Raw genomic sequence first — 57,408 nt, 5'->3', positions numbered from 1 at the left:
AGTCCACACACATAGAGGAGCGAAGTCACGGCCGTGGAGTAGCACAGGAGGAGGGCCCTCTGGAGAGGGAAAATCTCGGGCTAGGCCTGAAGAAGAGGAAGTACCCACAGTATTTGAACCTCCTAAGTTTAAACTCCACCTCCCAGTGAAGTTTACAGGAGAAGGAAAAGACCTCAAACCCGAAGCCTTTGACCGATGGGTGATGGAACTCATACACTATCTTCTCCTGCAAGGGAAAGATGTGGAAGACCCTACAACCGGACTATACATTGGATCATTCTGCGAAGGAAAGGCAACCGACGCATACTACCAATACTATAATAATTACAGGGGAAATGTGAGATTAAGAGGATCTACAGTCCTCAATTACCTGAAAGGCTGATTCCAATCCTCTATTACCAATGACCTCCTATACAATAAATTCAACCAGCTCCAGCAAGTTAATGGAACGCATGTCAAGAGGATTACAGATGTAGTTATGGATCTATTGATATATAAGGACCGAATGAAAAAAGAAAGCATTTCCAACTACATCCTTAAGTGACAATTCTATGATACTATGTATCCTATCCTCCAACGAGAGGTAGAACCACTCGAGGAAGACGACGATGATATTGCAATAATAATTGTAAGAACACAACGAAAGGATGCTATCCTCCATGAGACCAAGGCATACAAGACACAGACATCCTCCAGCAGGAATAGCCGATCATGACACAAACCTTCCAGCAACTCTGAAGACGATACTCCACGGGTTTTCAAGAAGAAAACCAAATACTCCAAAGAATTGAGACGGGAGAAAGGAGAATGTTTTGAATGTGGAAAAACAGGACACATGGCAAAGAACTGCCCTACGAAGAAAGGGAAAGGAAAGATGATTAAACAAGAAGCATCGGCCAACAATGTTGAGAATGATAGTGATGATGCCCAATCCAGCGAATATGAGGAGATCCATATCGGATATATTGATGTGGAGTGCAACAGTGTCTGACCTCCGGCTACATTTAAAGCACACACCGCCCTGGAAGGTACTATTCTGATCAATGGCAAAAAGGCTTGAGTCCTATTCGACACAGGCATGATCGGAAGAGACATGATCAGCAATGCCTTTGCCTCTGTCCATGGACTCCCAACTCGAGACCTTAACCAACCCATACCAGTCAATATAGCAGTAAAGAGATCATGATCCGCAAGCCATAAAACCTGCAGTGCAACTATTCGACTTGGTTCTGCCATCCTACCCCCCCAGGAAAAGCTAGTCGGAAACCTAGCCAAATATGATGCCTTGATAGGAATGCCATTCCTGAATCGCCTCAAAGCTGTAATCAGGTGTGGGGAATCAACCATCAATTTCCCAGATCAGAAGGTCAGAGTTTCCTGCAAGCCAACAAGCGGAGAATACCGAGCTGCAGTTTGTGAAGCAACGGCCCAATGCCTATTGGATGAGTACTCTGATATTTTCCCTAATCAGATTCCCGAAGAACTACCACCTATGAGAGAAGTGAACCATCACATCCGTCTTCGAGACCCCTCTAATCTTAAGAACCAACCCACCTACTCTATCCCTGACGCATACAAAAGCCCACTATGTGACTGGATCAACCAACAACAAAGAAGAGGAGTCATCTACCAAGCAGAAGCCCCAGGTGCCACTCCTCTGTTTGTTCAACCCAAAGCAGATGGCAAAAGAATTCACCCCTTGGTTGTCCTCAAACTACGGAATGATAACACAGTCATAGACAGCTCTGCTATCCCAAATCAAACCCAAATCCTGAATAGAGTTGGACGGGCTAGATTCCGAAGCAAGATTGACTTAAGCAATGCCTACTTCCAGTCAAGATTAGATCCAGAAAGCGAACGCTAGAACTGTTTCAAAACACCCTTCGGAAGTTTCATTAGCCGAGTAATGCTGCAAGGTAATATGAATGTACCCGCTACCTTTATGCGAATTATGGAAAACCTCCTGAGCAAATACCTCCACCATTTTGTCTGGGTCTACATTGATGATATTCTCATCTTCTCGGACACCAAAACAGAACATACCTACCATATAGGTTTGGTTTATTCTAAACTAAGGGAAGCTAAATTCTACGGTAGCAGAAACAAATCAATTCTATTTGCCAATAAGCTCGATATCCTTGGACATGTGATAGATAATGAAGGAATACATGTAGCCCCTAGAAAAATATCCTGTTTAATAGAATGGATGACACCCTAGAATGAAAAAGAATTCATGCGATTCTTAGGACTGGTTAACTATATTTCCCAGTTCCTCCCACACCAGGCCACTGTGACAGCGCCGCTTACAGACCTTACTAGCAATGCAGAATTTGTCTGGACCCACACTCAGGACCAAGCCTTTACCAACATCAAGGAGTTGATTAAAAACGCCAAAGTTATTCAACCTATTGACTATAGTAAACCAGAACCGATATGGCTAATTACTGATGCATCAGATGTTGGAGTTGGAGCATGGGTTGGGCAAGGGGCCTCCCATAAAACGGCAAGACCGGCGGCATTACACAGTAGGAAGTTCACTAACTTACAGATGAACTATGGAACAACAGACAAGGAAGCCCTTGCTGTGATTGATGCTCTTGCTGCATTCAACCACATCCTGATGGGTAATACCTTCACCATTGTCACCGACTACCAGCCTCTTACTAACCTTAAAACGGAAAAGATCCCTGGAAGGAGAAGAACGCGATGGATAGGAGAAAATAGCAAATACGATGCAAAAATCATCGATACTCCTGGAAGGATGAACTATTTAGCTGATACTCTCTCCCGCCTATACGAGAACCAAGAACTCACAGACTCACCTCTTGTTCATTACCACACAAGACAAAGCGAAGACAGCCCTGACGACACCTCCTATAAATAAGAACCTTCGATGGCTACTGCCAGTTCTGCTGCTCCTTCCAATCCTTTCTCTTACGCCATGTACAGAGCTGCCGGAACAGAACAAGGAAAGGACATTGATGATGAATGGAATGACAATTGCACCCTCTGCAGTACACCACCTCATAAACTTGAACAAAGCAGACTCCACTGGTCACACTGTTACCTCGATACTTGCCCCTTTCACCAGACTGAAATTAAATTCTGTAACAGATACCAGCGACCGTATTATATGTCTGCTAACGATTCTAAAAACACCAGCTTCGACACCACAGAAGGAGCAGAAGAGATAATCGATGAAGATGGATCAACCCAACCTCCAATTACTTTTAATCCTGTCCCAACACGATACCAAGGTCTTGAAGAACTCGAACAAGCAGCAGCCTATGTGGATGCAATATCCTACCTACACCCTCCGCAGTCACCTCCGCCATCCTCTTCTCCAATACCAGACTAACGACCACTGCATGGTAGACCCTTATGAGTATACAACAATGAAACCCTTGTTTCAGTCATCCCTCCCACGATCCCTGAGCATCGCCGACAGCTCTATGAAACCTTTGAAGAAGAGGAAGCCCGTATTGAACTTACAAGAGGATCCCTAATTCAGGACGAACGAGATGTTAGATCAACTACAGAAGAATTAACCTCCTCGTTCCGAAGCCAAATGATAGCAGCATATCGCCATGACCCGATCTACTTCAAAGCTATGGATAGCTTCAGACATGGAGACCTCGCCCCCTATAACATATCCAACAAAATGGTCTATACCAGTACCCGTTATGGTGAACATTGCCTATATATTCCGAAAGGCCATATGTTCAATGGAATGACTATTAGGGAATATGTCATCACCGAAATGCACAACAAAGGACACCATAGCGCGGACCACAGCCTCCAATATGCCTCATAATATGTTTACTGGCCTGAAATGTGAAAGGACCTCTGCGATTTCGTCAAACAATGGGAACTCTGCCAGGCAAATAAGGAGCGAACACAACTGCCTGAAGGAAAAGAGCAGACTCTCCAACTACCATGTGAAACATTCGAATCCTATACCATTGATTTCGCAGGACCGTTCAACAAGTCCACAGGATATGACACCATCTTGGTAGTTGTGGATCGATTTTCTGGATACACTTGACTCATACCAATGAAGGTTACCAATTCCTCTAAAGACCCCTGGAATAACCTCCAACAATACCTATTTACCCCCTATGGGTACCCCTTATCTATTGTCAGTGATGCTGATCCCCGTTTCACTGCCAGATTTTGGAAGCAAACCTTAACCTCCCTCGGAATAAACTCTGTTATGGCTGCTCCTGGACATCATGAGACTAATGGCCAAGCAGAATGAAAAATCCGCGAAGTTAAAACCGGAATTAGGAACATGATCAACAAACGACAAACCAACTGAGAACCAGCACTCATTAAGCTCGCCGCATATATCAATGCCGGATTTTCAGATACCTTGGGAATGTCTCCATACAAGGCAATCTTTGGCCGTCAAGACCCTCTCCTACCTACAACTCTATTTAAGAACTCCTCCGTCCCTGCCTCTAATGACCACCTAAACTGCCATCAAGCAATTCGAAATGATGCCTTCCAAGCTGTTAAAGCTGCCCGATTCCGAAACACCACTACTGCTCAAAAGCGACGACGCAAACATGTCCCTATTAAACCAGGTAATATGCTCATGGTACATGGAAACATGTTCATTACCAATGTTGGATGCAGCAAGAAATTACAACCCCGATAGCGAGGACCTTTCAAAGTCTTATCCTTTGATGAGCATACAGAAAACTACAATATCCAGATGGATAGATGCATGTACCGCCGCAATACTGCAGTCTTTCACGCCTCTGCTGTCAAACGGTTCCACCCAAATGACAACTCCAAGTTCCCTGGAAGAATCCACTCATGACCTGCACCTATTATTATCGATAAGAAAGATAAATGGGAAGTTGAAGAAATCAGAGACCGCCACTTTTGGCATGGAAATGATCAGTTCCTAGTCAAATGAAAAGGATAACCAATGAGCGAAAACAGCTGGGAACCACTAGAAGAACTAGAGTACGCTATGAATATGGTGAACGAATGGTGGAAAGACAACATGCCAAATGAATCCCTCCCTCCAACGATCAACTACATCACAATGTGCTGGACACCAACGATGCCTGAGACAGAGCGATGGTAGATGGAACTAGAAGCAAGGGATGGGTTTTGGACACCATACTTTAAGTCAGAATTCGAAAGCAGCGATGAGGAAAATCAAGCTATGGAGCAGGCTCTCGACAACCTTATCTGATCACCAATCACCATCCAAATACCATAATGATGTCAAACTATGTGGAACTCAATGTGAGGCTGCGACAATAGATTGTTGGACTGTTGTTAAACTACGATGTGATCCAACTTGAAGACTACTTCGAAATCCTCTGGATAGACTACTGTCCTGATTGCGACCACACTTGGGTTGATGTACAGCATGAATCTGGTATTCGTGACTACTGTGATTTACATTTCTTTGAGTCTAAATGTTTTCTTAGGATTTCTTCTTGTCCCTGGTGTGACACTTGGGATGAAGAAGAAATAGCGGAAATTGAAGCCTTTGATTTCTCAGACTCCGCTTTTGATGATTATTAGGTTTTTGTTGGTTTAAACAGTTGTTTTATTTTGGGGAATATAACCAGTACGGGTACTTGGTTATTGGTTTTGTTTTATGTTTTGTTTTAAGTATCGTTTGATACTTGGTTTTGTTTTATGTTTTGTTTTAAGTATCGTTTGATACTTGGTTTTGTTTTATGTTTTGTTTTAAGTATCGTTTGATACTTGGTTTTGTTTTATGTTTTGTTTTAAGTATCGTTTGATACTTGGTTTTGTTTTATGTTTTGTTTTAAGTATCGTTTGATACTTGGTTTTGTTTTATGTTTTGTTTTAAGTATCGTTTGATACTTGGTTTTGTTTTATGTTTTGCTTTAAGTATCGTTTAATACTTGGTTTTGTTTTATGTTTTGCTTTAAGTATCGTTTGATACTTGGTTTTGTTTTATGTTTTGCTTTAAGTATCGCTTTGATACTTAAGTAGTTTTACCAAAGTGTATCGATTGATACCTTTAATTAGCTTCGTTCATGCTAGACATGAACAGATTTGCGTATTTAAAGACTGTCTGTTTCTACGATAGAAAAGGAAGACTTCGACAGACAGTATTTCAATATACTTAGTTGAACAGTTACTTCTTTGTACCTCAGTACATCCTTGAAGCCTCCTTTAGTTCTCGGCTCTTGCTTTCTCGCTGGTAGAGCAGGCCACCGGTCAACTATCGTATCTATTACCGATAACATGATTAGCACCTTGCGAACATGTTATACATGTTGTAATTTTGGACTTATCTTTTGACATCCTCATGCAATCCTGGCTAGTAGAATGACGTTATAATGAATTCTATAGCTTTAGCCATGCCTCCGTGTCCTGCTATTGGGATATCGTGATGTTGTTATATGATGCTCGTCATTATTTTTTCTTCCTCTGGAATCGATTATTTTTTGTTGTACTATATGTTTCTATCCTTCCATTGGCCTAAACCCAGGACAATATTTTTCATTTTCATTTTTCCTTCCTTCAATACTTCTCTTATTGCCAGAATTGTTTTGTCTTCTTTGTTTGCCTTCTCAATTTCTTTTTCCTTAGTTGATGTGAATTCAATAACTTTCTTTGCCTTAAAGTAAGCTTTTAATAACAGTGTTTGTGTTTTCTATTTGATCCTTTCATCTTCTTTTGTTTGTGGTTTGTCACTTGCAATTCTTGTAAGAGCATCTAGCTTTCCACTCTCTTTTTGGTGTCAATATTAGATCTTGAAGTTGTACTTGCTGAGGGGTTCCATCTATTTTATCTGGCGATCCTTCAATTTCTTCATAGTCATGAATGAGACCAAATTCTTGTGATAGTGAGAACTTAGACTGGATGGTTGTTGGTCAGGATGGATCTTCTCCATTCTTTCAGTGCTTGAACTATTAGTAATAGTTCCTTGTTGGCAATATCATAGTTGCATTCTAGTAGAGTTATTGTCTTGGATCTATAAGACACTGGCCTCTATTTTCCATATTTATATTGTTACGACAGTATACCAGAGTATACATATTTTGAAGTATCTGTTTTAATCATTATTTTTTGATTTGGGTCGAAATGCACCAATATCTGTACTGATGTCAGATGCGTCCTGATAGTATCATATGCTTTCTGTTCTGTTTCTCCTTATTCCCATTTCTTGTCTTTCTTGGTTAGGTTATAGAGTGGTTTAGCAAGCCTGCTAAATCCTTCTATGAATTTTCAATAAAAGTTGAAGAATCCCATAAAGCACTGGACATCTATTTTGTTGTTTAGTTTGGCCCAGTCCCATATGGCTGCTGTTTTGACTGGATCGACCTTAACTCCACTTCAATTGATAATGAATTAGAGGTATTCAGTTTCTTCAATACAGAATTCGCATTTTGTTGGTTTGATTTTCATTCCTGATTCTTGTATCAGGGCCATGATATTGCTAATGTCCTTTTGATGCTGTTATGTATTTTCTGAATAGATGAGTACATCGTCCAGGTATACTATACAACATATATCGAGATACTTGTTGAATACTTTGTTGATCTATTGTTGAAATGAAGCTGGTACATTGGTTAGCCTGAAGGGCATGACCAGGTATTCAAACATTCCATATCTCGAGGTGAATGTGGTTTTCCATTTGTCTCCTACTTTGATTCGGATGTTATGGTATGCATCCTTGATATTGAGTTTGATGAAGTATTCTGCTGATTATAATCTGTCCAATGCTTCTTCAAGCAAGGGTAGCTGATATCGATCCTTCTTGGTAGCTGAATTGAGTGCTCTGTAGTCAACACTAAGTTTCATCTTTCTGTTCTTCATCTTAATAAATAGTATATGAGATCCGCCTGATATGAAGAAGTCTCTTATCCATCCTCTATTTAGGTTTTGCTCGACATACTTTCTGAGTTCTTCGGATTTTGCCTCTCTCAATGGGTATAGCTTCTTGTAGAGAATCTCTTTCGTATTTCCCATTTTTTCATTCTTTTTCAGCTAGATTTCATGGTCAATTCCTGGTCTTAAGGGGTGGTAACCCCATGGCTTCTTCTTCCTGGAATAGGTTTATGAATTGATAGTATTCTTTTAGAATCAATTCTTTCTATCGCTTTTTGCTTTAGTATTTCTTATCTTAGATTGCTAGCTCTATACTGATGGTATTTTTTGCTAGTGCTACTTTTTTGTCTTCGTATGTCTATTTGAGAATCCCTGCGGTTTCTTCTTTCTGATAGTACTATTTGAAGGCCTTTGCTATGATTTCTTTGATCTCGGTTTTTTTCATATCAAGCTGGGTTTAGTTTGTGCTTCCAAACCCCTAGTCTCCTCATGGAGTATCTTCCAGTTGATCTAATTTGTGCAGTTCTGTAACAATTCCTCTTCGGATAGTTAATTCTTGGCGATGGGGAACGATACTTCTCTTTCTGTCTTCCTCTTCTGTGTCTTACGATAGCACTAGGCCTTTGCCTATCGTACCGATAGTACAAGACCTCTGTCTTCTATCGGGAACGCCTAGCATAAGCTTTCTCTAACTCTTCTTCGTAAAGGACTTTCCTTGCCATAACGATAACGTTACAATGAAGATAAAGATCATGGGGGTGTTTTATATTCGTTAAAGTAATAAGTGGAAGAAGTACTTAGAACAAAGCGTGAAGAACCTATCCTCCTTGGCCGCCTTGGCCTCCTTATATTGTGTTCTTCCCGCCCATAGTTATGTGACCCAAAGTGGTCACATGTGCAAAACCAAATCATAACAAATAAACAAGTCATATGACTCGACTGAGTCATATGCATGAAACCTATGACCTTATAATGAGGTCATGTGTGAAACATAAATCATATGTCCAAGACTTACCCGCAAGGCACACTCGCAAGGCATACTTGCTAGGTGCACGTCCCAGGGCTCATATTTGAGCCATGTGCGAAAGCATCACAAATCCCACACATAACAAATCATATAACTAGAATGAGTTATATATGTGAAACAATAACATACCTGTGACTCATAACCATGTGTCACATGAAAACCTTTTTTATGCTAAGCCATGTTTATGACATTATCTCCCCTCCTCCTAAGGCTGAGTCACATCAGGCTTTTTCTCCCAGTTTCAATAGTTCCTGTCCTGCTGAGTACATGGTCCTTCTCAGCTTGTGGAACTTTTCATCTGCTGTCCTCCATCTGACCCTTACCGATTCTAGGGTCAGATTCGCAATTTTTTCGATCGTGTGCTGCTGATTATCATTCAGCTGTCTTAGCTATGTGATCGTTTTGTCATTTGCCGATATTGTGGCCTCGGCCTGGCCAAGTTGGTCTCGGAGTCCCCGGATTTGCCAGTGTAGGCTCCTGACCTCTGGTTCCGTATTTGCTGAGAGGTTTTGGGACGCTCCCTCCCCGACCACGTCCTCACGGCCCATGCCTTCCTGGCATCTTCTCCTTCCAACTCTTTCCTACTTCTATTCTTTTGTAGGTAGTATACCGCAGAGATTTTCTGTGCCTGGTGCATCTTGCACCCATTTCTGAAGCATTGTTACCAATGCTTTAGGATGTGGTCCAGGTGTGGACCACACTTTCGACATTCCCTTGGGAACCATCCTGAGACTTCTTTGTCACCACAATGTGTTTGGCACCAATCATCATAGTATACTGTCTATGACATGGTATTATAATGTGCTTGTTTTTCCCTCTCTCTGTATTCTTCGTCGTCGGCCCCATGTATGAGTATTCGGGGCTGGTCGGTGTGGTTTGACGGGAGCTATCGCCCCAGCCCTCGTGTTGTTACAATGGCACAGAAGCCTTTCGCTTGCCTTTATCTTGGTTGAACATGATCATTACCTGGACCGGGCTTGCCTGGGTATTGCTGGTGGAAGGTTGTGATGGCATCTTGTGCGTGTTCGAAGTTGTGTGCAAAGTACTAAGTTTTATCGTGTTCAGGCGAATATTCCGTCCACTTGGCTCGGTATTGGTGGTGACTGTGGAAGAAGTGAGAATCGACTATTTCGTCGAGTTCGTAGTCTGGTTCTCCGTCATCTTCGGTTGGAGGAGAAGGAATAATTGTTTGTGAGGGAAACTTGTTGTCATTGTGTAATTCAAGGAGTAAGATGTAGAATGTGCTGTGTTTTCGGATCGAGGGTGGAAGGTCGAGTTTATAAGCTCAACTGCTCACTCTTTCCAGTATCCTGAATCATCCGATTTTCTTGTAATCCAATTTTTTTGATAGTCGTGTCGTATGGATATTGTGTGGTATTAGCCATACCATATCCACTGGTTGTATGTTCGGATCTGGTCTTCGGTACTTATCGTGTTGTTCCTTCTGTTGTTGTTGTGCTTGACTCATTTCGTATTGTAATGTTTCGTGTAGTTTTCCCATATCTGTTTTGTCCAGTATTATACCATTAATTGTATAATATGTGATCTGACTTTGTGGATGTTGTCCGTAATTCATGAAGAAGGGTGTCGTGCCAATTGTTTCTTGCTTTCTATTGTTGTATGCGAATTCAGCCATTGATAACAGTTTGTACCAATTATCTTGTTGATAATTGATGTAGGCCCTTAAATATTGTTCGAGTATCGCATTTACCCATTCCGTTTATCCATCCATTTGCGGGTGGAATGCTGTGCTCATCCTGTTTTGTATCCCCATTTCTTCGGTTACTTTCTTCCATAGTCCTGATGTGAATAGTGTTTCTCGATTGGTAATGATATTTATTAGGAGGCCATGAAGTCGGAAGACTTCTCGGAAGAATGTTTGTATAAAATCCCTCATGTCAATATCTTTTCTGAGTGGAATGAAATGACTCATTTTGGTCAGACGATCTACTACGATCAAGATGCTATCGCAATTTTCCAATGCCTGTAGGTCTATGATGAAATCCATAGTAATTGTTTCCCATGGTTGTTCGGGAACTTCGTTCAATTTCAGTAATCTATATGGTACGTGTTTAGCTGTTTTCGTCCTTTGGCATATGTCACAGTTTTTGACATATCGTTTGACATCTTCGTGCAGTCCTGGCCAATAGAATAACCTGGTGATGAATTCCGTAGTTTTAGCTGTTCCTCCATATCCTGCTGATCGGATATTGTGGTGTTGTCATATGATATCTGTCCTTATCTCTTCTTTTTCCGGAATCCATTGTTTTCCATCATACCACATATTTCCATCCTTCTATTGGCATAAACCTAGAGCAATTCCTTTCATCTCCTTTTTTCCTTCCTTCAATTCTTCTCTTATTGCCTGAATTGTTTTGTCACTTTCGTTTGACTTCTCAATTTCCCTTTTCTCAGTTGAGGTGAATTGAATAACCTCCATTGCCTCGAAGTAGGTTTTTGGTAATAGTGTTCGTGTTTTTTGTCGGATTCTTTCGTCTTCTTTCATTTGTGGTTTGTCGCTTACAATCCTTTTGAGAGCATCTGGCTTTCCACTCTCTTTGCCTGATCGGTATTCGATTTTGAAGTTGTATTTGCTAAGGTGTTCCATCCACTTTATCTGGCAGTCGTTTAGTTCTTTTGTAGTCATGAACTGGACCAGATTCTTATGTTCAGTTAGAACTCGGACTGGATAGTCGTTATTCAGAACGTATCTCCTCTATTTCTTTAGTGCTTGAACTATTGCTAATAGTGCTTTGTTTGCAACGTCGTAGTTGCACTGTGCTGGGGTCATTGTCTTGGATCAGGAAGACACTGGCCTCTACTTTCTGTCTTCGCATTGTTGCGATAGTATGCCTGAGCACACATATTTTAAGGTGTCCATTTCCATCATGGTCCTTCGGTTTAGGTCAAAATGAACCAGTATGGGCGCTGATGTTAGATGCATCTGTATTGCATTATATGCTTTCTGTTCTGTTTCTCCCCATTCCCATTTCTTGTTTTTTTTTGTTAGGTTATAGAGTGGTTTAGCAAGCCTGTTAAATCTCTCTATGAACCTTCGATAAAAGTTGCAGAATTCCATAAAGCATTGAACATCTGTTTTGTTGTTTGGCTTGGCCCAATCCCATATTGCTGCTGTTTTGACTGAGTCTACCTTGAACCCGCTTCGATTAATGATAAATCCGAGGTATTCTGTTTCCTCTTTATGGAATTCACATTTTGTTAGTTTGATCTTCATTCCTGATCCCTGTATTGTAGCCATGATATTGCTGATATCCTTCTGGTGTTATTGCATGTTTTCTAAGTAGATGAGTATGTCATCCAAGTATACGATGCAACATATGTCGAGGTACTTATTGAGTACCATGTTGATCCATCTCTGGAATGAAGCCAGTGCAATGGTTAGCCCGAAAGATATAACCAAGTATTCGAACATTCCGTATCTTGAAGCGAATGTAGTCTTCCATTCGTCTCCTGCCTTGATGCGTATATTATGGTATACATCCTTGATATCGAGTTTGGTGAAGTATTTTGCTGACCGTAGTCTATCCAGTACCTCTCCAATCAAGGGTAGTGGATATCGATCTTTCTTGGTAACCGAATTGAGGGCCTGTAGTCTACACAGAGTCTCATTTTTCCATCTTTCTTTTTGACGAATAGTATTGAGGATCCTCCTGATGCAAAGGAGTCTCTGATCCATCCTCGCATTAGGTTTTGCTCGATGTACTTCAGAAGTTCTTCGAGCTCCGCTTCTCCTAGTGGGTATGACTTCTTGTAGGGAATCTCTTTTGTTTTTCCCATTTTCTCGTCTTTGTACAGCTGAATTTCGTGATCGATTCCTGGTCTTCGAGGTGGTAGCTCAGTAGCTTCCTCTTCTTGGAAGAGGTTTTTGAATTGATGATATTCGTTTGGAATCAATTCTTTCCATCTCTTTTTGCTTTGGTATTTCTTGTCTTGGATTGCTAGTTCCATGCTGATGTTGATTTTCGCTAGGACCGCTTTTTCGTCTTTGTATGTCCATTTGAGAATTCCTGTTGTATCTCCTCTTCGATAGTACCGTCCAAAGGCTTATGCTGTGATCTCTTTGATCTCGATTTTCTTTGTTGTATCAGGCTGGTTTTGGTCCGTACTTCCAAATCCCTTGTCTACTCTTGTAGTTTCTTTCAGTTAATCTACTTTCTGCGGATCTTCTTTATTGATTTTTTTGATGATCAACTGTGCAATTCGATCGCCTTTTTGGACTTCGTAGTCCTCTTGAGCCTGGTTGGCCAGGGCCACATTGATTTCACCTGTATAGTCGATGTCAATTACTCCTGCCATAGTCATGAGTCGATGTCTGACTGCTAGACCACTGCGGGGTACTATTCGTCCATAGGTGCCTTCTGGTAGTCCGATGGCTATTCTTGTTGCTATCATTGCCTCTCAGTTCGCAGATATCTTGATTCCTTCGTTGGCATACAGGTCATGTTCTGCTGCCCCTTTGAAACCCTTGGTAAGCACTTTTGCCTATTGGTCTAGTTTTTGTATCCGGACTCTCATATCTTACCACATCTCGGTGAACTTTGCATGCAAAGTTTCTTCTTCCGCTTCTCATATCGGTGTCGAGTAGACCACAAGCGAACTGTTGAGACATCATATCGCACATAGTTCACTTGTAAAGGTCATCTTGTTCTCGTTCTAATCGATTGTTGGATTATGTTTCCGCAACCATGGCAACCTGAGGACTATCTCAGGGTTCTTGAGATTTGCTACCTGAAAGGTTGCCGTTTTCCTATGACTGTCAATGTCCATAGGTACTGTCGCCGTATGGGTTATAGGACCCATTGCGCTTGACTTTCTATCTACTAGGTAGACTTGTCTCGCTTTCTTCGCTTCTTTGGTGTAGAGCCCGTATTTGTCACAGATTTCCTTATCGATGAAATCTTCAATAGCCCCGGAGTCGAGCATTGCATATATTGTTGTTTCTTCATCTTTTTTATTGTATATCTTTATCTTGATCATCACATGATCTCCATCTCCTTCTCCTCTTTGCTTATGTAGTGCCGTGTAGTAGTTTGCTAACTTGATGGGTTTCTCAGGTCAACATCTTGGGTCTCTCAGACCACCGTTTACTGGCGACCCTTGTCAATTTCTGCCGGTGAATCTTCTGCGATCATTTCGCGAAAGTTGCTCCTCTTTTGATTTTGGAAGTGATTATTTCCAGCAGCTTTGGTGCCTTGGTATCCGCTGTCAGGTCGGCTTCTGCATTCTCGTATTCGCTGTCCTCCTTTTTCACACCTTAAGCAGAGTTTCCCATTTATTCTTCTGGCATATTCTTCCTTAGACAAGTTCAGAACAGGTACTGCTCTTGATTTGTCCAACTCCATTGGCTCGCCTGGTGGTAATGCTCGACTTTCACCTCGAGCTGCTTGCGGTTCCAAGGTTCCGTCTACATTCCTGGATGATTAGACCACCATGCGTGCTATAGTGTTTTCTGAGTTACTTCGAACTATGTTTAGTTTGCTTTCCTTATCGATCGCCCATCTTGCAAATCGTTCTATTGTTGTGTCGCGTAAGTTGGAGATTCCCCATGCCTCTTGAATTCTCTCACTGCAGTTTCTTAGGGGATGATGTAGAGAGTAGCATCATCAAACTCGACCTCGTATTCCAATAGTTGGCATTCGTTCCTGTATGCCGAAAAGGTTTGTTTTCCTTATTGAAGTTTTTCCAGCTTTTGTCTTGCTGTCTCTTTGGCGTTGGGATCTCCAAATTGTTCAAAGAGTATTGCCTTGAACTCTTCATAGGTGACCCATTCCCTCTGTTTCCTTCCATCTTGGAAGGGCATGATCCATTGCCCCACGGGTCCTCTCAGTAGAGATTCCACATATGGGATCTTGATCTCATCCTGGTGTTCTCCATATTCCTTAATGGCAAAATATCCTTCACTTTGTACCAAGAATATTCGTAACTTGTCTTCAGCTCCTTCATATGTGTCGAGTTCTTTTGCTTTCGGTCGTCGGATGTTTCCTTGTCCTGTGTTTCGTGTTACTGCTAGAAATGCCTGAAACTGATTCTCAGTCATTCCCAGTATGCTAGTGCCTGGTACGGGAGCAGCGGGGGATGGTGGCCCAGTACTGCTGGTCCCAATATTCTCTCAGGTCGTGGAGTTCCTGCAGGAGAGCTATCGACTGGTGATTCTTTTTCTGGGGTTACTGGGCTTGCTGCCCTCGAGGGCTCTGCTGAAGTATGATCTAGGGCATCGCTGAATCCCCCTGGGTTAAGGTTTTGATCGTCGATGTCGATATCTCCTTTCCTATCTCGGTTGAAGTATGCCGTCTTGTATCGTTTGGCGTCGCATTAGGTGACACTTGGTAATGTAACGATCCCTCCTCGGATAGTTAATTCTTGGCGACGAGGAACAATACTTCTCTTTTTCTTCTTCTCCTCTTCTATGCCTTACGATAGCGCTAGGTCTTTGCCTAGCTTACCGATAGTACAAGACCTCTGTCTTCTATCGGGAACACCTATCGTAAGCTTTCTCTAACTCTTCTTCGTCAAGAACTTTCCTTGGCATAATGATAACGTTACAATGAAGATAAAGATCGTGAAGGTCTTTTATATTCGTTAAAGTAATAAGTAGGAAAAGTACTTAGAATTCAATCTAATTTTATTTATACTAGTACCGCCAACACTGGCATACGACTAGTCTCCCCCTCGCCCCATAAAAACAAACTATCTAAAATACACTACCGTAGACCATTCTGTCTCGCAACCGCTCCCCCCAAACATAAATCCAAAAATCACTACCTAAGTAGGCTCACGGGCACTCGTAGCAACTAGTGCTGCCCTGGATTAACGCGTCTTCCTACCTCGCTTCCCAACTACCGTCTCATACCATCACCCCTATCCGGCCCCAATACAATCTGATCCACATACTCCACAAAAGAAATATACAGTCTATCCCAACATTCCTTCGTCTTCTTATAATGTAACCCAAGATCCAAGTAACCCTCTGCCAACACCACACCCCAGTAGGGGCAGCACGATCCCTTCAGTAACCTGTTTCCCTTAGCCCACCTCAAAACCACCGACGTCCACATTGCCAGGTTCATCTCATCCCACTGCAAATGCTGGTAGCACCAGAATCAATCGTGACAAATCTGCAGATACCGGGGACATCGCTCGAAGTGTTCCGTGAAAGTAGTGCGTTTCTTTGTGGCTGCAGTGGTGATGGCGGTGCCACAACAGGGACAATCGCACCATCGCTGGTCAGGTAAAAAGAACCACTGCCATCGTGTCTTTTCTCGCACTGGACCCAGGTCGTAGGGTCTCCTATAGATACCGTCCCCCCATTCCTTTCCACTCTTCGTGTGCCGTCAAAGGGGTTACCCGCCACAACCAGCTCCCCATCTATTATTTTGACATAGTGGGGGATCCCCAATCCTAGCCACCAATGTTCTGTCCACCAGTACTTCTATCTCAGGACTGCTAAATCGTTATACAAGTCTTCATCAGCAGGTCGTCCACTAGCATAATGGAGGCACTTAGTGCAGTGGTGTCAGTCATCCTTCCCATCACAACAATCATGGCCGACCAAGCCCGTCCCACTACGGATTCTCATCAAAATGTAGGAATCCATCTGGGTTCGGCCTCGGAGGTGTTGAGGTGCCTTTGGTTCTCGAGCATAGTATTCGTGCCCTTCCCTAGCATGCCAGGTCCCCCACTCCTCCTTTTGAAGCTCCCGAGCAAGGGCATCATGGTCAATCCCAAAGCTAACTCCTTCCCAGAGGAGGGGGTGCAGGGGGCGTCCAATACATGCCTTGGCCTTCAAGTCGACCATCTCATTGCCATCAATGCCCATGTGACCGGGAACCGAACCGAAACTAACGTGTGAGAATTCATTCAACAAGGGTACCATTACCTCCCACAATTCAGCTGAGTCACCATGTGAAAACATGTTTTCAACCATGATGAGGGCCGGCACGCAGTTCATGAATACATGAACTGGGCGTCTCTTGGCCATATCCTGTGTATGTCGGAGGGCACACACAATGGCAAACAGCTCGCATTCCACAATGCTCTATGATGGGGGGACCGAGCACCCATCAACATGGGTCAAGGCTTCTTTCTCAAACACTGCCCAGGCTACACTAGCCCCTTCTGAGCACTTGGACCCATCAGTGTATATAACCACATCTGAAGATGTACACAGGTCCTTGTACAATACTCGGGGGCACGCAGCCATCACCGCCTTACCCTTCCCAATCGAAACCGTCTGGCGGTGGGTGAGCTCCTTATCCAAACTCTGTCAGTGAGCCACCATGCCTTCCTCTTTCCATTGTAGTCATATTTCCCCGAACCATAGATGCTAGTCACAATACCGGTAATTGATGAACCGACTATAACACCTCCGTTGCATGTACCTCCCCTGAATAGTAACGGGCGGTGTTCCGAACTCGGCTAACAGTATGTTGTTTACTAACCTCATAGGCGTTCGAAACACTGATCGGAGGCAGTCGTTAATGTGGACCTGAATCTGTTTCACATACGACACGTCGTTGGTTACAAACTCAAGTCCATTGTAGATGGTTGGAAGGTAGACTGCTTGCACCAAACGGTAAGTCTCACACGCCCCTAATCCACCAACACTCCCAAATCTCCTCCCCAATGCCAAAATCCTTCTCCTTTCACCCAACCCCCTTTCCAACCAATACTTTACGTGAGAAGAAAAGTTAAGAAATACATTAAACCTATACCCAAGAACTCGTAAGTCCTCTGAAGGCAACACCATTTCTCCTAACAAATTCATTCCTTCCCATGCCCTGTCTCCAAACCCAATCCACTGAGTCTTGAGGGAACTAAATCCCATCCTCCTTGCTCTGGCTATGCGGTTACAATCTGCAAATATTTCTCCTGCATGGTATTGGGCTGCCTTACAAGACTCCACCACTACCATAATAACTCCATCATCAACATAAGAGATCACCAGCTGTCGTACACCGGGGGAGTATCGCATGCGTAGCCTAAATATGTCTGCCACATACCCACCGAAAAAAAACAGGGAAAGTGGTAGGCCCTGAGGCACTCCCTTACTGAAATAGTAGGGCTTAGAGATGCAGCCGATGAAGCGAAACCGTATCGACCGACAGGAAGCCCAACGACGGATCCATTGGCAAAGGTACCTGGGGCACCCCCTAGCCACCAAAAGGTCAGACAGCAGATCGATACCAATGTTATCAAATCTGTAACCGGTACGGGTACTTGGTTATTGGTTTTGTTTTATGTTTTGTTTTAAGTATCGCTTTGATACTTGGTTTTGTTTTATGTTTTGTTTTAAGTATCGCTTTGATACTTGGTTAGTTTTAAGTATCGTTTGATACTTGGTTTTCTTTTATGTTTTGTTTTAAGTATCGCTTTGATAGTTAAGGAGTTTTACCAAAGTGTATCGATTGATACCTTTGATTAGTTTCGTTCATGTTAAGACATGACCAGATTTGTGTTTTTAAAGACCGCCTGTTTCTACGATAGAAAGGGCAGACTTCGACAGACAGTATTTCAATATACTTAGTTGAACAGTTACTTCTTTTTTTCTCAGTACACCCTCGAAGCCTCCTTTAGTTCTCAGCTCTCGCCTCCTCTCTGGAAGAGCAGGCCACCTGCCAACTATCGTACCTATTACCGTTAACGTGATTAGCACCTTGCGAACACGTTACAAAATCCTCCTTCGACGTCCATTGACAGGATCACTCTTTTGTAGCCCTCATTATGCCGCAAGAACTCGAAGACCACAGCCATGGCATCATGAACACCCCTCTTCCATCGAGACCCGAATTGTGTTTCTCCCAGGTCCAGGCAAGCGGCCAGTCTCAACAGCACCACCCACTCCGCGACCTTTGCCGGTATTGGAAGGAGATGTATCATCCTCCACGATTTCACGACATCATACCAGGGTTTGTCCAGCTTAGGTATGAGGACCACCTCAGCCTTGTGCCATTCTGGGATATCGTGCCATAGCCTGTAGTCCACCAGGCGCCTCAATATTGTCACATCTCGTCATTTCCAAAAATGTAGGAAGGGATATCCAATATCGTCCTCACCCGGGCCTGTATTCGTAGGGGACCGAGCAAGGGTAGTTTCCACCTCCTGAGCACTGTCCATATCGATCTTGGAATCCTCCGAAGGGGTGGGGTTAACAGGAGACAACTGCTGTGCAATCAGGTCACTAATGTCTGAATATGTAGTAGCATAGGACCCGTCCGAGCTGGCCATGGAGGAAAGGGGTCACTTAGCTTCCAACCTCTATGCCAACCTAAAAATATCTGAGTCCTAGCTCTCGGCTATCTTTTCCCTGATATGCTCGAATCTAGCCCTTAGCAGGCATGCTTGATATACACATCGGGCTAATTTGTAGTCCTCCGTCTGCTCCGCCTTGCGTTTGGAGTATCGACGTAGCCGGGCCACATCCAACCTCATCTTGTCCAATTCGGGTGTCCACCACTCACACTGGCCTCTGCCAATGGAGGCTCATAGGAGTGCATCCACTACTCTTCTCACTCTTTCCCATAACTTCCCGTCTTCCACTCCTTGCAGGACGTCCAACAGCTTTCCAACCATTTCCCATACTGCCTTCTTCCAGGCCGGCCTCCGACGCATAATATTGTCAGGAAGGTCGACCGTTAATTTTAGGGCTTGAGCACTGTGTTCGCAGCCAGCGGCATCCAGGTACCGATGCCTGACATATGGCGCTCTGTGCAGGCAGAAGTCAATTCTGGACACATCCCGAAAGGTTGGTACTGTCGGGGGGGCCATATTCATATCGTGCATTGGGGCCGTGAACTACTGTTTCAGCCACTGTCCACCCGTATTGTTGTGGTTCGCCTTGGGGTCTCAATCTTGATGTCTGGCATTGAAGTCACCAAGCACAATGTCTGGCTCTCCGAGCTCGTCCAACCAGCCAACAAATTGGTCCTAAGTGTACCCAGGTCGGAAGTAAACCCCAGCAAGTACCTTCTTCACTTTTTTCTCCCAGTAACCCACACTGGCACTACTCTCCCCATGCCCCACCATGTCAAACATCCCACAACTATAGGATCTAACAAACACCTCAACACCCGACTTCTTAACAAAGGAAAACAAATCCCACCCATCAACATCTATAGGTACATGTAGCCCTTCCAGGTCAACCAGTGGTTCAATAACAAAAAACAAATCAACAAAAGAAAACAAATCAAATGCCAGCGCTCGATTCCGACTACTCCTCCCCACGTTTAATGCTATAGTCATAATAAGCATTAAAAGGGGGCCTCAACTGATCCACTTGGGCCACAAGGGCCAGAGGTGTAGGGGGTACCACTATCCTGACCCCAGGCAGTCTAAAAGGTATCCTCTCGATGGGGTTTGGAGGTAGCAGCAGTCTTCAGAATCCCACGCGCCAGCGAGGGGGAGGGGGAGGGGCGTTCCGGTTCCTTACTCTTGGCCTTGTCCGACTTCTGACGGGAGCCCTCATCTTCCTCGTCGCTGCTTATCTCGACCAGCCGTGGTGTTGGAGACCTTCCACGACTGCGGCGTCGTCACCGAGCCCTCCCCGTTTGACCTTCCTAGTGTTCTCGTTTCTTGGCAGGTTCTGTCGGCGGGGCCGTCTCTCACTTAGCACTTGAAGAAAACTGAGCCAGGGGTGATGACCTGACTCCTGGGCACTGCTCATATCCAGTGAAATGGTCCATCCTGTCACAGAGCCAGCATTGTCTTCTAGTATATCCACAGGCTTGGCCCACACCTCTTGGACACCCAAGCTTGCTGCACATATATTCCTGGGAGAAGTGTACCTTAAAACAAAACTGACAACGGGGTGGGTGACCATATGTGGCTTCGAAGTGGCCACTTTCCAGGCACTTACCACAAACCTTTAGGGGTCTATATTCTTTGAACACCCAAACATTGCGCACTCCCCCTCTTAACCAAATCTTTCCCTCGGCCAACCTTTCCCTAATGGCCTCATTCCATTCGACTACAAAACAGATGCCACATGTCGTAGCATTAGCCTGTCTCATGGTATGGATAGACCCCATAATATCTGGCCTGGATACAGTAACTACACCGGTGTTGGATTGCTCCAGGTCAGTGCGGAGGCCGTCAAAAGCTGCGCTTCCAGTTCATCCCTCAACTCTCCACCTTGACCCTTGTCCTGTGTCAGCAAGTGGGACAACAGAAACAAAAATCTTAACCTTGTCCAAGTTTCTTTGAAACTCGAACTCCGGTAATGACAATTCCCTAAGTAGGTCAAGCCTAGCCTTGTCAAGTGGGTTGCCTAATTCTGTGACAAAATGCCCTGCCAAGGTTAAGAAGATGCAACCAATCTCAGGCCTGACGTGCTCTGCACAGATATATGGGGCACTGCCTCGGATCTTTCCTTGGTTTGAGAAGGTCGTGTTGATCTGATTCCTAATAGCCTCAATGCCCACACCTTCAGGTAGGGCCACTTGTTTGCGGGTGGCAAATCGCATAGTGATATGCCTCCCATGGGCATCGGGGGTTGGTGACGACTGTGGCAGCGCCGGTACGGGGTTAAGCGGGTCGGAAGGTCCTTGTGGAATCCATTGGTACTCCTGTCGCATCGGGGTTGCGGTTACTTTGATGCTGGCCATGGCCACAGGCCCTGATCAGACTGGGAGAGTAGCAGGTGCTTCAGCAATGGGGACCGGTCCCTGTCTGTCAGTGTTCTTCCCGTGAGTCTTGGCCGGGGTCACCATTTCCTTCCCACTACCAGATCCTCTAGCATTCTTTCTTCTTCTTCTGGGAGCACCGCTCAGGTGCCTACCTCTTTTCCTACCCCTTCTCTTTTCTTCTTCCTCCCCATCCTCTTCCTCCCAGTGTACCGATTTGCTCTCTCCTCCACAAGCCACACGCAGAGTCACTCCCCCTTCACTAGAGGAGCTCCCACTGCTAGACTGGTGGGAGGAGGCTGCTGATGTGGGGCGGGTGGAAGGTGCTTGTTCCTTCTGAGTAGCAGGAGGCTTGGGCACTTATGCCATCCGTTTCACTACCTCTGCGAAGAAGGCTTTAGTAGTAGGGGCTGCTGTAGCCTTCTTTCCTTCAACAGGGGCATGGGGCGGTGCTGTTTCCAACGACTCGATCTGGGTACAGCTGGACCCTACTGAAGGAGATCGACAGCAGGGGGACAACTTGCCTTGTAGTATTTCTATCTCCTCCCCTTGCCTGCCAACAATATCTGTCAGTGCTTTTACTGCCTGCTCTAGCAGATGTATTCTGCTCCAGTAATTTACTCCGCCCTCTGGTCCTTCATTACCAAACATGGCACCATTGCTCATCCAGGTCCGGACATCGTATATAGTGTCATCCTCAATCGATCCAGACTCCGAGGAGAGAAGTGGCTGAGTGTTGCCAGAGTGGATGTCCTCTAGCCCTTCCAACATGGATCCAATTATGCTACCCAAGTGGGGCCCAGGAGATGGAGTCCTACCTGCTTCCAGCATTTCGCAAACTCTTGCCATGATTGAGTCTGCCTGAGCCACAGCGGCATCGGCTTCCTCTGACTGGGTGTCTGGAAGGTGAACCTCTAACGGTATCTGGGCATCATGTACAACCTCCAGGGAGCTCGACTGGTGTCCTTCCTGCAATCCCCATTCTCTACCCGAGACCGATGGTGAGGACACTATTACCGGGGAGGGGGCATGGATGCTGTCACCCAGTCCAGTCGCTTCAGAGTTGCGTCCTCCTTCCAAATCCATGGGAGTGTCCCGGGCCAACACCTCAGAGGTAGGCAGGACGTCTTCGGTTACCAGCGGAGATGGAGAACATGTTGTATCCTCAATGGTTGAAGGAAGATTCACAGGTGGAGGAATGGCTAGTCGTCTGTGGTGCATGTCGCGGGGCAGGCCTAGCAGGGCAGGAACGATCTGTTTCTTCTGTCCTTCATCGACATTGATGGCCCTCAAAAATTGTGGCCCTAGAATAGGGGCAGTAGATCGTTTAGCGGGGGACGCCGATCGCGCATGGCATCCTGTTCCAGTAGTAGAGGGGTTGTAGTCCTCATCCACAGGGTCATCTAATCTGAACTTCGGGGTCTCGTAAAGAGCCCTTTCTCCAGATGACATTCTGGCCAAAAAGGAGGGGTTGAAGAGCCAGCCTTGTATACAGGGACATGGTGGAGGAAACTGGCCATCTTGCTTTGGATGGCCCTAGCGAGGGGAGAGGTAGCAGACCATGAACTTGCTTCTACCGTAGTCGCACTTCTGGTCGGTGGTACAGAGGATTGAGGTACTACGGCTTGAGAGTCTTTGGGTGGAGAGTGTGTCGGGGCCGGAGAGTATTCTGAGCCGTGATCAGAGTTAAACCGAACGAAGAGTCCTGTGGTGGTATCCTTGTTCAAGCCACACGTGGCTGAACAGCCACTCCCAATTAGGAAACCCTTCACCAAAACCTCCACTTCTTTCATCGTGACAACCGTCGCATCAGCGACTGTTTGCCGAACCAAATCATTAAACTGCGGGTTCACCGCATTCTGACACCTATGGCAGTGGTGAAACTGTAGGAAGCTAAAGTTCCCTTTGGGTGCGACATATAACCGTGTAGTTGTTTGAATAAGGCCACGGTCGGCCTTAGTAGCGAGTGTAAGAGACAAGGCTACATGGGCTGTCTCAAGTGAGGAGGAGGGGTTGGAGTCAAACCGAACAGGGGACGACATCCTCAAAGGGGGGGGAGAATCCACAGAAGAGGAGGCTGTCAAACACGCCATCCTCGCCCAAAATATACTCAGTGATTACTGGGACCAGGCCACAGATATCTCACACTGAAGTATCTGCTAAGTGAGAACAACTACTTCTAACTGACCGCCTGAAACGAAAAACACAAACAAGTAACAGTAGATGAAGTATTTATCGCGAGTGAAATAAGGTAAAGTATTGGTTATGCTCACCTCCAACACGGAGTGCAAGAAGTAGGAAAAGTACTTAGAATAAAGCGTGAAGAACCTATCCTCCTTGGCCACCTAGGCCTCTTTATATAGTGTTCTTCCCGCCCATAGTCATGTGACCCAAAGTGGTCACATGTGCAAAACCAAATCATAACAAATAAACAAGTCATATGACTCGACTGAGTCATATGTGTGAAACGCATGACCTCATAACGAGGTCATGTGTGAAACATAAATCATATGCGCAAGGCTTACCTACAAGGTACACTCACAAGGCATACTCGCCAGGCACACGTCCTATGACTCATATTTGAGCCATGTGCGAAGGCATCACAAATCCCACATATAACAAATCATATGACTCGAATGAGTCATATATGTGAAACAATAACATACCTGTGACTCATAACCATGTGTCACATGAAAACCTTTTTTATGCCAAGCCATGTTTGTGACAAGTTCTTTGTCATTGATTTTTTTGATAATCAATTGCCTGATTTGCTCACCTTTCTGGACTTTATAATCTTTATGTACCAGGTTGGCCAAGACCACCTTGATTTCACCCATATAGTCAGTGTCGATTACCTCAGCATTGATTATGAGTCAATGCCTGCCTGCTAGGCCACTTCAGAGTGCTATCCATCCATGGGTACTATCTGGTAATCCAATAGCTATTCCTGTCACTACCATTGCCTGCCTGTTGGCAGGTATCTTGGTTCTCTCATTAGCATACAGGTCATGTCCTGCTACCCTTTTAGAACCATTGGTAGGCACTTTTGCCTATTGGTCTAGTTTTTATATCTGGAGTCTCTTGTCTTACCGTATCTTGGTAAACTTTACGTACAAGGTTTCTTCTTCTCCTTCTCAAATTAGTATTGAGTAGACTACTAGTGAACTGTTAAGATATTGTATCACACATTGTTCGCTGGTGAAGGTTATCATGTTCTAGTTCCAGTCGATTGTCGGATTATGTCTTCGTAACTATGGTATCCCTAGGACTATCTCATGGTTCTTGAAATCTGCTACCTCGAAGGTTGCCATTTCCCTATGGTTGTCAATTTCTATATGTACTTCCGCCTTCTAGCTTATAGGATCTATTGTGCTTGGCTTCCCATCCGCTAAGTGTACCTGTCTTTCTATCTTCGCTTTCTTAGTGGAGAGGCTGTATTTGTCGCAGATTTTCTTGTCAATATAATCTTCAGTAGCCTCTGAGTCGAGCATTGCATATATTGTTGTTTCTTTTGTGCTTATTATTGTATATCTTCATCTTGATTATCACCTGATCTCTGTCTTCTTCTCCTCATTATGTGTGTAGTACTGTACAGTAGTTCACTAACTTAATGGATTTTCTAGGTCCACATCTTGGGTCTCTCAGACCACTATTTACTGGGAACCCTCGTCTTTTTCTACTGATAAATTCTTATCAATTATCTCACGAATGTTGCTCTCTTTCTGAAATTGGAACCGATTGCTTCCAGCTATTTTCATCCCTTGCCATCTGTTGTCACATTGGACTCCGACACTCCCATATTCTATGTCCTACTGTTCTGCACCTCAAGTAGAGTTTTCCGTTCATCCTTCTCGCATATTCTTCCTTGCATAGGTTTAAAGCTGGTTCTACCCTTGCTTTGTCAAATTCTATTAGCACGTCTGGTGACAATACACTGCTCTTGCTTCAAGTTGCTTGTGGTCTAAATCTCCCATCCACATTCCTGTATAATTTGACCATTCTGTATGCTATGGTATTCTCCGAGTTGTTTCGAACCATTGCTGGTCTGCTTTTCTTATTGATAGTCCATCTTGCGAACCTTTCTGACGCAGTGAAAGCTGAGTTAGAATTTCCCCATACTGCTCAGAGTTTTTCACTACTGTTCCTTAATAGGATAATGTAGATGGTGGAATTATCAAATTCTGCCTCCAATTCCAGTAGTCAATATTCATTCCAGGATGATTAAAAAAAATATTTGCTTTCCTTGTTGGAGTTTTTCCAACTTCCATCTTGTGGTTTCCTTAGTCTTGGGATTGCTAAATTGTTCCAATAGGATTGCCTTAAATTCATTATAGGTGGACCCAGTCCCTATACTTCCATCAGTCTTAGAAGGGCATAATCTATTAGTCTGCAAGTCCCCTTAATAGTGATTCTACATAAAGAATTTTGATGTCATCCTGTTGTTCTCTGTATCCTTTGACTGCAAAGTATCCTTTGAATTGTAATAGAAATATTCATAGTTTATCTTCTTATGCAGTTGTATATGTCTGGTTCCCTCATCTTTGGCCAGAGAACATTCCCCTTATCTTGCCAGTGTACTTTTGTGTTGCTGTTAGGAAGGACTAAAACTGTGCTTCTGTCATGCCTAAGATATGTGTTCCTGATGCTGGAGCAGCCAGGGCCGGTGGCACCAGTACTGCTGATCCAGACATTCTTCTTAGTCATAGGATTCCTGCAGGTCAGCTATTGACTGGTGATTTGTTCTCTGATGTGATTGGACTTGCTGCCCTCGAGGGCTCTGCTGAAACGTGATCTAGAGCATCACTAAATTCCCCTAGATTGAGGTTTTGATCGTTGATATTGCTATCTCCTTTCCTATCTGGGTTGAGGGAGGCTGACTTGTATCATTTAGTGACACTCTAGGTGATGCTTTATAATGTAATGATCTTCCTTCGGGTAGTCAGTTATTGGTGACAGGGAATGATACTTCTCTTTTTCTTCTGCTGTATGTTAACTCTGAGGCATATGCTTTCATTACTGATAGTACAAGACCTTTGTCTTTTATTGATATCATCTATCATAAGTTTCTCTAACTGTATCTCATATAGAGCCTGCTTGTTGTAATAGTAATACAGGATGTAAATATGATAAAGAGCATAAAGGTATTTTATATTTGTTAATGTAATAAGTAGGAAAAGTACTTAGAACCAAGCGTGAAGAACCTATCCTCCTCGACTATACCAGCCTCCTTATATAGTATTCTTCGAGCCCTAAGTCATGTGACCCAAAGTGGTCACATGTGTGAAATCAAATCATAACAAACTAGTCATATGACCAAAGTGGTTACATGCTTAAAACCCATGGCCTCATAGCAAGGGCATGTGTGAAAACTCATAAACCAATCATAACGTAATAAACAAATCATACCACCCAAAGTAGTCACAAGCACAAAATCTATAACCTCATAATCAGGTCATGTGCAAAATATAAGTCATATGTGCAAGGCATACCCGCAAGGCATACTTGCAAGGCATACAAGCCAGGCACATGTCCCATGACTCATAATCAAGTCATGTGCGAAACATAACAAATCATAACATAACAAGTCATATGACCTAAATGAGTTATATGTGTGAAGCAATAATATACCTATGACTCATAATCATGAGTCATGTGAAAACCTTTTCCATGCCAAGATACATTCGTGACATTCTGTGGCATTATAGTTGCAGGATACAACTGAGATCAATATGTATGGTAATGTGTGGGACCCGTAAGGCAGCTGGAGAGGAGTGTTGGAGATCAGAGATTCTGATTCCGAGTGGAGTTACCCTACTTAGGGTGGTTTCTGGATATTGGATCCTGGTATTCCGAACAGATGTATGAGTTTGTAGAAAAGAGTTGAAGAGAGTAATGAGAAGAAAAAAAAAAGGAGGATGGGGATGCTATTATATAGATCAAGTTCAGAAGTACCAAGATAGGTCAGTAGAGGAAAAAAACAAAATAGGATTTAAACCTATGCAGGGAGGAGGGTGGGAGGATATATGTAAAATAAATATCATAAAGAGAAACATAATATTACAATGAAAGTTGAAAATACAGACCTGTTAGTGAATTATATTACTGCTTACTTTTTTATTCTCCTCTAAAAATAGGAATTAAACTTAGGTTGTCATAACATGGAAAGGAGATACTGACATTAAGTTGTATGTGTATATCTGTAGAGGAGAGAGATGAAGAGCGCAATGAGAAAAAAAAAGAAGAGAAGGGGGGGGGAGGGACCCCATTATATAGATCTGGCTCAGAAGTGACAAGACAGGTAAGTATGATACTAACTTGTTGAAGGCAAGACTGCTACAATTCATCGGGAGATGGCCCTCATGGGCTCAGCGCTGGTGGGCTTCTTAGGGACAGGTGGTCACTGGCTTCAAGTTTTGACTGCTTCCGACGCAATAACTTGTAGTATATCGGATATAAGGTTAACTAAGGTATTGAGGGAAACATTACGGGAATTATTAACCCTGTCAAACGACGATCCGTACTTGCGATGGTAAGCTCTACTGAGAAACTGCTCGGTAGCGTGCTGCTGGTAGTTATTGGCCCATGTAGAGGCTGTAAACATTCTTTTTTGATTCTGCATTTTCTTATCCCCCACGTCTTAGGGTGACACATTTTTTCGGTTTAGCGGTGGAAGGAGACACGATTGGGTCGGCCTAAGTAACGATGTGAGGCTAATAAGTAAACCGCCGGTAATGCAGTTTCGTGGTGTAGCCCTTTCTGGACCTGTCTAACGCCCTCTACCCCCGGTTTGAGTCTGGGCCAAGTACATTTTTCTTCCCGCCCGTGGCTAGTTAGCACTTTTGGCCTTCAAGTAAATTAAATTTTAATTACTTTTTACGGCATTTTTCCAACTATGCCGCCTTTCCTTGCTGGATTGCAATGTGTCATAAGTTAAAACTTTACTTGGGGTTATCAATTCTAGTACGGTATCATAAATATCATGGATCATTGGGAGAGGGGATAGATGTAAGCTAGTATTCTGGGTAGATGATAGGTTATACCAGAGAGTAAAAGGTCACCAGACGCTATATGCCTGCATGACAAGCGCATAGCAGAGGATTAGTGCGATGCAGAACCCATCTAGTCTCCAAGTCGTGCCATGCGATAGTTCTTTCACCCGAGTGATCGTTTATGATGGCGGGTACAACTTCCCCATGAGGCCATATCAGCAGCCTGCAAACAGATAAATTCTGGTGCGAAAAGTCAAAGTATTTCATACATGTTGCTCAACAGGGGTAACTGACCAGCTAGCATACCGCAACCGGAGGAGCAAGTCAAGAGGGGAACCGTAATCCCAAACATCCCCCCCCGGCTGACATTTTGTGATAATTATCCACTCTCTACACGATCGACCTTCTTCACCAGATGCTGTGGCTCCCAGGGGATTATATTGAGGTTTGTCGCGTTCTCGGGAGAGTTAGTTGGTTTGTTTGCTGAGGTCCCTCCAGGAGATTCTTATCGATCGAGCAAGCGTATGGTACCGTGTCCTTAGCTAGAGTAGCTATCCCTATGTAATACTGAGGCTTCAAAGCTAAGATAAACCCAAAAGCTTCCGTTCTTTGCATACCCTATTCGCAGGAGTTGGGACTTGGGCGCAGGTGTCGAGAGTTGGTTGAATTATCGTCGAGGTGAGTATAATTATCCGATTTAGGCAAGTTTTATGTAGGAGGACGAGAACTGGGATTGCGCGATTAATAACCGCTAAAGTTACTAGTAATTTCCCGACGTCTGTGAGCACGGCTCCCAGAGTACTGTCGAATACTATCAAGATCTTGAGGCTCCGGCCGTTTTTTTTTTTTTTGCCAACATGAAGTACTGTACACAATGTCAACGAATTAGAGTTGATGTGTTATAAGTGATTCAGGATTATTCGCAATATCGGAGACATGAAGAGTGAGGCTGTATGGCGGACAGGCAGGAAGGAAATGTGCTATGTGAGGGGCGGTGAGTTGCGAGAGTAATGTAAATGGTTGCACAATGCCACCAATTGGACCGGGGATTTCTTTCGGGCTCAAGCCATGTATGTATCAGCCAGGTCGGCTGGAACCCGCTGAAGCTCTCATTCCCTTTCACACATAAGGTGATTCGGTAAAGGTCATGTAACTGATTGGGCCTTCATCCCCATTCCAACGGGTGCCCTATCTCCTTGCAGAGTGGGTATCCGCTTCATGAGCGCCGGCTTACAGAATCCTTTGAACCACGCCTCCAACCCAACCCGGCAAAGACGAAAGCGATCAATGGTGGGCACCCCCCATTGCCGGCGGCCAGCCGGAGGCCAGCCGCGCAGGGAGACATTGGTTGCGCAACAAGCTGCTCTTCCTCCTCGAGTCAGCCGGTCCCGAGAGCAGGGTCCGACTCAGCCCATTCAGAATCTCTCGCGTTCATAATATCGCGCGATGTTCGCGAAAGTGACGATGCAAAGACGTCCAGAATTTCCCCCTTCGGACTAGGAGGAGGTGGGGGGGAGGGAGAAAAAACACGGCGATAAGATTCTCTTTCAGCGCTCGGTCCAGACGCAATATCGGTAGAGCCCCACCAATAGGTGGGGGGGTGGCAATCCAAACTGCCGAGCGAGATCCTCAACTATTTTACAAACGTCACAACATTACGAAAATAGACGGACCTACCAGGAGTCTTCGTTATCAGCTTATCGCTGTGGCTGTACTGCGCTGCACGAGTGCAAGGGTGGGAAAGAGTGCTGCATCGCAATCCCGAATTGAAAGGCTTTTCTCCATCTGCCATTGTGATTCGAGGAACCACCACTTACGATGAGAACACCTGCAGGAGCTGATACCCAGGAAGAGCTGTTTCCAGCGTCTTGCTCTGGAGGCTTAACTCGACTTACATTTCCCTGCTAGAGGAGAAATAACCATATCCAAATCACCGCGCTGAGCGCTCAGCAGCATGAGGGGTTTTCCAGCTTTATCAATCCACAGTGAAATCAACAAAAAATTTACATTACCGTGTTCTCCAATTTCTCTCTTGTTCTGCCATGAATCGTCATTACAAATTATTGTCGTAATTTAAGAAAGTCTCGAGGGATCCGTCAAGGGCAAACGTGATGGGTTTCGCTGTTGTGCGACCGATCCGTTTGGGTGGGGGCGCTGCGCACGATTGCAGCATTCCCCTCAAAACCCTCCTCCACTCGAGCACTGTAAAAAAAAAATTTATCCTTCACCTCAGAGGCAAGCCCACCCGGGATAATTCCTGGACCAACGAAATCCTTCGATGGCCGGAACGGGCCGCAGTGGCAGGGGTAATAAGCGGAAGGTCCGCCCGGCCATTTCCCCACTTTTGGGGGAGCGCCAGTGCCAATATTTTGCTTTCTTATAGTCACGCTATCACACGCCCGCCAGACTTTGGCCAATAACGACAGAAATTGCTTCACGCATGTTCGCTCCCCTTGAGCTGAGCGAGCATTTGTATGGTATGGTTTTGACATAGTCCTGCGAGTGTGAAGGGGACGAATTAATAGTGCGCAGTATTAAATTATAAGGTCTGTAAAGTATGATGTCAATTCAGATCCTTAGCCCATTCCTCCTTCAGCTATATCCCCTCCTACCCTCCGACGGCAACAGAGCATCCCTAGAAAGCCTGGCAGAGAGGAGAACGGGGAAAAAAGAAAGAAAAAAAAAAGAGTGAGGGGGGACAATCAAAACAAGTACTGCATTCTACCAAAGAGATCTCCTCTAAAGCTTTCGCATCGCCGGAAGATTGGCAGGCTTCAGTCGAAGATCTGAGGGCGCCGCGGAGGGAGCACACGACCTACCAGTATATCATTTCCACATCCCTCAAGACCTCGGGGAGCACCTGCCACTGCTCTAGTGCTCGTAGCAGTCAGGTATCATACCCAGGAACTGTAATTTTGTTCAACGTACAAGTACGAATACCAGTGGGATAGTTGACCAGAAAAATAATCCCTGTCTTATACGAAAAGCTCTTCCCTGATACCTGTACTTGTACTAGGGGGAGGCGAAGCCCTCCAATTGATGCGATACAATATAGCAGCACACTTCCGCAAATCACAACACATCACATTCCCTTCCACATATCCTTTCGAACCCCATAACCCAAAATTCATCTCCAAAGGCCAAACACGATAGAGGTACAGGTATGGAAAATAAAATTGAAATAAAAATAACACCCAGGAAAAACCCGCCACCGAATGATTATTCGACCAATATCGTGACACTGGACCTCATCAAACTAGACTACGCACATTCCCCTAAATTATAGCAACTCCTACCTAGGTCATTAGCGACGATGCGCTAAGTTACCCATCAAATCTATCGTGGGCCGGAATACATACCAAACTCCCCCCCGACACACCTTCACTTTCCCCCTCCTCCCTAAGGGCAGGAGCTACACCCCTCCCTCTAATCCCCCTCCTCCGGTTCGCCGTAAACCAGTACCTCCCCGGGGCGCCCTCACCAGAAGATCTAGTACCGGAGCTGCCATTCGCCCGCACACCAATGGCCCTGTATAAATCTGGTGCGTTTGCAACGAAGCAGGCCACCAGCATCTCTACCCAAGCAAACTACCCCAAACGTCAACAATTGTATCTCTGGATTGATGAAGGGGAGGGTGAAACAAGAGCTCTCCATCGCTGACGTGAGTTATTACTCATTACGAATGGTAACCGGAGTGTACTGGCTAGAATTGCAAAGAAGGTAAGGGAGAAGAGGCCGCCGATTTGGAGTTTGCGTCGGGTGGGGATACGGGAGCGGAATATAATTGGGAGAGGGTAGATCATTAAGATCAGATCGGTGACTATGTTGCAGGCCCCTTGTTTGCTTTTAGTTAATACAGTTGATGGACGGTGATGGGAGGGGGGAGGACCTGATGTGTAAAGTTGGATTTCGGAGTAGTGGCACGTTTCTGATAATTGTTAGCATTCGACGTTCGTATGAGCGATTGTGGGGAAACTTACCTCCTGGATCAGGATATACTTGCCCTAGAGAATTTTAGCTATGTTCACGCGCGAAAAGGTTACTTCACAATGATCCTCACAGTACCTGCCAAAGATTAGCTCCTAATCACACAGCATCAACCAGTAAACAGAGAAAAAGAGATCATACCGGTTGAGAGGCCTGCACTCCAAAAATGTCGAACAGAGAACCCCAACCAACGTCAGGCCCAAAAACACCCATATACACTTCAGCGGAACCCGATAGCCCTTCGACTGGGGCGCAATCCGTTCATAAAGCGAAACGATCCCAAATTTCAAAAACCATAGACTATCCCACCCCCCTCACATAAGCTCCCCATCACTGCCGCCTCCAGTCCACTGGAGCACTCACAAAAGAGCATAACAAGTCCTCCCAATGAGTATCATCTTACTCCCAAACTCCCTCCTACGCCCCTCCTCTCCACCCAGCTCCCCGATACCACGCAAGTCATTAGTGCCATTCACGATCACCAAGTGAACCACAACCACTCGCCCCACGAGGAGGGCCAAGGCTCCGATCATCCAGTAGTCACCCAGTGTCCATGTCTTGAACCGGTGGTAAGTGCTGCTGAGTCGCGAGAAGATTATAATGAGGCATACGGTGCAGGAGACGTACCCGGTGATTAGGACAGATAGGTTGGAGAGCATTTGGTCGTTAGCGCTAGTTTGTCGGGTTGGAGGGGGGGGGTAGGAAGAGGGGTGCAGACTCCCGTGAGGAACCAGAGAAATGAGTGAATATTGCAAGCATTCCAGACGCATCAAGCGGGTTTTAACAGGTAGTACGGTGCAGCACACCACGGACCACGTCGGCATTGACCATCGCCGACATGGCGGGCACGAAAAGTCACAGCACTCCCAATTCTGAACCTCCCATTAGCCCTACAGGCCAGCCGGGCCAGCAATGTCGGGGAGCGAGGCGGGAGCCGAGGATAGAGTATCACGTTTCGGGAAGAGGCGGTTATGGCCTCAGTTAATTGGATATCCCAGGCTCGGGCGCCCAAGGACGGCCACTGAGGGGACAGTTAATTGGTCCCAAGGGTTTATCGGAACTCGCTGAGGTATAGAGAAAGCCACAACCGGTACCTGAATTTCGTTTTTTTGTTCCTCGAGCTCCTATACGTCATGGCTGTGTCCGTCCTGCTCGTTCAAAGGTGGTGGTGATTATTCTGCTGCGCCGGGGGTCAAGGGTAAATGAGGCAAACCCACTCTCATTAGCCTCTAAGTCCTATGATACTTTAGCAATACTGAGCATCGAAAAGTAAAATACCGTAGCAAAACCGCGGTGGTGTGATATGATAATAATATTATGATACGGCCTTCACACAATATTTCCCTCCCACCCTCGGAAGAAGCCCTATACCTGCCCTTCGCATGGTTATGCACTCCCAACTTTGGCCAGTAAAGTTCAAGATGGCCCCACTTACGATGGGCCCCCAAGTGAGATCAGGACTATAAATAATCCTGCCACAAGGCAGAATTGATCGATCTTTACGCAGAAATCTCAGTAGCCCACGGTTAAAAACCCTTGGTACTGCTTCTTTCGTATACAAAACCTGGTTGACGAGCTCGAACCTTGGCGCCCGAAAAAGGCCTTTTCGATCCCGGGACTGAATGCCTCTCTAGTAAAGGGATGAGTTAAGCCAGAGCAGCAACGCATAACCAGGTACAATACGTTACTCTGCATCTTATCGAGCTATGGTTCCGGACAGTAAAAATCAACCCTTTGTGTATTGAGAATTGAAACTAATCCACAAGATATCACTCACTTTTTTATTTCTCTTTCTTTTCCTGTTTATAAATTATGAATCCTTTAAAAATTACTAAAATTCTCTTTCTCTATTATGATATAATGAATAATATAATGAATATATAGAAAGTTCTAGATTCATTTAACTTATAAATGCAATAAACCCTTCCACATGACTGGTACTTTGCATTATAAGCAGAAAGCTCTGTTTCTTTATATATATAATCTCTTCTCTATTATAATGCATTTTAATAGGTTTTCTTGATAATAAATGTGTTAGGACTATGTCTTTAGCTACAAATAACTTAATGGCCTCTGATACCATATCAGAAAATTGCCCTAACCCTATATACTCATCAACAATCACTCATATACACATTTTAGCATTATTTTTAAATGTGTATTGAATTCAGGACTAGGCAAAAAAGTTACTGGTTTTAAAATGATTTACAGGGCTCAAATATTTCTTGATTTCTTTATGGCTCTGTAAATGTCTTTAGATTCAGTAAATGAACAAATATACAACCTAAAAAATCATTATACAATAGTTGTGGTTGGTAATAACATTTCTTCATGAGGTGTTCATCTGAGAAAAAAAGAGGGTTGGTTTTTACTGTCCAGAACCATACCTTGCACATGTGAAGATAAGCGTCGGACCCAGTAGACCACCCGTAGCTTTCACGAATGTTAGGCAATTTCCGTAAAAACCCGAACAATTGGACCTCGTGCCATGTCGTTGGGCTTTCCTCTCCGGATGGGGTCAAGAAGATGTTGTTTTTATTCCCGTCTCGGAAGGAGGTGCGGGGAACGGGCTGTGTTTTCTGCCCCTTTCCAGAGAAGGGAATTCTGGACTACATATCATAGCACAACCGTCAGGTTATTCAAGTTTTTACAGTAGTGCGGATACTGCCGTAGACTATGGCTTGAGGCTTATCCCCATCTCAACGATCCATTTAACCCCCAACGGTTGGGTGAGTGGATTAGTCACTAGCAGTAGCCCTACGGCTAAGTACTTTGCTGTGAGTGCCACTGCCTGTCATTGTTTTATTATCCGTTATTGTTTTCGTGTGACTTTTGTTAAATTATCTTTTCCTCCCAGGGGTTAGCGTGGGTACCAGTACTGCACTTCACCGCATATAGTAATACCAGAAACGAATAATATTATAGAAAGGTGTCCCCTTTCAAAGCGATCATGGACGGCATTAAGCGGAGCAATAGTGCCGTACCCGCACAACTTGCTGAGGGGAGCGCTCCCCATGGTACTGTACAAAGGTTCCTAGAGATGCTGGACAGAAGAGCGACTCATTGGCCGTAATGTATCCATAGGTCAACTGCGGTATGAATATCATACATATGTCCCAGAGTATCACATAAGTGTACGAGTAACGTACAGTACGTCCGCTCCCACCACCCCTCGTACAGTTCGGCTAAAAACCGGAACCTCCAGCACCGAGGCTATCATGCCAGAGGCCGCGGATGCGAGAAGCTTATACCGTGGGGGGCATGGAAATTACAGTGAGAATCCATAAAATCTAGCTACCGTAGACGAGACATCACTCGGAGGGTTGCTGTCTTTGAAGATATGGTATCAAAATGAGGTTTTCCTTTTTTAAACGGTGAGTAAACTACTATTTAAGGATGGTGTTGAGGCTGTTGGTTTGCTGCTATTATGCTAAGACTGACCATGCCACGGCGAATAAGGAGCTTTGCCAAGGTGTCGAGTACTCGCGAGACAAGTAGCCTTGTGCCCGTGCGGTACCGCTTGGTTACCGGGGGGCTGCAATTCCTCCGCCAGTTTTTTGATTGTGGTTGGCTAAATGCGTGCAGGGGGACAGAATGCTAAATTAGTATGACACTATCTACACCTGCAATTATACCAGAGGTAACACAAGAAGCCCACAACGATAAAGAAACGGATCAAGATAGGGGATCAAGAGATTGTAACCGTGCCATGGCTGTCGAAGCCTAACATCTAGCTAATCAAAAGCCAGAAAATGTCACCTCCGGAAGGCCATTACTAGAAGATATCTCACTCCGCAACCATACCCTCCAACCCCCCGCTATCAACCCTCTTCCTCTTCTTATCCATCTGCCGAACCTCCAGCCCCCCTGATGGTGTCTCCCACTCCGCCCAATTCCCTCCATCACTTGCTCCATCCACCTCTTCATTCCACCACAGCTCTTCTGCGAATGTGCGAACACGGCCCTCAATATAATGCGTATGATGCGTCTCATAAGAGTAAGTTCTGCTCTCCGGCTGCGGAAAACACATCATCCACTCGCGGAAAAGCTCCTTCTCGCGGGCGTCAGGCCACGAACCCGGCGCTATCTGTTCGACCTGCGGGATCAGCGATGAGGCGGGGATGATGCGTTGGTCAAATTTGGCGGCGAGGGTTTTCGCTAGCAACCGGTCCTCTTCTTCATCCGGATCACAGCGATAGGCAAAGTTTCTGGGTCGGGTTTCCATGTGGAAGATTGACCAGAGGACTTCGAAGATTCTGGGGCTTTCGTTAGAACCCGTGGGGGTCGTGGGGAAGGGGAAGGGGAAGGGGAAGGGGGGTTTGATACTCATCTATTCGCGGGTCCCATTTGGCCCACATTGTGATGTTCCCGATGACCCAATACCGATAATTCCATCTCCCAACTGGGGGAGCTGGACGAGTGGTGGTGTTCCGATTGTGAATCGGGATCAACACCTTGAATTCGTCAGACCAGGGCATGCCATGTTCGTCGCATACATCCCTCATGGTGTTCTCTATATATTCTTCTAATGCAGCAGGTACACATATCGGGATTGTAATCTGCTTCTGGAAAATCTCATCGATGTTGTCGGCGAACATAACACGACGGATCCGTCGGCTTAGATATCCCTTCCCTATGCACACAGCCATTCTATATAAGCATATTTAAACAATGGTAATCAGGGCTAAAGACTCACAATCCCTTCCGTGGGGAGAATCATAGCCGAGAAGCTCTTCAATGGCTTCCCTAAGGTTTGCGAAAAGGGAGTTGTTGTGTGCGTTAATTTCGTCTGATAGATTTTCGAACTTAAAATCTGGACCCCAAAGGTATCTCGGGGTGTCATCGTACGTATCGGGGTCGTCATAGGCAAGAGAGCAAAGTGTATCTCGATCGATCCTAGGTTGTCACAACATTAAGCTCCCTGCTTCGGTCCGGGTTTGATAAAATAGCTGTCACACCTTAGACGGTCCTCCGCCTCATATTTGAACAGCGCTGCCATTCTCATAAACACTTCGAAGCCAGCCCCGACCCCTTCCCTCCCACCAGGTTGCCCAATAGACTGCTTCCGCCCGTTTACATTAGAGACAATTGCCTTGATAACTCGGCGTGTCCGCACCCCGCCTTCTCCGTCAGACTCCTCAATCAATTCTTCAGAACCATAAGGCGGTTGGCCGTCATCGCTTTCCTCGTCAGACAAGTCTTCCTCCGCCCTTATAAGGGCTGACAAAGGTGTCGAGCCAAGATAAAACCTATGTACCATGTCCTGCGCCAGAAATGCTATCCTCTTAACCGCCTTTTTCCCAGAATACACAATCTCTCCGCGGGGCTTCCCGTAGCGGCCACCAGACCGACCTGGGAAATGTGACTCATGGCAACTTGAGACTTTGGGTTTCCGGGCATCGAAATCGACCGTGAGTGTGTTCATGAGTGAGGCCGGAATGAGGATACCGAATCCCCTACTAGCGTACTTAAGAACTCTAGGTGATACATGTTAGCGATTGGCGCCCAAATAGCCTGACGGTTTCATACCTCATCTCCTGTGTAGCACGCCGATCACCGAGGTGATGGCCATACACCAAGTCCATTGTAAAAACTGTATAACCTGTTTCCAAGGCCCTAGCACAGCGTGGAAGCATACGCACCTCTTTCCCATTCCAGCACATTGCGCACGGGTCCAGGTCAAAGTTGAGAAGCACTTCCGCTTCAGATCTTGTCATCTTCAATATTATCTATCATACCAACCCCACTATCAGTTTCCGTCTGCCCTACCAAACAAGGGAAATACTGAGCCCAAAAAGCTTACCTGAATCCTTCGCTCGGGGTAATCGCTCATTAGGGTTAGGGTTTTGGCGTTCTTCATCACATAAAAATTCCTTTCTGGGTTCAGATTTCTCCACCAGACATTATAAATTTCGCGGACCTTTTTATTCGCCTCCTCGGGGTTAAGGCCGTGGATCCAAAGATCTATATCAGAGTCGATACAGGCTTTGTCGTCCTCCTCAGATAAACACTGCATTGTAGCCAAGACCATTCCTCCACCAATAACAACGTTATTCCAATTTAGGCCCTCAAAGATACCATTTGTCAACCTCTTGAAGGTTTGACCAAACTTCTTGCTCGAAGGTTGGAGCTCAATTTTCCGGGCCCGCAATTCATCAAAGCATGTAAAAGCTTCTCTCGGCGGCTTCCTCCTCCAAAGGGTGATACGTTCAGAGGTAATCTCCGCATCCGGCCAGATCTCAGCGGCTTCATCCAAAGACACAAGCATAGAATTTTGGTGCGCAGGCGGCATCTGACGGATAAACTTCTCATTCCTCAAAACCCACGAATCCACATCTTCCCCGGCCAATCGCTGCACATGAGCCCAAGCGGAGGTCTCAATGCCCTGCGATGATTGCGCAGCATCGTGAGTGTGGAGCAGGGTCCGGAACGCAATGTAGTGTAGTCTAGGGCTTTCAAGGATAGGCCGGAGCAACTTCTCCGGACAGCTCTGCACGAGAACCCGGACACCGTCTTTCATGTCATAGCGGAGCGTAGAGACGATTCTGGCCGTAGCGAGTTGGGCTAGAGTGGGCGGACCTTTTTTCCCTCCGCCTATGAATGAAACGGCCTCTTCGTGCTCGTTGTCACCAATTGCTGTGTGAGCTTTACGGTGCTTGAGGTGAGCTTCGACCTGAGCAATGGAAAATTCCGCGCAGGTGAGTGAGGGAAGGTAGACCGGAGGGTTAACTCCGTAGAATAGCCTCCGAAGCGGAGGTTCGGTATCCGTTGATGGAGGCTCACTATCAGGATTCATTTTTTGTCGTTTCCTAGAGGTGGAGGTGTTGAGTCAGTTGACGATGGTCGGGAGGTTCCCAAGTGTGGGGCGGCTTGTGGGGCGGCTGGGATGTGGTGCGGCTGGAGATGTTGGTGCGAGGGGGGGTTATACCCAAGACAACAACGCGTCCCGGCGACTAGTCAACTTGCCTTATTAATACTTGTATCATGAGTAAGATACTGTGAGAGCTCCCAGAACCCACTATCGTGTTATCCTATCAGCCAAAATCTACGCACCGCCCCACAATAAGTTTAATTTACAAAGTTAACAAAATTGCAACCAGTTATGAGATTCAACATGTCCAAAGAAAGCTCAGGCTATACCATGTCAGGAATACACTAACTCTTCTTAGGAGATTTTGGTCCCAAATCCAGGCTAGGGTCTTGCCCGAGACAGCGAACCACCCTTCAGGAAGTCATTAAAATCCCAATTTTTTTTTTTTTTACAAACTTGGACTAGACCGCAAATACCCGGATAACAACGGGAGAAAAAAAATGTGGGAGATGTGGCGGATGTTTGAGGAGTTGGAACCGCTTGGGGAGGTATGAAGGGAGCCCAGCGAGAGGGTCCAGACTCCGAAATACGAAGCTCTGTTTCGTGATATCGCTAGAGACCCTCCCCAGTGAAAGCCAGCTCGGAATTGCGTATTCTGTGAAGCTTAACCAACATATCATGCCAGCACCGTATCGGTATCATACCTTGATCAAGCCCTACCGGAACTACACCTTTCCAGAAGAGGAACAAGCAAAGTCTATCCATCACCCTAACCTATGCTACACTGCACTACGCCTTATGAAAAGCGCACTATTTGAAATTTTGCTGTGGCAGTGCCAGCCATAATGAGGGATCAATCAATCTTCATTGCGAGGGAGCTGGTTCATGCTCGGTGAGGAAGGGTCGGACCAAGCATCATATTGTGCTCGAGTGCATACGGTGAGGAGCTCAGGTTGCCTAGCGGTCTGTTACGGTGCTACAACAATGACATCTAGTAACTTATACTTTGATCCGAAAAGAGTAAACAGATTTAGGGTACCGGTATCTGGAGAAAAGTGCAGTGGGGAGTTTCTCACAAATGGACGCTAGATTCTCTTGGGATTATAAGCTTCAATCTAGTATTTGAGGTGAACCGGTCGGAAGTGCACACCGGGCACAAAGAGAAAGAGGGGGGGGGCACAGGACAAGTCAACTCGTACATACATACCGGTATAATACTTCACTACTAAGAGAGTTAGGTGTGATACCATAAAAAATTTCTACACACCTAGTTTTTGCCCATACACATATTATGCCTACGAGTGCTATATTCCTGAGGATAAACCTGCCAGATAGGTGGATATGGAGTGACAAGAAAAGTCTGGGGTTTGTTGCTTTGTAACTAGTTAAAACATAGGGATTGGAAATCCGAGCCCCGGTAGGAGAGACCCGTTTTATACATTATACCCTTACCGTGTTCTCTACATGGCACCATTCTTCTGAAGTGAACCTTTGTGTGTATTTAAATAGGGCGTAGCCCGCCATCATTTTTTGAGGTGAATCATACCCCGTAAATCGTCCGGCCTCAGAAATTTGCACACTCGATACCCACTCGGAGCCATCAGCAGAGATGTTGGGAGGAAAGGTTATGTTCCAAGTCACTCTTTTGTCCATAGCACTTCTGACAATTTCAATAGAAGGAAGATGTTGAATCGGGTGTCAGAAGCATGTCGGGCTCAAGATCGCTGCTGAGCAAGGAGGAATCTCAGTATTCGCCAGCGGACCTCTTCTTGGTTACTTGGGATGGGCCCAATGATCCCGTCAATCTACAGAATTGGACCGCCGCCAAGAGTATTGGCTATTCCAGGCTCCGGTTCAACTGATAGTTCCTAATCCATATCTTTGATAGAGTTTTTGGTTGTGATTGTTCTCTGCGTCAACACCTTTTGCATTTCCATTGGTTCAGCGGGTATCTCTCCTGCGATTAATCGTGTAAAACTGCAATATGGTATCAGCACGGAGGTCGCAACATTGATGTTGACTTTGTAACTTAGCTCTCCTTCAAGGAGCTTTGGGTGTATCTAACGGGAGACAGCTACGTTTTTGGTTGGGCAACCGGTCCACTTATATTCAGCCCCGCTAGTGAAGTATGAAATAATCCTGCTCTGTCTTGAAGCTAGTTACTGATGGAAAATAGGTCTTCGGGAGAAACTCTGTATATCGGCCAACATGGGCCCTCTTCATACTCTTCAATTTAGGTTGTGCTCTCTCGAACAACATCACTTCCCTACTGATTTGTCGTCTCTTTTCCGGCGTCTTCAGCTCTACCGCTACAGCAGTTGGATTTGGTTCTGCCTATGACATGTTCCATCGCAAGCCGTCCTCACTATCTTCCCCCCAGCAAGGAACTCTCGCTAATTAATACCGCCACCGCACAGCCACGCAAGTCGGCCCCCCCGCGTTCCTGATGGCCATGCGTGCCTTCCTTGGTCCTGGACTTGGCCCTATCATTGGAGGTTTTCTTACCGAGAATTCTAACTGGGAATATATTCTCTGGTTTAACTTTAGCTTTGCTGCGTCGGTGTCCTCTACTTGGTAGCTAGTGCCGGAGTCACACCCTCAAACTCTGCTCAGTCGCAAAGCTCGTGAGCTCCGAAAGAGAACCGGAGTAGAGGGACTGTACACCGAACTCCAAAGGAATAGGCTGCCAAGATCTAGAACTTTCATGGCTGCCGTTTGGAGGCCATTGCGATTGCTCGTCTTTGAACCGATTGTTCTCCCTACTTCTCTGTTTGTCAGCTTCATCTGGGGCATCTTATACCTCTATCTCGTAGTAAGTCATCAAGCTCCCTCAGTTGCAGTTTTGGACAGCTAACCGGGGTCCAGGCGTACATCGTTGCCTTTAGAACAAGATATGGCTGGGGAGAAGCTAAAGCGGGCGCAGCATTCGGTGGTGTCACCATAGGTATCCTCCTTGCAGGAGGTATGGCGGGTATGGCAAACAAGATTTTCGTCAGATTGTCAGAAAAACATGGCAATAATGGGCCATTCCCCGAAGGCCGTCTTCCCCCAGCCATGCTAGCGGCAGTCCTTGCTCCTGCCAGTATGTTCTGGCTTGCATGGACTGTATTTACACACATTCATTGGGCAGTTCCAGTTGCATCTGGTATCCCCTTTGGCTGGTGTATCGTGATGTTGTTTGTGAGTTTCTACTTTCTTCCACCAATATACACCTGATTTGATGGATTAGCTAACTGCGATAATAGATTTCGTTCGCCACGTACACCTCCGACTCGTTCCCACATATCGCAGCGTCGGTCGGGGCTGCTAGTTCTCTCCTTAGATGTCTATTTGCCATGAGCTTCCCGCTTGTGACGCCAAAGCTTTACGAAAAGTTCGAACCTGAGTGGGCGGAGACCATCCTTGCTTCCATCACTCTCCTGTTCATCCCTGTCCCTTTCTTATTCTGGAGATACGGCCCTTGGTTGAGGAGCAAGAGCAGGTTTCGGTCCAAGTTTCTTTAATTCATGACCTTCCATGTTTTTCTCTCCGGTTTCTGCTCTGGCCGACGGAATAACTTTCCTTTAGGCATAACGCATAGGGGCCCACGGGCTAGTAGCCACCTTCACACATTTTGCTACTATTCATCCTATATATGCGTGATATTTGCACTGAAGTTCAGGTAATTGGTGCGAGAAATCTTTTCTTTTTTATTGTATCATAGATAAGTTATAGAAAGAGTAGTGCCCTTGTCAATAAACATCAATAGCCATCGTAGTGGATTACTTGAATTCTCAGCGCATAGTAGGAGGATGGAGACGACAGATCTATAAATAAGGAATGTCAAACGTCTCTGCGACCGACCACACCTATCCATGTGACAAAAGTGGTGATACACTTTTTCTACCCAACTGCTGTCTCACATCCTCGCAGTCAGGGGGGCACCAGGATGCCGGAAAACCATTGGCCATCCTTACCGAGAGGTGCCAGTTGTATATTTCAGACCACTAAACCAGCGTGGACGAAACCGCAAGCCACCCTGACACCCCACTCACTCAGACGATTAAACTTGAGTACAACTGAAAAGACGGGGGGGTAGATTCCTCATAGATGATCAACCAATCGTCCGAGTGGTTTGCATTTTTCGCCCACGATCGAGTATTATACACCCTCGGAGGAATAATTGTCAAAGGGCACATTCATTTATTGCATAGCTCCATCTAAAACCTGCCGATTTCCTACACATAACCAAAGGCGAGATCTGCATTCGAAAGTGGAAACAAGAAGGGAACACGTTACCAGAGAATTTCAATGGGCGAGTGTGCGAAAGAACCCCCTCCTGATCTGCACACCAGTAAGTTATCGATTATAATATTATAAAATAAAAACCCCGGCAGACAATTACACCTTCCCTGATAAGATCACACCTGAAGCAGATTTTCTAATTCCATATCAGGTAGTTTCTGCATTGCCCATCCTGCCCCAATTGCCCATGTTGACCCCGTCTGTTAGGCCGCTGTGGTCACAATATCCTCCCAGGCCCAAATCCTCCACCCTGCATCCCAGCACACCTAAAGCTCAATTCACCCCTCCACGGACCCCAACCCGCAACGTTCTCCCTCTCCCATAGAAAAGCGGATACAGGAGTATAGCCCGCAGCACCGGCGCATCGCTTCCCGGCATACCAATACCGATCTCGACCTCGTCCAGTATCCCGAGCTGTTCCGCGACCGCGCTTCTCAATGTCCATGGCACGTGCACCTGTTGGGGATGTGGCTACCTGTGATGGGGAGGGTCAGGAGACGGGCGAGGGGGAGTGAGATGCGCGGGGTTTGGCCTCTTCCTTTGGTGATTGAGCCTAAGTGGCGGATCGCTGCTTTCATGCCTTTTCTCCTCCTATCTGGGGAGGGGGGGGAGTTGTTGAATACAGCGTTTTAAGAGAGTAAAGTGTAACTTTGTCGGAGCTGGCAGGTGTTGACACTCCTGCTCGGAAACCTCATTCTTCTACGGATTGTGGGGGGGGGGGATTAGTCCATCAATTTGTATAACTCTTAATGATAGTACTCTACTATCCACTCGTATGATCTGGTGGCGCTCACACCCAAGATCTCCACCAAACCCTGCGCTGAGTGACCTTTAAGCTTCAAGTGCATAAGCAATAATGGTAAAGACAATATACCACACCAAGTATATTCACATAGGCTCAGAAGCTGTTGACGCACACGCTCGTGTTCCCATCAATCCCCGTCAATGTATGCACATGCCCTGAGAGCTCCCGAAAATTAGAGAAATCATGATCGATCACTCGGAATCTTGAAGCGTCCCGGGAACTTTGAACCTCCCTTGTAAACCTTCTGGCAAGGAGGCACATTGCGAACAAAGTACAGGGGCACAGTTGTCTTGTTTCTCACCCCCATGGTTAAGCTAACAACTCACCATACATTACTCCTCGCGATACCGGGCAGAATGGAGAAGAATTGGAAGGCTGTATAGAGTTTGATGGTGAGGTAACTTATTTCGTTTCGATAGTAACATCAGGAAGCCGAACACGCAGTCCAGACTAGGAAATGCGCAAGAACCCCTCCAGGGCCCATGGCGTGCCGCCACCACATAAAGACTGGAAATGAGTTAAAAACAGCTGTGAGCGGCAAACACTAACATCTTTTGATCAAGATAATAGCACTCACAGAGTCAGAGGAAGCACAACCAATACGTTTGCATCAGTGGGGCTTTGTTTGGGTAACATTTGAAGCAGTGTACCCGTATTGTGCGGTATCATATCTCCCGTGTTCGGCTTGGGCTACAGCGTGAACATCAAACCTCTCCAGCGAGGAGAGGTAGACTGTCTTGGTGCGATACAGAAGTACCGTAACAGTTTATGCGAGCCCCAATCGTCCCCTGAGACCGAGACCTCCAAAAGCTTTGCGCGTTGCCTGTGATACCTGGATACACCTCTCTCCTGCACAGGTTGCCATAGTCGGTGACGTCAGTCACTGACATAGTGAACCCATCACCACCAAACCCTTTGCCCACGAGCACAAGCATCAGAATACAAATAAGGTATCTATGGGGTTGAGTCAATTCCATTTCACCGCCGAAGGATTTTAAAGGCACTCTTAATACCTTTCCTTGGAGAACTTTAATATTCATCATACAGCCCAAACCCTGAACAAGACATGCTCTGCGCGATATACAAGTGCGCCGCTTTGAACGTCACCCGTATGAACTCCCATTAGTGCAAGTGTATTGGCTATTATCATGGCCAAATATATTAGTGTTTGCTACCCACGACCGTGTAAATTAATCGTATTGATGTCGAACAACGACCACATCCTTCCATTACCCCCCAAATACGTCGCGCAATAAAAACGACCAGAAAAAATCAACTCCGTACCCTCCCCTCCACTCCCCCACTCCCCCCTCTCAGAAAACAACCCTAACGCCCCTCTCATCGAAACATTCATGCAAGACGCAGGTACATGTAGCGCAATGTGACCCCCCAGCAGACCCCACCGAGCTCCTCCTACCATCCATATCCCTCCTCTCCAAGACGGCCTTCACCTCGTCCCTCTGCCCTCCCGGAATGCCGGGGCATTCGAAGGCGGCGTGCTTCCTCGCACGCACCGTGTTTCGCGCAGCAAAGGTTTCCGGACACCACCGGCACTTGTGTCTGGTGCTCTGGGGTTTCGTGGGATCCGGGTAAGGGATGATGAGAGTGTCGACAAGAGGATCGGAGGGTCGACCGCCCTTGGGCTTATGCGTAGCAATGGAATTCATGGCTAAATGCGTTTCACAAACGGTCAAGGGCTTCCCCTGGGCTCGGGGGGGGAGTTCGAACGAGTTTATATACGTTGTAAACGGTTTCGTGGGGGGGAGGTGGTATGATGTGAATAAAGGATATAGGAAGGATAATCCTGTGACGTCTAGGTGAAGTGCCCAATTACGGTTTTTGTGGTGTATGATCTGTGTGTGTGTGTATGTGTGTGTGTGTGTGGCTGCAGCCGAGGAATTTTTGGTATCCAGTAGGTATTGATAGGTAAGTAACGGAGCGACTTTCCCGAGGGGCTGCAGGTGTAATCATTATGTTTAAATGTTAACATTATCGTTCGAGGAAGCTGGGAGTATGTCATAGCAAGAACACTTTTCTACTCGATACTGTTTAACACTTGTACTCGTAGCTTCGATTTTATTCTGTGATTCCTAGCGCATCTCCCACTCGTGGATCGTGATGTGCCGATGATATTTGATATTACATTTGCCCATAGCTTCACGCTTCAGCCAACTTGATAGGAAAAAAAGGAAGTCCACTGCGTGAGGTGTTAATACCGTTTGCAAGAAACCCAAATCAGAGTTGATATTCCTTACTCTGCTCAACCACTACAAGTATTCCGCTCAACAATTCCTCTACTCCCCCCCCCCTCACCACGAGTATTTCTACACTCTGACGGAAGGTCCCCGCCCCAGAGCCTCGAGAGAAGATTCTATAAACATTTCTGCCCCTCCCGGAAGATCCAGGAACAGTATTGTTAGACCTATTATCAATCCTTATTAATCCTTGCGAAGCAATGTCACCGGTACGCAATGCTGTTCCATCGGGGAGTTTTGGTCGTTGGTGGGAGAGCAACCGCCGCACGGGTAGCAAAGGTAATCCACCATATACCAATAGCTATGATATTAAGTGAAAGAAAAAGCCGGCGCAACCAACCCAACAGCCAATGGGCAGCTACGGGCCCACTCCGCGAAAAGAAAAGAAAAGCAGTTGCCCCAAGGGCGAAAAAGGTGATAATTATCACGCCTGATGAGATGAATTTATAGAACCCGGATACCCCTGCATGATGCAACCATAGACAACTAAAAAAGCCTTGGACGCTTGAGAAGCAAGTTCCTGAGTAACCAAGACACTGCAGACCGATCCGAGCTCTCATATTCTTGACAAATTTGCTCGTCCCGTTGATATCTCGGGTTTACCAGCGTTCTGTGAGTGTCCGGGTTATCAACCTCACCAGGAGTACTGTACAGTACCGCACAAGTACGAAATGGATAGATATATACCCGTAGACGCCTTGATGCCAGATGGCAGTGTGATCCTGCCGTTCAGGAAAGAGAAATTTTTGAACCCCGTTCAAGACATGAATTCGATGCCGCCCTTTTACGTACCATACCCTTCCATCAATTTCCCAACCCATATAGGAAAAGGGCGAGCAGCGATCCGGGAAAGATTCAAGCCAGCATTGGCCAGGTTCGAGCAGGGCGGGGAACCAATCCACAACCGTCAACAACCCCCCCCCTACCGCCCGCTTGGCGGGTCCATTTCCAGCCGAGAGCTAACCAATTTTCGCTGCTAGAATGTTTTGAAAATGCGCTTATATACGACCCGGTCAAGCCCGCCTTCCCAACCACCAATCCCGAGCTGTTGATCCCGGGTCCTGGAACCGGGAGCCCCGGCTACGCGTATCTCTTTTGTACTGTACTCCTGCAACCTCTGTTGCCATCGGGAAAGGGCATTTTCGGCCCAAGACGGTACAGTACAGTACATACAGTATGATACTCGACAAAAAAACAGAGTATCATACGGAATATGTTGTCCTGTATTCGCGTACGCGTGAATGGACAGCAGTTGGATGGAAGGGAGGATTAAATTCGCACCTATAATACCGGAGGATCGAGGCTTCTGACCTCGCTTTGCTTGAGATGTGAATGATTGCTGAGGCAGAAGACTGGCCATCCTGGACGTATTAATGCTCCCATCTTGTATTGTTTATGGGTCCTTTTTTTAATTTTCATTGGCTCGTGTTCTTGCTCATTTACCCTTTGCAAGTAAAGTACGAGTACTGTACAGTACCTGTGCTATACCAAACCATCCTCTCATCTACTCTACACCCCTCCGGTGTAATTATGAGTACCGGTATGCGCCCCCCAGTACTCGTACCCACTGTTCCTGACTGAGCCGCGGTGGTGAGAGAGCCCCAACTCACCTGAGCACGTGCACAGCGCGGTCGCTCGAGTATGATAGATTTTACCCGTTTCGCAAAGTCTCACAGTACAAGTACCCCTTCCAAGCTCAACCACGGGGTACTAATTTACTACTGGATCGCTACCAAATTGAGGCTAGCGCCACAAATATTAACAAAGAACCCGGTCCTACCAATCATTCGGATTCGGGGGGGAAAAACCAAAGCAAATCAAACTTAAACTTCACGATCCCGGTAAAGGGAAAGATGGGGAGGAGATAAGAGCTATATAATACCAAGTTATTACCAACAAAAAAAAAAGGTCCCGAACCCCTCCAATCCGTCACCTTCCGGTCCATTGCAATTGTCGAGAAGAAGAAGAAAAAAGAAAAGAAAAAGAAAACAAAAGAGACAAAAAAAACGAACCACACCATTTCTCTCCCCTCATGGACACCTCAGCGAGCCCAAGCATAAGCCCAAAAATAAACCGGCCACTCAGGAAGGGCATGCATCAGCCCAGTGCTGGAGGTTGGATAGCTCAGCTATGATACTTCTACTCTCCACTTTCCCCTCGCACACCACCTCCACACTTGGTCCTGCTTGCGTCTTACTGTACAGTACCTACCCTACTCCGCCCAGCTGTCGAGGGAGAAAGGTACAAAAACAAAATGGCACGTCTGCGAAAGACTATCCTCAGCATCTTTTTCATCCTGCGATTCCTACAGCTCGCTGCGTCCGCTATCACGGGGTTTATATATTGTTATCTGATTTGGCATCACAATAACCATTACTGCGTCTACTACCCATCATCCTGCCTGCCCTCTCAGAAGCGGAATGTGGACATCCCATACCAGTACATTCTCGTCACCGTTGCGGTAAGCGCGCCCAACCCATTCCATCCATCCATCCATCCATCCATCCGTCCATCTCTCCGTCCATCCATCTCCACTTTAGTTTTTTCCCATTCTTCTCCTTCTTCTTCTTCTTATATGTCATTACTAACTGGGAGGACATTATCGCAGGGTATTTTATGCTTCGTCAATATCCTAGCAACGACGATATACTTTATCACTGTCGCCGAGAAAATCGTCTACCCGGTGCTCGTGGCGACGGATGGCATTGTCCTGGGACTCTACGCCGTGGGGCTGATATTAATATTCCGCGTGCCGGGAAATCACCTTTGGTGCCACTACTTTGAAACACCACGGGATCCGAGGTCGAACGTGGCGGAGAGGAACTGCGTCATAGGACAGGACGGGAAGGGCGCGTTGGCTTTCGTCGTGTATGTAGCACCCTCCTCCCCCGCGCTTAAACCGCGCGCACGCCCCTCAGAGGACGACGGAGCTAACGAGTCGACAAAACGATATTCCAGTGGCTTAACAGCTCTCGTCCTGATACTTGCCGTCATAAAGTCGGCGAGGGGATGCTTCTGCTGCTGCACCGGTCGCTCCGCCAACGGTGAAGAGGAGGGCACCTCGTCGCTCGTGGGCGGCCCCGGTCGGACGGGCGGGAGCCACATCAGCGTGGACATTGACGTCGCGGCCTTCATGTCGCACGAGCAGCGCATGGTGATTGGGATCGGCGATGCGACGGAGGTGGCGGAGGACGAGAAGCCCGCACGACCCATCGAGCCCCATCCCGCCGAGAGGGGGCTGGCGAAGCCCGTGGGCGAGATGGAGATCACGGAGATGTCCAGGAGGCATGGGGATAATCTAATCTAATCCAATCCAATCCAATCCAATCCAGTTTGGACCCAGGTGCTTCGAGTCTTTGTATGTGTATATGTGCATGTATGTTTTATGTGTGTGGTGGTGGTGTGGCGCTTAATGTTGGTTGGTTGTCACGATCTATGAATGAAATATGATGAGGTGAAACGAGCCCGCTAATAGATTGATTGTTAAAGCTGTTGTTCATCGGAATTAAGGGAGGAAGGGAAGGAGCGAGGTCTTGGAAGGTTGTGTGCGCCCGGACGGGTGAGGGGGAATATCCTCACGTGTACTGTACTGTGTGTGGAATGGAAACGAATGACAACTCTTCGATATCACACTCGTGCCAAGGTAATAATATCATGCTTACTTTTTCGTGAAATTTTGAACAGCCCCCTTCCCCGCCGCACCCTTCTCGAGCCGTGGAACTCTCGCTCCACTTAACATAGTGCCTTGCTATCGTGCGTTAACACACTCGAGTGATTAACCGAACATGGCGATGCAACGGGGCACACTTTCTTACACTAACTTTCTCGACCTCTCAACAAATGACTCATCATACTCGTGCCAAGGTGGAGGTGACTGGGCATCACAACCAGGAATGCTCGCCTGCTCGCAAAATGGGGGGGAAAGTACAGTACCAAACTTGGTGCCCGTCAGCTCAACGTATTAAATACTCGTACCGGTATTTCATAACTTTAGATAGTTCAAGATCCAGCCCCAATGCAGGAATCTTCGTGGCCCAACATGACAATTGGATACTTATATGTATATTCACCAAATAATTTGACAGGATTACAGTTCTTATTTTTAATTATTTTTGTTTTTTTACCCCACTTGCTCAAATGAAAAGGCGGTTGCGAGTTCAGGGTCGATGCACGTCACGGGATCACCCACTGACTAAATAAAAAGGCGACTTACACAACGGTTAATGAGACTAATGCGATAACTTTATTCTCTGTTTCTTTTTTTTAATAATAATTATAAAAAAATTAAAAAATTAAAAAAAATACAATACGAGATGAAACTTACACAATGGCACCAGATCGTCTTCCGAACGCTAGGGACGTCCACAATTATTCGTGGAAAGTCGCCGGATGCCGTGTTGAACCATGATACAGAGATTCCCACCCACACTGGGCACTGGGCGAGAAAAAAAAGTGGATCTTGAGCTGCAAAGTTATCGTACCTTTGAGCTGGCGGGTGCTGTACAGTACCGGTACGAGTACTCTGTAGCATTGCCTCGTTTGCGAGTACTGTACTGTACCCCACTGTGCCGGTGAGCGAGAATTCTGGGGTTTTGATTTCCCAGTCACACACACAACACACAACTTTGACGCGAGTACTTACTAAAACCACAACTAAATTAAATCACATAATCCCGACCAATATCGTGCACTGTACTGTACTGTACTGTACTGTATACCATCCATATCTCCTCGATAATGTTTTTTTTTTTTTTTGTTTGTTTGTTTGTTGTTGTGTGGTAAAAGGTAGACTATATATATATAGACCCAGTATGGTTCGGTTCGGGAAGAGATCTTGCCATGTTGCGCGGTAAGATAGGACGTTGCGGCGCCAAATGATCGATTGTTTATTTATTGCTATTAACTTACCCGTGAACTGTTACTGTACTGTACTGTACAGTACCCATCAGCGCATCTGCATTTCCAAATCCCCGTGACTTGAGAATCATACCTTACTTGTCCTGGACGTCCGGTGCATCTGTAACTCGAGATAGAATGGTTGAAGGAGATGAAGTCCTCTGCTTTGGTTTTCCGATTCTTGGTTTTCTGTGAGAATTTGGTATAATGCCCCTGTCGTAAACCACTTGTATTCCGGTATGATAATGTGTATAGTACTGTACAGTAAGTTACTTTATTCCTATGGTTCGTGCCGTCCAAAACGTGCATCTGTTTGAAGCCTTTCGATCGATTACATCTCGCTATTGCCACCTTTAATCGCTTCAAAAAAAAAAAAAAAAAAAAAAAAAAAAACTCCTACATTACTCTCCTTAGTATTCCCCATAATCTGGAGGGTTTTCCTTAAGTAAATATTTTAACTGACGGAGCCGTAATACCATTTAGAGGTGCTAATTCCTCGCCCACGTTTTTGGATGGCACGAACCATATCATACATAATATTTCCATCTCCCCACGCCACCAACGTCAGCAGCCACAACCCGCCCCCCTACCCCACGTTCTAAAAGTCTCCTTCAGTACCCACAGGAATATTGCCCTCCCTTCCCTCCTCCACTCAATTGCCCACCCTATACCTCTCCACCTCTGCCAGCCTCTGCAAAACAAGCCTAGCAAGCTCCTCCTTCCTCCCCTCCCCGAACAGGCCATACTAAGCTCCACTCGGGGGCCCAAAATACGCACCCCGAGTGGTCTTCATGCCCCACCAAACCGCAAACGTGGACAAGAACCGGCCGAGCGTGCGTGTCCATGTACGAGTAGAACTCGACCCCGAGCGCGTGGCGCGGGGACTTGACAAACACCTTTCTGAGATCCTTTTCGTAGGCTGCTAGTCTATGTCTTCGCGCATCTGTTCGGATGATGGAAGGGGTATCTCGTTTTTGAGGACAGAGGTGGCCCATCTGGCTTACATTTCTGAAACGGGCATTGATGCGCCTCTGGGGCGCTGTTAGCTTGGTAGAGTGGGGTGGGGTGGGGGATGCACAATGGTTGGCATAGCCCAATAAAATAGAGCCCGGGTGCCCTAGCGCCACGATTACAGTAGCTTGTACTCGTAGAGATCCGCCCAGCTTTCTTTTCCATCTTTACCCTCGTCGGATCATACGACTCCTTTTGGGAGGAAGGGGAAGTTTAGCTGTTTACGTCATTGTCGACTGCAAGTTCTTCAGGTCCCTTCCACACCGAGGTCCCTCCGGCGGGAAATTAAGAAAGGTGAGTGTGCGGTATATCCTGTTGCAGCAACAACCGTGTCCAACGGCTCCACCATCTCCCTGTTTGTGGGCTCAACTTCCCTCTTGGTAAACCTTTTTATAGACCTTCGATGTGGTGTTATCACCCCCGCACTTATCCGCTCGATCAGGTCACTGCGGACGGTGGGGTGTGCAACTAGCGGGTTGTGTTCCGGCTTTAGCTCCTTCGAGATGGCGCCAAGCGTGTAGCCTACAAGAATCCACCGGGCTATAGCCATTGCTAGACGGCGGGGCACATGTTGAGCACGAAGCGGCCTGGTAGGTACACATTACTAGAATGTGCTCCGGGAGGAGGGAGGATAGGGTGAGGGGCTCACTCCTGAGGTCCTCGTACGGCTCTCCGAACACGAAGCGCGGCCATGCCCAAGTTCCGGAGCGAGTGATCAGGTGTGTAGATTTAGCGCAACTGCTTAGTTCCGTGCTGATATCGGTTCCTACCGCCATCCCACCCCTTTCCTTAGCCGCCCGCACCAGCAACTTAGCGGAATTCCCAACCCCGACCATCGCAACATCCTTTCCCCGAAACTTGACGGGATCCCGGTAACAACGTCTATGCGCCAACTTCTTATCCACGCACTGCCAATTCGGCACGTTAGGCGTGGAATGGTGACCCGTGCATACGAAAACCGCGCCGTAGGTATCCACCATTACCTCCCACCACTCTCCACCTCAACGATCCACTTCCCACCCCCCCCCCCACCGGATAGGCCCCCCGAACACGATGATTCAAACGAGTGTAAAGGCTGTAATCTAAAAAACTCTGCATATCATTCAAAGTGCTGCTACACCTTTGAATTATGCTGTTTTCGTCTCCTCGCTGGGGTAGAGTTCAGCGCGTGACAACCGATCCCACGCGAGGGTCGAGGGGGAGATATACTGCATACATAGCATACACATACGGATCCATGGGAAAGTCGCCCATTATCAGTGTCTTCCGGGAGCTGTTCGCCATGACACCGCGGTATATTGAACTGACGGCTTTGCCTGTTTGCGGGTCTGGGTCTGTGTAGTGCCACCATCCTATTCATCTGCTCCTGAGTCAATCCTGTCGTGAAACGAGGGGTAGGAGGGGAAGCGCACCGCCGAAATGTCCCAAGGATTCGAAACACACAGGTTCAACTCCTCCCTCTGGGCACTACTTTATGGGTACAAGGCCGGAGCTCCCTTCTGCGATAACGGCAGCTCTTGGGGTCATTATGAGCGTCGTTCGTTCGTTCGTCAGTAGTTGAAAGGGGTAAACAAAGCAGCCTGCTTCCATGGACAGGAAGGGACTGAAGAGGGTCCATTATGTACTGCACACTGCGCGGTGCTCGAGCAGGGTCGGTATAGCTGACCCTAACCACCGAGCACATTTGGAACAGCAGACACGGCAATCCTTCCCCCTCTCCCACCTGTTGCCTCGTACGGGCACGGGTGCAAGGAGAGTCGTGATGTGTATGCAGAATTTCATCATTTCCTCTTTTAGGCGTGTGGAAAGAGGTTCTGAGGTTCTGGTGGAGCACTCTGTGAATAGGGCCAATTGAGTAACTATGTGAGTAACTATGTTTGAGAGTTGCCATAAGTTGGGGGCACTTCCGACACGGGTAGAGTATTTGGGTGGGAGCCAGCACCGATCAGAAAATTTGAGTGATCCCTCATGATCACAATGGTTGAAAGACAAAATTCGGCGGCAACCGCCCATTGCTACGATATGGTGTTGCTCTGCTCCCCTGCAAGCAGGCCCGGGACCCACTGTACGGTACTGTACTACCAGTTTGCTTTCACCCACCACTTGTATTAGTAACTCAATACCTGCTTGACTTACTCAAGGTTGCCCGTCCACCAGGAGCCAGTGGAAAGCTTGCGATTAACATTAGGGCATGGTCTACTCGGACCACAAACAAAGCTCCAAGGCTGCCAAGCTTAACACCAGAAAAACACTCGCCCTTACCCCCAAGCACAGTACTGTAACTGCACCCTCCATCAAAGTCTCGAATCCTGGCGCTCGGAACAAGTTCAGTTGCCGGGTTAGGGTCCTCTGGAGTCCAATGATTGACCTTCTGGGCCCCGGTTGGATACCCCACCATCCGTCGAGAATGCTGAGGGGCAACTGCATACTCCGTATTATCATAAGCCGGCAAAAAGTGACCAAGACATCACACTCGAGTGTGGACCCACTGCAAAATAACAACTCACTACCGCACCCTACCATCAGTGCTCGAGCACTCGTACGGTGCCGGTATCATATTGTACTGTACACGTACCGTACTTGTAGCTATAATACAACTCGCAGATGCTAGAAGCCACAATCCTTGTCCTAGAGACCAAGTGCTTGTACTGGAGCGTGTGATAGGTCACATGCCACACGACAGGACGTGATAGGATGGCGATAAAGGCGATCGACAAGGTTTGACGCAGAACGTCATGAATGGATGGGGCAGGGGAATGCACGGAAGCTCATGTTTCTACGTCGGGGCGCCCAAAAAAGGGTCGGCGGGATTACCGGTACAGTACAATAATAATAGGTTGTCGGTTTGAAAAAAACCCCTTTGGAAATATTTTTCCGGTTAAGGATACTTTCCACATCTCGTTATTACTCCCCGACCGGATCTCCCGGTTTGAGCCAGGTTGGTGGAATAGTACTCGAGTAGACCACTCGTACGGACAAGGCGGGGATTATTTTGCTGGTTAACCTAAATTAACCACGCGAAAACTTTAGCCCTAGCACTTGTACAGTACAGTACAGTACAGTACTTGTGTAATATATTTGATCGATTTGCCCAGCACCCGTCAAATCGAGGGATAGAAGAAGCCTGAATATGGTATCATAGTTGAGCTATGCGCTGCCGGTCGGCGGGTCGTTGGGGTTTTTCCTCCCTCAATAACGTCAAGACTTTACTATAATAATATTATGATACCGCTAATGTTCTATCTGGGATATGGTATGGAAACCTCCTATCATACTCCTACACTAATTGTATCCCGTCTTCTCAGTGTCAGCCGTTAATTCAGATTTTAAAATTTCGAGCTTTTTAGTGTTTTTTCATTTTTTTTTTAAAAAAAACGGTTCACTTCCCCCCCCCCGTGGGATCCACTCGGTCCAATACCGAGCGGAAGTCAGCACAAATTCGCAAACTTGAGTGATACCCCATGATCAGAATTGGTGAAGGGACCCACAGTAATCATTGGTTTGCATTTTTTTGCCTCTCCTCATGTTCAAAGCTTGGCGCCTTTCCAACTTATCGAAAGATATTGTTACCGGGCTCGAGGGGCAGGTCTGGTTGTAGGAGAGAGAGAGAGAGAGAGAGAGAGATCTGGCGATTGACAGGGCGGTGGTGGCTACCTGGACAAGAAAAAAAGGGCTGAACTGGTGTAACCCGACTTACCCTTGCACGGTACAGTACTCCAGTATAGTCTAGCATCTATCATGGTATTACGATAGATATCGCCGGTCTTGAATGAACCCCTTTCAATGAGATTTATATCGTAGCTACGATACCCACCCACTTCCCAAACCCCGGTGGCCCATATCCAAACCCTGCTCTATATGTTCTACATGTCCGTATCCCGAGCATGCAGCGGTGATGGTATGATAGGCATGAATGGCTGAGCTTTCGACCGAAGCAAGGCCTCGCGAGATTGCTGAGAAAAGTGTCGCCCAAGGTATACTTAAATCGCTTTCCTTAATAAATAGCACTCAATTCAATTCAATTCCCCGTGAGATTTTGGAGATAAGATGAGGTGACCGCCTCGGTTGGTGAGGACAAAACCTTGAAGAGAATATATTATAATTACCATACCTCCTGTACTGCAGCTTTTTTTCTTTTCTTTTTTCTATGGGAATATCCGCCGGGATGCCGAGCCGTTTGAGACTCCCATTGGTGTCATTCTATCCCCCTGCGTTTGTTTTGGCGTGTATCCTGTCGTCTTTCCATGGTTTTTAATGGACGAATGAAATCTTGTGTTTCTTTTACTCGGTGGGGCTAGGGGGTGGTGTGGAGCGCTATGCTATACTCGTACCAGCACAAGCATTGTGCCTGGAACTGACTCGTGGGCTATTTAATCCATACTCAAAGTTGAGTTAGTATCATACTCTGCGCAGTAGCTTGTGATTTCTTTTGTTCCCATGCACACTCAATTCCCCACACCATCACAATCAATGCCCTACACTATCACGCTCTATCTTTCCCATCATATGTAAAAGCCACATCCCGAATGATTCCGAGAACGTCATTGTAAAGTATTGACTGGTGTTGATGCAATTGCTAATGTAATGAGTAAATCCCCCCCCAAGCCCACTTGCTTGACACTATCCTCTATCGGGCTAAAGGGGGTGTCATCAACGACCTTGAATATAGCAGACTGACAAACAAACAGAATCGTCAAGCATATCCACCACCGCTAACAACTCCACAAGACCACCCCTAGCCAAACCATCCCGCAAAAATGGAAGAAAAAAATCAGCAAACTCTCAACCGAACACCCGAGAATACGCTCTCAAAAACTCTCAAGAATTCACCCAGCGACCCTCACCCCCCCCCCCCCCCAATCAAAAAACACC

General features: G+C 46.3%; 3 protein-coding genes; 1 reads left to right on the top strand and 2 right to left on the bottom strand.

Moving 5' to 3' along the window:
* Positions 1-31,458: 31,458 nt before the first annotated feature.
* Positions 31,459-33,884, bottom strand: GSTUM_00009616001 (uncharacterized protein). XM_002840815.2 has 9 exons: positions 33,102-33,884; positions 32,838-33,031; positions 32,692-32,774; positions 32,616-32,627; positions 32,468-32,491; positions 32,377-32,415; positions 32,129-32,322; positions 31,847-32,074; positions 31,459-31,779 (listed from the first exon to the last, which is right to left on the bottom strand). The coding sequence occupies exons 2-9, from the start codon at positions 33,005-33,007 to the stop codon at positions 31,768-31,770; spliced, it is 762 nt and encodes a 253-aa protein (XP_002840861.1). The 5' UTR covers positions 33,008-33,031; positions 33,102-33,884; the 3' UTR covers positions 31,459-31,767.
* Positions 33,885-36,261: 2,377 nt separating this feature from the next.
* On the bottom strand, positions 36,262-39,345 carry GSTUM_00009615001 (uncharacterized protein; the record flags this gene model as incomplete). XM_002840814.2 has 6 exons in its annotated part: positions 38,278-39,345; positions 38,004-38,203; positions 37,433-37,951; positions 37,171-37,370; positions 36,801-37,107; positions 36,262-36,730 (listed from the first exon to the last, which is right to left on the bottom strand). The coding sequence occupies exons 1-6, from the start codon at positions 39,268-39,270 to the stop codon at positions 36,262-36,264; spliced, it is 2,688 nt and encodes an 895-aa protein (XP_002840860.1). The 5' UTR covers positions 39,271-39,345.
* Positions 39,346-41,731: 2,386 nt separating this feature from the next.
* Positions 41,732-42,788, top strand: GSTUM_00009614001 (uncharacterized protein; the record flags this gene model as incomplete). The annotated part of the gene is made up of 4 exons (XM_002840813.1): positions 41,732-41,780; positions 41,868-42,097; positions 42,151-42,465; positions 42,531-42,788. 4 exons carry the CDS (start codon positions 41,732-41,734, stop codon positions 42,786-42,788), a joined length of 852 nt encoding a protein of 283 aa, XP_002840859.1.
* Between the last annotated feature and the right edge of the window lie 14,620 nt (positions 42,789-57,408).

Source organism: Tuber melanosporum (assembly GCF_000151645.1).
Source record: "Tuber melanosporum whole genome shotgun sequence assembly, scaffold_6, strain Mel28".
NCBI lineage: Eukaryota > Fungi > Ascomycota > Pezizomycetes > Pezizales > Tuberaceae > Tuber > Tuber melanosporum.
The sequence above is the reverse complement of the archived record's forward strand: the minus strand, read 5'-3'. Positions and strand labels throughout refer to the sequence as shown.

What these genes read in the sequence shown, in the direction of transcription:
- GSTUM_00009616001 (XM_002840815.2), bottom strand. Translation starts at nt 33,007, where the DNA reads ATGATCGGAGCCTTGGCCCTCCTCGTGGGGCGAGTGGTTGTGGTTCAC. An exon ending in AGGACTTGTTATGCTCTTTT is followed by an intron (nt 32,775 to 32,837) that starts GTGAGTGCTCCA and finishes GGGGTGGGATAG; the next exon opens with TCTATGGTTTTTGAAATTTG. An exon ending in AGTATATCCTGATCCAGGAG is followed by an intron (nt 32,416 to 32,467) that starts GTAAGTTTCCCC and finishes AACAATTATCAG; the next exon opens with AAACGTGCCACTACTCCGAA.